Below are 72,089 nucleotides of genomic sequence, written 5' to 3'. Positions count from 1 at the left end.
GTCTTTAATAGAGAGCTGCAAAGGACATGTTGTCGGGTCGCAGCCCGGGACGACAAGAGGAAGAGCCAGGAGGGCACACAATATATATAAGGAACACACAACAGGTCCGTGTGGAAACAAAACCCCAATTGTAGTTCCATGTGTGAATTATGAACCAGTGTATCAATATGTGGTCACCACAATGCATACATTTGCAAGTTAGTAGCTAATAAAAGCATACAAAGACAGAAATGTATCATTTTTTCTTTAATATAAATGTTTCTTCTGCGCGTAAAGTGTCGGTTTCAGTTGGATTATTTGTCACAGTTGCTCCGATCAGATCGGTCTCCTCGATTTTGTAGATTATTTACGATTTTTTAATCCACATAAACACATCGCCAAAATCCGGTTTACTTTGAGCATGTGTTTTAAACAGTTGAATCCCTTTGTGAATTGTTTCCACTTGCGCCGTCCTTTAATTTCTTGATACAGCGGGCATCCAAATTCATTCATCCTGAGTCCAATAACCATCAAAGTCACTCCAATAGTGCTCCTTAATTACGCTTTCATCCTCCTTTAAGGAAATACTTCACATTCATCCAGTTTGTGACAGTAGTTGTAGCATTTTTGAGACTTTTAAACTTTAATTACCGCTGTTGCCGTGTGTGTGTGTGTGTGTGTGTGTGTGTGTGTGTGTGTGTGTGTGTGTGTGTGTGTGTGTGTGTGTGTGTGTGTGTGTGTGTGTGTGTGTGTGTGTGTGTGTGTGTGTGTGTGTGTGTGTGTGTGTGTGTGTGTGTGTGTGTGTGTGTGTGTGACCGCTGTTACCAGGGGCACGGCTGTCACTACCCGATCTGCCCCCCTGCCCGATCTGTACTGCGCATGTGCGAGATGGTCCGCCATACTGGACAACTACATACGGCAACTGTAATAGGACACTTCACACAGTGGCGTTTGGCAAAGCAGAAAAAGAACACACAAAAACCGGGAGAGATGAGTTATTGTTGTGACAACGTGACTTCACTATTATTTAACAACTCTTTTTATTGGGTTCTTTTATTTGGGGTTAAGTACATTGTCAGAATAAGTGAGACATAGATTTAACTTCTGTTAGACAGCTATATGCCATACATTTTTGCATACATTCACAGAAAATATTTATTCAGTATGATAACTGCCAAACAGAAGTTAAATCCATTTTCTTTTTGTGCTTTACCAAACGCCACTGTGTCAAGTGTCCTAGTTGGGTTGCCGTACGGAGTTGTCCAGTATGGCAGACCATCTCGCACATGCACAGTACAGATCGGGCAGGGGGGCAGATCGGCAAAAGCAATAATTAAAGTTTCGAAGTTTTGGGGGGTCGCAAATTCCAACAGGAGTCATTTGGGGGGGCCCTGGGTGAAAAAGGTTGGGAACCCCTGCTCTGGAGTATAAGGATATTTTCTCGATATGTAGTCGTCTCCTTAAATCACCTTTTTAAATGTAGTTCTTATAACATGGCACCCCATATGTTACTTATCAAAAATATTCAGGACACACTCTGGTCTTGCTAGAGATGCAAGTCACTCACCTTAGAGCACTGTCTTATGAGATACTTAGCTGAAAATGAGAAATCCGATTTTTGGAAAACCTCAAAACTCTATCTATTTTTTGGGACGTTTTAGATTTGGTTTACAAAAGTAGTGAAATAATATGAATTACACTATAGGCCTATATAGATTAAATGAAATGTTATTCATGTGTAAAATAGTTCCATCCCTCTGCTTTCACCACAGAAAAGTTACATCAGGACCGATTCATGACTTCATATTCCATACCAAGGTTCATGTGATGTGTACAAATACAAATTGAGCATTATAACTTTTTTTTTCAACCAACAATTTATGTTAACATAAGAAACTATAAAATCTCAATATTTACAATATCAGAACTTTTTCAACCAACTATTCATTATAAATATAAAGACAGGGGGAGCAGTGTCATGGTCTTTGTCTGTCTTCCAGGACAGGGGGTCTGGCTGCTGTGATGGTGCATGGGCTGCTGGTGGCTGTGTCGGAGGGAGGTAGGTGTGATTGTCCCAGGTTGATGCTGGTGGCCGTGTGGGAGGTACGTCTGCTAGGCGAGGCTTCTTTGCTGGCTGGGTTGATCGTGATGGCTGTGATGGAGGCCTTTGTACCGAGGTCTATCTTAATCTTGTGGCAGATGGAGGCCACTGTAGTGATGATGGTCCTCTGGTCCTTGGTGGTGATGGCTCTGGTGAAGGCCCTTGAGCCATGGTAGATCTTGACCTGGGGGCAGGGACAAATGGAGGTTATTTTGCTGCTAGGCCCAGGCAGCTGTGAAATCTGAACAAAAATATAGGACAATAATTACTAAGTTTGTTAAAATAAAGTTCAAGTGGAATGTTTCTCAAGCACAAATAACAATGCACAACTCAAAATAAAATTCTCTCTCTCTCGAGGAGGAGAGTGTGAGAGATAGAAAGAGAGACGTTGTTAGTATTTGGTGCTAGCTCGGAGCTAACGGAGATTAGAAGCTGTTTCAACAATAAGGAGAGGGAGAGCTCTCTCCTCTGGGACTGAGAGATAACGTCAGCTCAGGGAGGTAAAGGACTATTAGATTGTAAACTTTAGTCTAAGTTATCTCAGTGGGTCTCAAACGGTTTGGTCATCTTTGTAAACAAATATTTCCATCCATGTAATATTAGTTGTATATAAAATGAGTTAATAAATCATTCCACTGTGTGCAATAGGTCAGTAAGAAATAAAAAAACACAGTTTGAAAGGGGAGTAATTAGTAAAATATGCATAAATAAAAAGAAAGAATGCAGACTAGGTAAGATAAAGATAGGAGAGAGGAGTTGAGCAAATGTGTGTTATTGCTTGTGAGCATATTCTAATGGATTTTTGTTGATTGAAATATATACTAGTACCTAGGGCTGGGCGATATGGTCTCTAAATGATATCGCGATATTTACTGACTGTATCGCGATATACGATATATATCGCGATATTCTGAAATGTCCTCTAAAACACATACATTTTTTTTATTTAACCCCTTGATGTTTACATTCACGCCAATATGATGATTCTAGGAGTCCCTGCAACATGTCTGCATTAAAAAAATCGACTAATAATGAAGAAAATTAACACATTTGTTGCAATAGTAATTTATGCACTAACTACATTACTACTTGTACTACAACATTTGAATCATCAGTTCTTACTCATTTTCCTCAATTGTTCATATTTGGTTTATTAAAATAATGATATTGTGGTCATTGTTCAAAAATGTCTGCTATTATTATGAGTAGTATTATTATTATTAGTATAATGCGCTTTCTGTCTTCCTGTCATTATCAGGAGTTAGACATGTAATGGCTATGTATTAGATTAGAACCTTCATTCTCCTAAACTGCTGGGACATTTCCCGAAAGCCAATACCTTTTATATTTTCTACTCTTCACTTACTTGTCAGCATAGGTCGGCATTGATGTACAGAGCCGACAGAAGACCTTGTTTATATTGGCATCATATTGAGAGGTGCAGTGACGCGTCATAAAACCAGCAAGTAAGCTGCTGGTTCCCTCGACAAAAAGCAATGGGATTTCTCCATAGGGTTTTGGAAAATAGCTGGAAATAAGGTCTGTGGAAAACAAACCTGTTTGATAAATGTACGTTTTGTTCAGCCGGATAATATCCACATGTCTACCCTACTTTTATAATTTTCGAATCATAAATCTAATCGATAGATTATAAAATGGTTTTAGGACGCGTCACTGCACCACTAGAAGCCAACTCCATCGATCAAGCTGGCTGAAACTTTCTCTCCCTCTTCTTCTCATGCTACCTGTCACTCTCCTTTAACTCCTCCGGTGACTTTCTTTTATTTGAAGATAGTTTTTTGCCCGGCGCTCACGGGCAAACGGGAGCCTGCTCTCGCTGGCTCCGCAGTAAACAGCTGTTTGCTTTTCACCCAACAACGACAACCGCCTCACGAAACGCTATGTTGTAGCGTTAATAAACGAAACAATTTAACAACATTGCTTGTCAAAATACCTATACCACAGGACAATTTAATTTTTTTTAAGCAATATCTTTAGTGGCCCGAGCGGGCAATTGGAAAGTACGTTATGCTGGCCCGGGGTGTCTAAATAGTGCTTCCGACCCAGCGGGCCATTTATAATGTCGAGCCCTGCTCTCTGTCACTGTGCATGTGTGTAATGTTTGTGTGCAAGTTAGACGGGGCCTGCGTGTGTTACTGTTAAATATGTTCTTTATTCTCGCGTCCAGGAGAGAAGCTTTAAAATGAGACTAAATGGAGTCTCTGAAAAGATTCAAATGGGATACTTTAATTAAAAAAGGCGCGGTAGTGTTACAGACAGAATATTGTTCCGGCAGAAAACAGCTGTGATCTGGCTCTCCTGAGCAAGAAGAGAAGAGAATGGATCTCTCCTCCGGTGCTGTATATCCTCTGCTGGCTCCTCCCCGCCAGCCGGCTCACCTCGTCTCCAATGTCCGTTATTGCATTTAAACAGACGATAGGTTCTTTTCACATTCAATATATGCTTAACACGCCGTTTCTCCTCATATTCTCTTTCATCACTTTTCATTTAACACATTCTAAACGCTGTAATCAATACTCTAAACAATACTTCTCGGCTCGTTTGGTTTCCGGTCATTCCGGATGTTGTCACATGCTACTCTCGTCTGTAAACAATAATGTATTCAAATAAACTGTACTTTCATTTAATATTCAACATGGTAGTATCTCGACATCTATCGTTGTAGTGTTAAATCAGTAGGTTTCGGTTTTCACCACACCACGTCATTTCGCTTCTCAATTCACCTCTTTAGGAATTCGTATATTAGCCACATGCTAAATGCTAACCGTAGATGAAGGATTTTCAGAATAAAAGCTTAACTGCTTGTGCACAAGAATTTCTGGTTTTTCAGTATAAAAGAGCGTTTAAACTGACGGTATGTTTAAGCTACATTATACCATCAAAACATTGATTTTAATTTCTAACAGTCCCTCCTTACACACCTAAAAGTTGTGTATAATACTGAAATCAATGAGTTCTTCATCTGAACTTTGCATATTACATATCTCATATTAACAAACATACAATCAAATGGAATGGTTTTACAGCCGGCTTTACAAAAATACAAAATAAATTCTTGTCTGTGTTCAAACATAAAAGTTTTCCCTTGTGCATAACTTCTAGTGTTTACATTCAATATCATTCTTCAAAATAGCAGCAATGGCTTGGTATCAGAACATTTCTTCGTCCCTCCTTTCACAGAAACCGTTCTCATACCACGCTCAGTGTTAAGGCACTTGTTTTTACAAAGTGAAAAGAAACAAACCATTTTAAAATAGCAATGATTTTTACAACATGAGATCCACCATATTAGAATAGTATAAAGTAATAAAGAATAAAATAAAATATATTGGATTGGCAAAGTAAATTGAAAAATAAAAATAAACTATCTTGGAATAGTGTAAAGTAAATTGAAATGGATTCTCATCTCCGAACATCCATATCATTTAAACTAACTCATCATTGTCATCCACATCTGTATACGGGGTGGGTCGTCTTGTTCTGCTAGCATTTGTAACTGTCTCCTCCTGAGAAATGTACCCTCCCTCCTTTCATACCATTTAAGGTATGAAAGTAATATGTTCTCTAGAAGGGGCCGTTGTACGTTCTACTCTGGGGTACGGCATTGTAGACAGTCATTTCTGGAGAAGATTTTGGTCAGTTACAACAGTTGTAGAGTTTCATCACTTAAAAGTTCCTACTCAGTACCTTTGGGTGGTCTGTTCTAATGCAGTGATAAAGTCCCTGAAATGGTGTGAAAACTTGTGGAATATCAATAACTCATTATACTAATTTATTTTCAATTCTGGTCTACTTAAATAGCTATGCTAACCCCTTTTACAGTGTGTGGAACCTTGGGTGCCCGAGCATGTGATAATTACTCCCTCATTTAACAAGGATTTTAAAAACAGAAGTCATTTCATTAATGGTTTGTAGTTTAATTCAGGAATTTACATTAATGGCAGATATGTTTCTCCTTTAAATAACATCTCTAAATGTCAGGTCATCTGGTGAATGGATGACCTTTAGGAGCTGGTGGCGCTTGTCTTTTAAAACTCATACTCTGGTGCCGTGCGCTCCCTCTGAAGCTGCAAGTAAGATTTAAAACATCTGCAGGGTGGGTTGAGCGACCCCTTCTCCCTAAACGATGTTTGTTGTAACAAATATGCACCATCACAATGAGTGCTCCAAGGCCCTGCATGTATTGCTCCCAACTACATTAGTTTTAAAAAAAATTAAACTTTGCTTTTGCTCTTTGCACAGTGTCATTTTAAAACTCTACATCTTGGACGAAAAACAAATGTTACTTCCACCTTAATCTTCCCTCCTGAGGTAATAACCATGCTACAATGGAGAAATCAATACTCTAGATTGGAATACTATCTTTGGCTTGGTACTAGCTCTACCTTTAACATTTTCCATACAAATAAAGATTTGTCTGCTTTTATAGAGTGGTTACTAAAACCATCCCTTTAAACTGTAGGTCTATACTGTAACAAATTAAATCTTCCCCAAATTCACACATGAATAAAAAACTCTTAAAGAATAATTTGTTCATATGATGAAAAGATTGAATAATATGTTCTACCCTCAGTGTGTTTTTAGGGTTATTTAATAGTTTCCTCTTTTTTCTTTATAAATTCACCAATTGATTAATTCATGGCTAATAAATCTTTTTCTTTACGTATTTCTCGTTGGTGAATAAGTGTGTTTATGTGTAAACTCACAAACTCCCGTTTTCCTTCTCTCCCCCTCTGGTTGTCAAGCCACGACCCCCTCACATTCTGCCGGACCATGCCAACTCCTCCGTTCTTTCCTCTCCTCCGTCCACCTTCTCCTCAGTCCATCTGCTCTTGGATCCTTCCGCTGTAACTCTTTTCAGTGTCCCATCTGCTTTGCATTTCATCTCGTCCTTTACAGTCTCTACTGGTTGCTTGGAGGGCGTATTCCGCTCTCATGTCCCACACTCTGCTCTTGTGCCCAAATCTTGTGGCTCAGCTTGGAACTTCATGTCCTGTGGGGGACCGATGAGAGTGTGCCTTTTTATGTCACCTGGTTTTGGTTCTTGGTGCCTCAGGTGGAGATAGTTCTGGATGCAGCGTTGGAGTTGTTGGTTCAGCTCTGGTTCTCTGTCTGTTCGATGGAGGAGGAGGAGTCTTCCGTGGTGAGGTCTTTTGTCTGCTTGGACGATGGGGTCGTAGCGTTCTGACAGGTGGAGAGAGAGAGAGAAAGAGATCTCGGGACGCATTATCTATAGTTAATTCTAACACACTGAGGTAAAATAAATCCAACCTTTTCCACTCTATTTTCCTAATCTTACTATCCATCTTAGTTGTTAAATGTCATCTAAACACAATTCATGTCTACTAATAATTTTACCATATCCCTAAACATTGCCTTCACCCACTGTAACATGTTTATTCCAATTAACTCTTTCAGGAAACCATTTTCTTCTATAAATTTAAATACCTACATGTTTCAAGCACCACATATTTCACACACTATAAAAGAACGTCTCCATATTTTCTCCATCACTTTAGATCTCACTGTTATTTAGAACCGTAGTAACTTTTGTGACTGGACATATCTGCAATGTCGCCACTATCTGCTGGGGAATCTTGTTCATAGAGTTTGTACGTACAAAGCTGTACTTGTGGGTTAGTAGCCTGTGTCTAACAATCATTTTCAATAATTGTGCTCAGGTCACCGATCGGTTGTTCATAGCTTAACAGGGGGTGTTTCTGGTACGGACTAAAACATGGATCCAGTGTATTTAGAGATTCCCCTAATCTGTAAATCCCCATCACTTACATATCCCAATCCCATCTCATCATTTGATACAAGAACTGCATATAAGGGGGTGAATCATCTTGATTATAACCGCCTCTTGTTTGGGACCGAGTATTTCTAACTCCTCCTCTTGTTGCTCAGCTGATCTTTTGGCTCTGGGGATAAGTGAAAGTCTCTGAAACCCAGCTGGAGTCTTGTTAGTGATGTGGGCATTCTATGAGTGAACTAATGGATCCATGTCTTACATAATATTGTACTCCCCTTCCAACCAGAAAGGTGCCAAGTGTAATGAGCACAATCAACAATGCTATTCTGACTCTTATCCCTAGGGGACCCCACAATTGGTTTGGCTTTGTTCTTGTCATCTCTATTTTAAACCTGGTTGTGTCCGTTACAGAATTTAAATAATGAGTACAAAAATAACATAACAAATTGGACTCTTTTTACAGATGTAAAACAAAAAATAGGTTTTCACATTAATGTACAATCTATAAAAATCTATAGACAATTTGTCTTTTGAGCTGTTTCTATCTTTATCTTATTTCTATTTATTGTTTTGTTCCAGCTCTGCCAAATCAGTCCTAACTCCCAATAATGTTCTGGAAGTTGCCAGTGAAGGGTGACAATGTGTGAGGTGGTGTCAATTTACTCCTTTTTCTTTACCTTTAAACCGGAGCGCGTTTGAAGTTCGTTACAACTTTTCACGCTTCCGTCCACCGGGGATCAGCCCACTCTCTTTTGTGAACTTTCACCCTCACCCAATCACCTGGCCGAACAGGAGTCTCTTCTGATGTCTCGTCTGGTATCTCTGTAGTTTTCCTAGCCTGCTGTGTAGACAAAACTTGCATAATATTACTCAGAGTTCTGACATATTCATCCACTTCTATTTGTCTAATATCTAAAACTGGACCACTCCCTCCTTGGAGAAGGCCCGAGCTTCGGCATACCTCTTGTTGACTACATGTTATTATGTATTAACTACAACGTCACTGAAATCAACATATCTGTATAATCATGACACTCCCTCCTTTGAGCATAAAATGCTCAATTAATATTGCAATGATTACCCTATTCTGAACAGGACATGTAAAACCCATAACGTTGCATTAAATAAATATAACTTCTCCGTGTACCCACAAGGGGTACAAAAATATCGTATGATTTATGTTTTTCTGATGGTATAAATGCATATTCACTAAAAAAAAATCAGCAATTAGCACTTCTAATAGTTTATTTGTTTCAATAATGGCTTTTGTAATGGTATTATGCATCATCGTTGCTGCGAAAAACAATACCCCTGGTGTCGCTAATGCGTCTCAATAATTCTAGGATTAGAGGATTGGTTGACACTGCTGAACTAACATATGATAAAATAATATTTCTCCAAACTGGAGGGAAAATATGAACTATTCTCTCAGAGAGTGACCTGCATGAAGGGCTGGTGCCCCTCACTCAAATGAGATATTGCCTTACGCACAACAATATAAATCAGTAAAGTTACTCAAGAATAAATAAATAAAGACTGATTCTTGAAACTGTTGTAAAAACCCTACAACTTCTTCATCCAAGCTCTCAATCAGTGTTATGTTATTTAATCTGCAGCTCACGCCTTAAAACAGATACTTCAGACCAATTATAAAATTGTGTTTATGAGAAAAATGTAATCTGACTCCATAAATCAAATAATTGTTTGATTAAAAACTGCACTTCTGGCTAACAATAAATGAAGTTCCCCTTTAAACACAGCCCCGGTCTTCTGACGGGGTCCATCTATGTACTGGCTGGAAAATGTTGGGCCAGTCTCCGTCGCTCCGTCACTGTTCTCCCGCTAACAGTCACTCTCTAGTTCAGCTGGGTTCTTGTTGACTTCTTCACTGGTTTGAGACAAGCGACCCTATCGGACACCTCCCTTTGTAGCCAGACTTCACCACAGCAGAATCGAGTTTCTGTTTTCAGGTCTGGACAGCTTCACGTCAGGTGTATCGCCGCCCCTTGCATATTTTGGGCGGAAGCCCGTCTTCTTGACCTCACTAGTTGTGTGGACACAATAGTTTTCTGTGTGGGGGAACAACATCACTCGTAATGTATTTTCCTTCTCATAATTACAAAAATAGTCTGCTAAATGTTCTACTCTGCTACTTCTAATTGGTGGATGCTCTGTGTAAATGCAATATTCTACTCACTATCTTTTAAATAACATTCAACCTCTCCCTCCTGTGGTGACATATGTGGCTCTATGTAGCTGGATTTCCAAATACTCTAGTGCTGAAGATGCATCACCTGATGGTCTGGTCCTCTAAGCTTCCTCATTGTTGTGGTTGATACCAGGCTGTCTGCGGCATTTGGTTCATGTTTGGAAATCCTGTACGTCTTTGACATCTCTGGGTTGCTTGGTATTTCATATCAGGGTAAATGAGATGTTGTCTCCATTCTTCAATGGTTATAGCGTCCGGATTCCGGATGTTGTCACATGCTACTCTCGTCTGTAAACAATAATGTATTCAAATAAACTGTACTTTCATTTAATATTCAACATGGTAGTATCTCGACATCTATCGTTGTAGTGTTAAATCAGTAGGTTTCGGTCATTTCGCTTCTCAATTCACCTCTTTAGGAATTCGTATATTAGCCACATGCTAAATGCTAACCGTAGATGAAGGATTTTCAGAATAAAAGCTTAACTGCTTGTGCACAAGAATTTCTGTTTTTTCAGTATAAAAGAGCATTTAAACTGACGGTATGTTTAAGCTACATTATACCATCAAAACATTGATTTTAATTTCTAACATTACTGTGTCTATGAGGGAGAAAGGAAAGCTCATTTTGGCCGCGGCGGGAAATTGATTTGACAACATAAAACTCGATGTTCACGATGTGGTCATTTACGACATCGCATGTAGTGCAATCCACAATGTATCGTGTAAACTCGATATATCGCCCATCCCTACTAGTACCCCCCCCTAGAGGATGTGAGGTCATCACAAAGAAAACAGGTACACATGGATAGGATACTAGATAAGTGTGCACACTCATTATATACACACTACACATTTTTCTTGGATTTGTTAACACTATTGTCCCTAATATATTTGTAGAAAGGCAGGAAATGGAATTAAATTGAGAAAATGTTTCATTGCGGAGGACCCCCTGTTTTGTGTCCCCCCCCCACTTCTCAAACCAAAGTTACACCCTTGCACCCACACAATGCAAGTACACTATTACCGTAATATTTACATTTACCTATCTTCAAATGGATCCTTGTTGCTGTATTCTTCTTCAGAAGAGTAGAAGCCTCCAGGTTCTGATGCTCCATCTCCACTGCTGCTAGTTTTACAAGTCCGCTGTGCAGAGCTGGTAATCAGATAATAAGCCTGTTGATCAGGAGAAAAGAATGAAGCAGAGGGAAAGTTGCTGCTGTTTGTGTGGTCGTTCTAGCCAGAATGTATTAAACTAGGGTGACCAGACGTCCCCGTTTTCCGGGGACAGTCCCCGTTTGTATTGGCCTGTCCCCGGTTGAAACTGTCCCCGGAAATGTCCCCGTTTTTTAATATACGTTAAAAACACATTGCGAGGTGAAATAAAACGTTTAATGTCAGGAAACACTGGGTAAACACTAAACAGACTGGGGTCAAACCAGCCCCTACTTCGGAAAACACAGTCAAGCCTGCCCGCACGTTGTATTGCGGTGCGCGAATATCCTATGCATTACGGTAGAGGCCTGTAAAAACTGCCTTCAAAATAAAAGCGTTTACTCGATCAATAACAAATATACCTAAAAAACACACCAAACATATTCATATATATACTGGAGCTTAAATTAAGAAATATGTAGGCTACTATATATTGTGATCAATAATAATTAAAAACAAACTACGTATAACTACCACATTATAACTGATTGAATGTAAAATGTAAGGATACAGTTATTAAGACATATCTGACATTTCCACTGGGTAACTATTTTAAATGTATGCTGTTTAAAATCTCAAATTAGATCGATTGATAATATTTTGATTATTATTTAATGAAAACTGTCCATAATCAAAGAGTCATTCGAAGTCAATCAAATACTTATTTCACTTCAGGGTGATAGCAGGAGACCCCATCTAGTCAATCAGAGCAAATTAGGACAATCTGATGTAGAACTTCAAAATAAAATACTTTTGAAATCTCATATATGGGCTATCGTCCTTCTGTTTTTATACAAGAATAAATAAAAAAAACTGTCAAATCATCAAAGACTTATTTCACTCCAGGGTGATAGCAGGACACCCCATCTAATCACTCAGAGAGAATCTGGACAATCTGATGTAGAGTTTCAAAATAAAAGACCTCTGAAGTCTCATATATGAGCTATCATCCCTCTGTTTTTAGATAAGAATAAAACAAAAACTATCCAGTATCAAAGACTTATTTCACTTCAGGGTGATAGCAGGACACCCCATCTAGTCACTCAGAGAGAATCTGGACAATCTGATGTACAATTTCAAAATAAAAGACCTTTGAAGTCTCATGTATGAGCTATCGTACTTCTGTTTGTATCCAACAGTTCAAATGTTCGAATTACATTGAACCAGAATTGTCCCCTTTTTTCTTTAACAGCGAAGAAAATTGGATATGTTAATGATATATTGACCGCAAAACTCAAAATGTCCCCGGTTTTAATTTTGAAAATCTGGTCACCTTATATTAAACACATTAATAAATTCAATTACAAATTATATCTGTTTTCTCTATTTATCGAATAATTATTTGTGTAACCGGTCTGGACATAAATCCACATGCCATATGACTTTCATGAAGGATTAAAGCCTTTTTCATTTTCAGTATATAATACAGTGATAACAGATAACACACACAACCCGGTTGGCTGTACTCGCTTTAACATGGCTATGTTGTACAGGCACAATATTAGCATAGCATTAGCGCTTTAGCATTTAAATAATATGAACAATTATGACCTCAGACCAGCATTTCACATATTTATACAAACAGAATAAACTTGAAATGTAAGCCAAACTAGTGCACGGGTGTCATACACATGGTAAGTAGAGCCCTACGTTATTCAGGGAGCAACAGCCTGTGCTGAAGAAGCTAGCGGACGCCATTAGCCACACGCTAGTGGCGTAGCTCACAGAATGACATTAAACTACACATAAAACAGTTTCAAACACACTTCTTAGATCGAAATATGACATAATCTGTGTACTGTTAGAAATTAAAATCAATGTTTTAATGGGGAAATGTAGTTTAAACATGCTGTCAGTTTTAATGCTCTTTTATACTGAAAAACCAGAAATTCTTGTGCACAAGCAGTTAAGCTTTTATTCTGAAAATCCTTCATCTCCGGTTAGCATTTAGCATGTGGCTAATATACGATTTCCTGAAGAGGTGAATTTAGTAGCGAAATGATATGGAGTGGTGCAAACCGAAGCCTACTGATTTAACACTACAACTATAGATGTCGAGATACTATCATGCTGAATATTAAATGAAAGTACAGTTTATTTGAATACATTATTGTTTACAGACGAGTAGCATGTGACAACATCCGGAATGACCGGCAACCAAACGAGCCGAGAAGTATTGTTTAGAGTATTGATTACAGCGTTTAGAATGTGTTAAATGAAAAGTGATGAAAGAGAATATGAGGAGAAACGGCGTGTTAAGCATATATTGAATGTGAAAAGAACCTATCCTCTGTTTAAATGCAATAACGGACATTGGAGACGAGGTGAGCCGGCTGGCGGGGAGGAGCCAGCAGAGGATATATATAGCAGCGCCGGGGGAGAGATCCGCTGTCTTTCTTGCTCAGGAGAACCGGACCACAGCTGTTTGTCTGACGGAACAATATTCTGTCTGTAACACTACCGCGCCTTTTTTAATTAAAGTATCCCATTTGAATCTTTTCAGAGACTCCATTTAGTCTCATTTTAAAGCTTCTCTCCTGGACGCGAGAATAAAGAACACATTTTAACAATTGGCGAGCTAGCCCAGGATCTCGCAAAACCGGGAGAGACTACAGCAGGCTGCTTGCTGGACCCGCTGGCATCCGTTCAGCACACAGAGAGCTCAAATCAACTAGGTATGGAGAAACCTGTTATATCGAATTCTTCAATAGTTAATGTAGGACAATGTTAGTTCTGTGTGTTTGACGGCGGCCAGCGGATCCTGAAAATAGCTGTGCAATTTAAGTTAAAACAAGCCTAAATTGATCAATATTGGTAGCCTACCACGTGGCGTTGCTTTGTTACAGGCAGGGTGAGTTCAATTTCTTTTTTCTATTTAACCCTGCATGCTATTCGTTTGTCTGTTAGTACATGTCGGCTAGAGGCCAATCACTATATGTGTCTTTTTTGGCGTTTTACGTTTTACGTGAATGGTTTTAGGCCATTAAGCAGTCGGGACTGCTTGAGGGAAAGACACAGCCAAAGTTTGAAGCTAAGGTTATTGGAGTGAGTGTTTTGTGTAACAAACAGCGTGAGGCTGTTTTAAAAAAGTCCTATTTCAAGGAAAAGGCCTGAGCAGTTTGAAGCTCTCAGTGGTTACACCATTCTGTTTTTCAAGACATTGCGTTGTGGATTACGGCAGGAAGTGCGACATTCGTGCGTTAGATAGACGATATTCTTCTAATTGTATTTGCTTAGCGTCCTATTTGTCCCATAAATAGCGTGTTTAAACAGAAGAAATGACCATACTGGCTCTTAAAGTCAAAAAAATGTACGTACATGGGTAGAGGGCTATGACGTAAGGGTATGAGGCCCATTTATCATTGTAAACTAAATGGAAATGTTATTTTAAACTACAGTGTTGTGTGTTGAATTTACTAGACAAAATATCACCTCACCAATTTCAACTCCAGGTGTTTTCTCAAATCCCTTTGTTCTTCAGGTCAAAGGTTGGAAAACCAGTTGCCATTTTGTCTTGACCTCATGTTCACGGTGAGCCACGGCAGTCACCATTTCATGAAATGCTAATTGAAGTACTCTGTTTGCTTTAACACACTGAGGCTGGGCATTCCATCTTCTAAAGAACATCATACTTCTTGTTAGAGTTAGAACTATTGGAAGTACTTCTGCTGGCAAATGTGTATTGGCGGTTATGTGTTGTGTTGTTTAACCATAGTGTAAATTCCTATTTTAAAGATATTTTTGAGGAAACAACCGTTCTCCTTTGTCAAAAACGAGTCAGTTTTGAAACAGCTATTCCCTAGTGGATTAAGCTGGAATTTAAAATAGCGCACTCTGGTGGTAGTACAGAATTATTACCCAAATAGCGGAAACACCATAACATTGTGATTTTGAACCAAATTCATATTTCAAAGTCAAAACCATACACGGTACAACTTTATTTTAACATTTCATATTTTAATTTTGCATATTTTTATATATTAATTAACTTTATTAATATTTTACCTTAAACTTAAAAAAAAAAAAAAAAAAAATCTATAAAAATAATCAAACTTTGAGCAAAGAAAAAAAAAAAAAAAAAAAAAAAAAACGAACAGCAACGAAGGTGCTAGTCAGAAGATTAGTGCTTCATCTTTGATAGGTTAATCAATAATTAGAGAACATGTCACCAAAACAAACTAAGTTGAGACTAGATGTAGAGCCAGGCTCAACAGCAGATATCAAAGGAAGGATACAAATCAGATCAGATGCCATAACAGCTCCAAAACTTAGAAAAAAACATGGAACCACATGGAGAAACTGTTGGAACAATGGCAAACAAGAGGACTGTATCCAGCTGATGATCAACCAGCACCAGCCCTTCATGCAGGTCACTCTCTGAGAGAATAGTTCATATTTTCCCTCCAGTTTGGAGAAATATTATTTTATCATATGTTAGTTCAGCAGTGTCAACCAATCCTCTAATCCTAGAATTATTGAGACGCATTAGCGACACCAGGGGTATTGTTTTTCGCAGCAACGATGATGCATAATACCATTACAAAAGCCATTATTGAAACAAGTAAACTATTAGAAGTGCTAATTGCTGATTTTTTTTTATAGTGAATATGCATTTATACCATCAGAAAACCATAAATCATACGATATTTTTGTACCCCTTGTGGGTACACGGAGAAGTTATATTTATTTAATGCAACGTTATGAGTTTTACATGTCCTGTACAGAATAGGGTAATCATTGCAATATTAATTGAGCATTTTATGCTCAAAGGAGGGAGTGTCATGATTATACAGAGATGTTGATTTCAGTGACGTTGTAGTTAATAAATAATAACATGTAGTCAACAAGAGGTATGCCGAAGCTCGGGCCTTCTCCAAGGAGGGAGTGGTCTAGTTTTAGATATTAGACAAATAGAAGTGGATGAATATGTCAGAACTCTGAGTAATATTATGCAAGTTTTGTCTACACAGCCTAGGAAAACTACAGAGATACCAGACGAGACACCAGAAGAGACTCCTGTTCGGCCAGGTGATTGGGTGAGGGTGAAAGTTCACAAAAGACAGTGGGCTCATCCCCGGTGGACGGAAGCGTGAAAGGTTGTAACAAACTTCACACGCGCTCCGGTTTAAAGGTAAAGAAAAAGGAGCAAATTGACACCACCTCACACATTGTCACCCTTCACTGGCAACTTCCAGAACATTATTGGGAGTTAGGACTGATTTGGCAGAGCTGGAACAAAACAATAAATAGAAATAAGATAAAGATAGAAACAGCTCAAAAGACAAATTGTCTATAGATTTTTATAGATTGTACATTAATGTGAATACCTATTTTTTGTTTTACATCTGTAAAAAGAGTCCAATTTGTTATGTTGTTTTTGTACTCATTATTTAAATTCTGTAACGGACACAACCAGGTTTAAAATAGAGATGATGAGAACAAAGCCAAACCAATTGTGGGGTCCCCTAGGGATAAGAGTCAGAATAGCATTGTTGATTGTGCTCATTACACTTGGCACCTTTCTGGTTGGAAGGGGAGTACAATATTATGTAAGGCATGGATCCATTAGTTCACTCATAGAATGCCCACATCACTAACAAGACTCCAGCTGGGTTTCAGAGACTTTCACTTATCCCCAGAGCCAAAAGATCAGCTGAGCAATAAGAGGAGGAGTTAGAAATACTCGGTCCCAAACAAGAGGCGGTTATAATCAAGATGATTCACCCCCTTATATGCAGTTCTTGTATCAAATGATGAGATGGGTTTAAGTGATTGGGATATGTAAGTGATGGGGATTTACAGATTAGGGGAATCTCTAAATACACTGGATCCATGTTTTAGTCTGTACCAGAAACACCCCCTGTTAAGCTATGAACAACCGATCGGTGACCTGAGCACAATTATTGAAAATGATTGTTAGACACAGGCTACTAACCCACAAGTACAGCTTTGTACGTACAAACTCTATGAACAAGATTCCCCAGCAGATAGTGGCGACATTGCAGATATGTCCAGTCACCAAAGTTACTACGGTTCTAAATAACAGTGAGATTTAAAGTGATGGAGAAAATATGGAGACGTTCTTTTATAGTGTGTGAAATATGTGGTGCTTGAAACATGTAGGTATTTAAATTTATAGAAGAAAATGGTTTCCTGAAAGAGTTAATTGGAATAAACATGTTACAGTGGGTGAAGGCAATGTTTAGGGATATGGTAAAATTATTAGTAGACATGAATTGTGTTTAGATGGCATTTAACAACTAAGATGGATAGTAAGATTAGGAAAATAGAGTGGAAAAGGTTGGATTTATTTTACCTCAGTGTGTTAGAATGTAACTATACGTAATGCCTCCCGAGATCTCTCTCTCTCTCTCTCTCCGCCTGTCAGAACGCTACGACCCCATCGTCCAAGCAGACAAAAGACCTCACCACGGAAGACTCCTCCTCCTCCATAGAACAGACAGAGAACCAGAGCTGAACCAACAACTCCAACGCTGCATTCAGAACTATCTCCACCTGAGGCACCAAGAACCAAAACCAGGTGACATAAAAAGGCACACTCTCATCGGTCCCCCACAGGACATGAAGTTCCAAGCTGAGCCACAAGATTTGGGCACAAGAGCAGAGTGTGGGACATGAGAGCGGAATACGCCCTCCATGCAACAAAGTAGAGACTGTAAAGGAGGAGATGAAAAGCAAAGCAGATGGGACACTGAAGAGAGTTACAGCGGAAGGATCCAAGAGCAGATGGACTGAGGAGAAGGTGGACGGAGGAGAGGAAAGAACGGAGGAGTTGGCATGGTCCGGCAGAACGTGAGGGGGTCGTGGCTTGACAACCAGAGGGGGAGAGAAGGAAAACGGGAGTGAGTGAGTTTACACATAAACACACTTATTCACCAACGAGAAATACGTAAAGAAAAAGATTTATCAGCCATGAATTAATCAATTGGTGAATTTATAAAGAAAAAAGAGGAAACTATTAAATAACCCTAAAAACACACTGAGGGTAGAACATATTATTCAATCTTTTCATCATATCAACAAATTATTCTTTAAGAGTTTTTTTATTCATGTGTGAATTTGGGGAAGATTTAATTTGTTACAGTATAGACCTACAGTTTAAAGGGATGGTTTTAGTAACCACTCTATAAAAGCAGACAAATCTTTATTTGTATGGAAAATGTTAAAGGTAGAGCTAGTACCAAGCCAAAGATGGTGTTCCAATCTAGAGTATTGATTTCTCCATTGTAGCATGGTTATTACCTCAGGAGGGAAGATTAAGGTGGAAATAACATTTGTTTTTCGTCCAAGATGTAGAGTTTTAAAATGACACTGGGCAAAGAGCGAAAGCAAAGTTTAATTTAAAAAAAAAAAAAAATAATGTAGTTGGGAGTAATACATGCGGGGCCTTGGATCACTCATTGTGATGGTACATATTTGTTACAACAAACATCGTTTAGGGAGAAGGGGTTGCTCAACCCACTCTGCAGATGTTTTAAATCTTACTTGCAGCTTCAGAGGGAGCGCACGGCACCAGAGTATGAGTTTTAAAAGACAAGCGCCACCAGCTCCTAAAGGTCATCCATTCACCAGATGACCTGACATTTAGAGATGTTATTTAAAGGAGAAACATATCTGCCATAGGTGTAAATTCCTGAATTAAACTGCAAACCATTAATGAAATGACTTCTGTTTTTAAAATCCTTGTTAAAGGAGGGAGTAATTATCACATGCTCGGGCACCCAAGGTTCCACACACTGTAAAAGGGGTTAGCATAGCTATTTAAGTAGACCATAATTGAAAATAAATTAGTATGAGTTATTGATATTCCACCGGTTTTCACACCATTTCAGGGACTTTATCACTGCATTAGAACAGACCACCCAAAGGTACTGAGTAGGAACTTTTAAGTGATGAAACTCTACAACTGTTGTAACTGACCAAAATCTTCTCCCAGAAATGACTGTCTAGACTGCCGTACCCCAGAGTAGAACGCACAACGGCCCCTTCTAGAGAACATATTACTTTCATACCTTAAATGGTATGAAAGGAGGGAGGGTAAATTTCTCAGGAGGAGACAGTTACAAATGCTAGCAGAACAAGACGACCCACCCCGTATACAGATGTTGATGACGAGTTAGTTTAAATGATATGGATGTTCGGAGATGAGATTGATCAATGAATGTCCAGCCGATGTGATTCTTTAAATGATGAAATCATGTGAAGAAGTGAGCAAAATTAAAATGGAGTGAATCCATTTCAATTTACTTCATACTATTCCAAGATAGTATATTTTTATTATTCCAATTAATTTTACACTATTCTAAGATAGTCCATTGTATTTGACATTATTATTTTATACTATTCTAATATGGTAGATTTCATGTTGTATAAATCATTGCTATTCTAAAATGGTTTGTTTCTTTTCACTTTGTAAAACAAGTGCCTTAACACTGAGCGTGGTATGAGAACGGTTTCTGTGAAAGGAGGGAGGAAGAAATGTTCTGATACCAAGCCATTGCTGCTATTTTGAAGAATGATATTGAATGTAAACACTAGAAGTTATACACAAGGGAAAACTTTTATGTTTGAACACAGACAAGAATTTATTTTGTATTTTTGTAAAGCCGGCTGTAAAACCATTCCATTTGATTGTATGTTTGTTAATATGAGATATGTAATATGCAAAGTTCAGATGAAGAACTCATTGATTTCAGTATTATACACACCTTTTAGGTGTGTAAGGAGGGACTGTTAGAAATTAAAATCAATGTTTTAATGGGGAAATGTAGTTTAAACATGCTGTCAGTTTTAATGCTCTTTTATACTGAAAAACCAGAAATTCTTGTGCACAAGCAGTTAAGCTTTTATTCTGAAAATCCTTCATCTCCGGTTAGCATTTAGCATGTGGCTAATATACGATTTCCTGAAGAGGTGAATTTAGTAGCGAAATGATATGGAGTGGTGCAAACCGAAGCCTACTGATTTAACACTACAACTATAGATGTCGAGATACTATCATGCTGAATATTAAATGAAAGTACAGTTTATTTGAATACATTATTGTTTACAGACGAGTAGCATGTGACAACATCCGGAATGACCGGCAACCAAACGAGCCGAGAAGTATTGTTTAGAGTATTGATTACAGCGTTTAGAATGTGTTAAATGAAAAGTGATGAAAGAGAATATGAGGAGAAACGGCGTGTTAAGCATATATTGAATGTGAAAAGAACCTATCCTCTGTTGAAATGCAATAACGGACATTGGAGACGAGGTGAGCCGGCTGGCGGGGAGGAGCCAGCAGAGGATATATATAGCAGCGCCGGGGGAGAGATCCGCTGTCTTTCTTGCTCAGGAGAACCGGACCACAGCTGTTTGTCTGACGGAACAATATTCTGTCTGTAACACTACCGCGCCTTTTTTAATTAAAGTATCCCATTTGAATCTTTTCAGAGACTCCATTTAGTCTCATTTTAAAGCTTCTCTCCTGGACGCGAGAATAAAGAACACATTTTAACAGTACACACTACTAACCCGTTGAACAGGAGAAATAAATGAAGCAGAGGGAAAGTTGCTGCCATGTGTCTGGTCGTTCTATAATCGTTCTTCTTCTCTCGGTTTTTGGGCAGATTGCAAACAACTTTAAGGTGCATACCGCCCCATACTGTACAAGAGTGTGTATCATCATATCATCCTATCACCACTTGTGGAATTATACCACTGTGTTTACGGTGTTTTAAATTATTCCAATCAATCCTTTTTCACTCAAATACTTAAGAATGGCCTTCCCGATAGCTCCCCTCAGCTTCCCCTCACCTTCTGTTCCCAGTATCCCCATCAGGCTCCACTCCCTTCCTGCCTCTCTGATCCTGTTTCTTAGTTTTTCCCTCTCTGTTTTGTACATGTTGCAGTGTAATATGATATGTTCCACATTTTCTTTAACTCCACAGTTCCTACACTTGTCACTGTTTACTGTTACTTTTCCCCATGACATAGAGTAACATTCAATGCTGTGCGATCCAGTCTGAGTCTAGCTATCATGATTTCCTCCATTCCGTTTCTTTATTTATAAATATTAATTCTGATTTTCTTTTGAACTGCCTTTCTGGTCTTTCTCCCACCTTTTATGCCAGATTTCCATCCCTTTTTTCTTAATTAGTGCTTACTTCTCCTTTTCCAAGTTGAACTGGTAATGTTATTTCCTTTTGTAGTGCACGTTTTGCTCATTTGTCAGCACACTCGTTCCCTTTCACCCCCTCGTGTGCAGGCACCCAGCAGAACTGAAGATCTGTGAAGACTTAACAAGCTACGTATGATTAAGTTCTATGAGTAATTCTTCTCTGACAGTTGTTGTTGACTCTATGCTTTTTAAAATGGATAATGAATCTGCATATCAACACCCTATCTGGTCTGACCTCTTCAACCCATTGCAATCCTATTATTACAGCTAGCATTTCTGCTGTATACACTGATAATTGATCAGATGCTCTTTTTGAAATCGATATTTTAAAGTCTGGGATATATATACCAACTTCAACACACTCTTCCTTGTTCTTAGAACCATCTGTGTATATTTTGAGGTATTTGTGATCATTATTGACTTAATTGCACCTATACACAACCGTAACGCTTTATATTGTAATCTATCCATTTTTAGTAATGACGTTTTTGCTGCTGCTGCATATATTATACACCCGTAATCCAGAGTTGTCCTCATAATTGCCCCATAGATGGCGAGACACTACAGGTGAATAGGGTAATTTTTTTAACTTAAAGATATCAGCTAGAAATTTCTCCAGTTAATTACTTACAATAAGGCAATTGTTTTTTGTATTACAAGTTTTCAGAAATAGCATGTTTAAATATGCAAATTAGCCATAATCTCATTAAATATGCGCATATTTTAACACATTTCAGGAAACACATTTTTTTTATTGGATAAAGCCAGGTTCAAAATTCTTGTTTCATTTTGTTGTCATATTAGAATTGAAGGCTTTTACAGAAGGGATTTTTTATATCTCTTTTTATCACTAAATAAATCAGAAAATACTGTCAACAGCCCTAAAATATCAATTTTCGCCATGTTTTTAGGTATAAAATGTTATATAATTCAGGCTATGAATGATAAATGAACAAACCCTTCTGTAAAAGCCTTCAGAATATGGATAGGAATATAACTGGAAGGTTTGGTGTGTCTACGTGCTACTGAAGTGGACATTTTGTGCTCAGAGTAGGAGAAAAAACTCATTTTGAGAAAACGACCTTTAAAGATATGTATTGTCAAATTCCATATTTTTTTTATTGGAAGACACTATTTTCAGACACAATATCTAATCTAATACTTACAACAACAACAATATAGAACATATAAAACACAATACAACTGAAAACTGAGTAACACAGTATGTACCTGATGAACAAAACCACAGTAACACACATACACTACGACCACAGTAACACACGCACTGCAGAACTGCCACCCTAGTCCATGCCTGCTCCATAAGTAGGCTCCTCCTGCATCTCCTGCTGATGTCTTTTCACCTTTTTTGCTGTGCTTAGACTCTTGCGCCTATATTTCAAACTAGCAGATGTAATGGCCTCAGCTTTTGAAATTCTCAGCAAATCACTTTGTCTCATTGCGCTGACAGTAACAGCTGTGCTCTGGAGCCACAACTTCTCCATAACAGCCAGCATGGCAGAGGCACCTTCATTAAAGGTGGAGATGGCCATACTTGCAGCTGCCTCAACCCTGCTTTTCCCCACAAAGACCGTTTTTGGACACCGCGCCCATATCACAGAGTTGAGGCACTCATTGGCATTTTGAGTACCTCCATGCTGCATTCTCTGGAGCAGGCTGTCACTTGACATGCGGTGGTACACAGGGATAAGCTTCTCCCCCACCTCTCGCTTTAAAAAGTTTCCAGCATGTTCTTTGTGGCTACCAGGTGTTTCCCCATTATCCTCTGCTTTCCTATACCAACACCAGGAGGGATTGCACCTGGTGTGTAAGGGGCTGTCATCAGTAGACATGCTGTGGAGGAGACCTGCCCATATTTCTCCCTTCATTTTATCGATTGAACCCTGGTTGTTGAGAATTGCCCCCCTGTAATAATTTTGCAAAGTTTTGCATTTCTTTGCAGTCAGCTTCCCTACACCCTTCCCTCCTAACTTTTTCTGTGAACTCATTTTTCTGAGTGCTGTACCCATTCGCTTGTGGGCATGATTAATGCACTCTAATTTCACCACTTCATGCCCAGGGTATGGGTTCAGTGCAACCACCTCCCTAAATGCTGCGCTATCCCCATCTGACAACATCTCTGTGTACCGCACCTGGTGGCGATTCACAGACCTGGCCCACATCCTCTTGGCTGACTCCTGCTCCATTGCCTTGCTTGACCCTGCAAAGTTTCTTGCACAATCACTATGTGTCTGTCGCCAACTGTCATACTCCTCTTCTGTAATCTTTTGCTCTTGCTTGGCATTTCCCTTTAGAGCACAAGCATGGCAATAGGATGATAGGATTTCATAGTCTATCACCAATCCAGTAAGGATGTCAATGCACACACCGATCCCATAATGGGATGTGAAGCCTCGCTTTTGCCATGTGCCATCAAATGACACGCTGATGTTTATAACTGCCTCTGCATCCTCCCTCAGCAACTCTGCAACATCTGGGTCCACATCTGCATAAGCCTGCCTGACCTGCTCCCTTGTCCTGTGAAGTGACTCCAGGCCTCTCTCTATTTCTGCCACTAATAAGAGAAAAAAATAAGTCAACTGAATGTCCTGATAAGTTATACTCTGAATTCAATAGTTCAAGTTTTCTTGGTCTCAATCCTGTTTCTATACCTGTCACTCTCTTGTCATGTCTCTGATAGGTTTTGAGATGAAGTGCAGGAATCCCCAACACTTTGCTTATTTTCTTCAGAGCTGCATAGCCCAAGCCTAACTCGTGCGCTAAGAGCACCATTCTCACATTCACATCAAAAGCAACATCCTTCCTGGTTTCGTCTTGAAGACGTGTAGATGTGTACACACTTTTGCGGTACCCACCATCACACAGACTGCACTCTAAAATTAAGCTGCTACAGAAAACATGGTTTTGCGGATCGATGTTAACTTTGAGCCCTGTCCCTGCGCAATTTGGGCAAATCAACCCACTGAGCAGTTCATTCAGCCGCGCTACATGTATTATCAGCCACTGCTGTGTGGCGCTATCTAAACCCTCCTGCTCTTTGGGTGACAGCTTGCGCATTGACGCACTAAGTGAAGGTTTTTCAGGTTCGGGGTCATTTGTTTTGTCTTCTACCTTGCTACGTGCAAGTGACAATTGTTGTCCTCTTCTCTTTGAACGATTTTTTCGCGGATGTTTCGGCATTTTGAGATTTAAATTTTCAGCGCAAATATAAACAAGGAAGTGTCATGGCGCACCACGTGACGCATCTGAACGAATCCCGTTGTCAGAAATTGACACCAGCCAATAAGATTCCGTTCTTTGGTCAGATGACCCCTTTGTACTTTCAGGATTGGTTGCTGATACAAAGGAAATGACCATATTTGGATCCGATGAGATTGTGCAGGAGAACCTGAGCTTTCCAACGGTACCTCTCATGACATGGAGCAAACAGCGGTCACGGCACTTTATGTTACGTTAGATTGCTAACTTTTGGTGAATTTAGGAGAAATCTACCGACGGAAATAGACAAACTATAGTAAAATAAACACCTAAATGTGTATTTTGTACGTTTTCCTTCCAAAAGCCTGAAAGGAAACATCTTATTGAATCAAAATAGCACAAAATCTCAAAATTGACATGGGCATGAAAAACGATGTTTTTGCCTGCCGTGTCTCGCCTTAATAGTTATAAGCCTTTTTAATGTCAAAATATACTATTGCCATAACCTCTTTCATTTTCAGTGTCTTTACACTGTATTCCCACCTCATTGCTCACTCTAACCAAAGCATCTATTGTGGATCTTCCTTTGCGAAAACCACTCTGACAATTACTCAGCAACCCTCTTTGTTCTAAGACATGTCTATATGTCATCTTCTCCATCCATTTACACAAGTGTGATGTTAATGCTATGGGTCTGTAGTTACTGAATTCCTTGTTTTGTTCTTTAATAGCTCTGCTACATTCCTCATTCCACCACGGCACCACTTTCTTCCTACCCTCTGTTGTTATTTTTGGTATAGTTTTATTTTCTGCTTCTTTAATGTGCATTGTGATTTGATTTGAGCACTCCTCTATACTTCCTTCTAATGCTAACAATTGTGCTGACTCCTTACAGCAAAGTCTATATTTCTGTCTGCTTTACCAAAGCACCACCTGGTAAATATACTCACTTCCTATTTGTGTTGATGATAGTGAAAACTGGGTAATGATCACTTCCTATGGTACAGTCACTTTTACATTCCATTCACATGATTTAACTAAACTATCCGTCACAAGTGTGAGGTCCAAACAGGATTGTGTCCCCCTATTAACGTCTATTCTTGTCCATCATTAAGGCAAAACAGTGATCTTTCCTCTGGCATTTCTTCTACAACATCCCCATTACTGTCTGTTTGAATGCTTCCCCATAGGCTGTTGTGAGCATTAAAATCACCACACCACACTTCCCTTCTATGACTCGTCCCTGCTGTTGTCTGTAAAGTTTCAATGTGAAGATTTTTACACGGGTTATAGAAATGTACAAGCTTTATGCTTCCTTCTTTCATTGGGCTGCAAATGTCTACTATGACACATTCCTTGTTTTCAGGGGATGGAACTATGCTATTGGGTAGTAAATGTGTTTAGGTTAGGTCATTAATCTGGTACCGGAAGCTAAAGATGCGGGGCAGGGTGCAGAAGAAGAAGAAGAATAATCTTAGTTGTAGAAACAGTAGACTCATCGAAAAATGTCCACGAGAAACTTCATCTTGCATTGCAAAAGGACAATAAATGACTGCACAAGACTTCTCCAAACAGATGATGGTCATGCTGTGTTACAATCCACAATAGTGAGGTAAGGGCCCAGCCTATCGCTACTATCGAACACAAAGGAATGTAGTTTGTTTTTGCATGTAACTTACTGAGGGGCTGTGAGATCTTTCACACTTACAAATTCTGTCTTCTCCCCTATTACACCAAACCGTTTACTGGCAGGTTAGAAACAATTCAGGACCTTCGGGAATATATAGTTGAAGTCCGGATATCTTGGCCTACCACAACCGCACAACAAGGTAGGTCGATGTGATGTTACTTTGGTGTTCGCGACAGGTCCTGTTTTATCTGCTATTACATGAACACAAAAACCATTAATCATCACCACATTTAATTTAACACCCTTTCAAACTGTAGATATTGTATCAGACTATTGGTATACATGAAAAACTGCAGTAAATATACAAAGAATATACACCTAAGGGGATGGGCACATAAGAGCGGGAAATGTATCAAATTGTTGTGTGCGTGTGCCAGGTGTGATTCACATGGGGGGATGGGCACATAAGGGGACACACACACATCTACAGTGGGTGTTTTATCTGATCCGGATGGTTACTAATTCCTTTTCTTTATGGGGGTCATTTTTGAGTAAATCATCCAAAATTCAATGAAAGTGGTGATCATCAGCAATTTTATTCAAATGTCTACTGTGAAGGATATCATAAAGCCTTAATGCAATCGAATGTAAAACTAAAAAGTTATGATTGATGAAAGTAGTAAATCGGTCAGATTTGACCCGAACACAACAGGAGGGTTAAAGTAATAATTTTTTTTATTAAAATATCGGTAATACCAATAAAAAAAACGTTTTTAATCTGTAGTTGCCAGCTATTAATTAGCACATTCTGGTGAGACGCTGAGTCTGGAGTTGTCCACTGAAACCTTAAAACTTGACTCAAAATTCCACCTTTATCTCCTGCTGCACTCGACGCTATTCCCCCTCCCCTATCGTGGGCAGTCTGGCCAGCTGTCATTGTAGTACACACCACGTATCATCAAACGTGTGAATGAGGACATTGAAAGTGTGCCAGAGGGGGGAGTCTCTGGCCCTTTCTCACTTCACTAATTCCCCTCCTCGACTCCTATCCTCATGTCTTAGTCTCGCCCACAGGAGATGCGAGCGGAGGACTGAGGAGGGGAACCAAGGAGAGAGGAGGGGAAGCAGCAGGCGGTTAGAAAAATGAGGACTCCTCTCCTCTGAGCGGTCATTTTAAAGAGACGTCCATTAATGATGACAGGAGGCACAGCAGCCCTCTGTCTAATGGACAGAACTGTGTTCATGACGACTTATATATTTACTTTTAATTCATTCACAGTGCGTTATAATGAGACGATAACAGGCTACAGATGTGGACACACACACACACATATATATGTAACAGGGACAGTTATGTCTCATTTGTATATAATATATTATGTAAATATGTCTATATAATTACACAAAATCTGTGTTTATTCTTGTTTCATCTTGTGTTAATACCTGACGCAGTAGGACTCACATCAGTATGTGGAACTATAATTTTAGCGTGTACCCCTACGTTCCTTATGTATGTGACACTGTTCCCCTTTTTTTCGTGGGGTTCATGCATCGTTCTCCCCTTTTGATACTGATCTCTGTGGGAGAGGTAGGCGGCTCTTCAGCCAGAAGCAATTTCCGTGTTTTAGTGTCGACTTTATGCACTTTAAGTTACTTTTTATTACTTATTTTTGTTGTAGTGTCTCACGGGTGTTCAAAATGTATTTCTGTGTTGTTTAATTTGTATAGGGGCACGTTAAAGAGAGTACTGACTGGAGAAATGTTTTCTTTCTGTCGCTGTTTCGTCAGGTATGTTGTGTTACTTTTTACGTTATGCCCTTTTGATACTGATCTCTGTGGGAGAGGGGCACGTTAAAGAGAGTACTGACTGGAGAAATGTTTTCTTTCTGTCGCTGTTTCGTCAGGAGTGAAAATAAATGTACATCCTGAATGAAGCTACACGTCTGGGTCGTCGTCTTTCTACACAACACAACGCAGAGTCAGACACAGCCGGTTACACTTGGTGCCGTGACGACCCGTTGTATCCGCGACCAGCGCCGTCTGGTCCCCGGGGTAAAGCTGCTGCCCACCGGCGGGAAGAAGGAAAGACTGGAGTGTGTGTTTTTTTTTTCCTCTTTTTTTTTTTTCCCCCCTCTCTTGCTGCGACGGCAGGTGCGTTAAAGGGACAGTGTACATATTCAAATTGAGAGATGCACTGAGTCTGAGAGGACACTTATCACTGAGTATATCTGTCTATCTGTGTTTTATCATTTTATTTTATTTTAGTGTTTTATCTCTTGTGGGTGGCTTTAAACTGTGCTTTGATTGCTTTGTGGGATTTTGTTGTTGTTGTCATTAACAATATGGATGTTAGTGGGCATGATGTCACATTTGGGTTGGGGAGGGGCCAGCGACTTAAAGGTAGTGAAAGATTTGGGTTCGCTAGTGATTTCAACCCGACATTAACACCTGCTGCAAGCTCCACACCTATTATGCAGCCAGACCGTAAACTTACACAAATAGTATCTGTTGAAGCTTTTGGGGAAATGATAACAAGTTTGGCTAAACAGATAGGTGAGAACATATCAAGCACCATGCACCAGCCCAGTGCTGCCCAGCCTCAGTCTCCCACCAATCCACACCCGTCCCACCAGGCTGATTTGTCTCAATTGAAGGTTGTGGTGCAGTCAGACACCAAGGCTCCGCCTTACTTCAGGGGTGATCGTGCTGATGTATTTTCTATTCATGAATGGGAGGACATGATGAGATGTTACCTGAATAGAGTGAAATGTGACACTCACGTAGAAAGGTTTGATCTGATTATGTCAAGACTAACAGGTAAAGCCAGGGATGTGGTGAAAGTGTCAATCCGCAGCCGACCTGACTTGAGTGCGACCGACCTGCCCACAGCTGTGTTTGACATATTAAAGGGTAACTTTAGTGAGCTGTCATACTCTAACTTGCCCATGAAAGATTTTTACGGCACTGTTCCACGTGCTGGTGAAAGTGCTATGGACTATTGGATACGCCTTAACAAGTCAATAGATGCTGCGGACGAGTGCCTCCGGAGGCGAGGTAAATGTGTAGATGACCCCAGTGCAGAAGTGGTCTTGATGTTCATTAATCACTGTCCTGACCCCAGTCTCGCCATATCATTCCAACTGAAGGCACCTGAGCGGTGGACCACGGCTGAGGTTCAGGAGCGTCTGGACGCCCATATGAGAAATGTGAGAAAAACAGCAGCGCAGTCTCATAATGTGGTGGGTCTGTCAGTTTATAGTCAGAGCCCTGTGACTGATTCTTTTCGCCCTGTCAATCTGGGGATGTCTCAGGCCTCATTAGCGCACCAACCAGACCCCCCTCCCAACTCTCCACCGGCCACTGCCCTTGCTTACAGTCAGCCTCAGCCAGACCATGCTAGGGTGAGTCCCCAAGTTTCCCCCTTATCCCTGCCTCTCTCTGCTGTCTCTGACCCAGCCCCTACCACCGTCAACCCACCTACTACCGACGCTGGTGTTCAACAGGTAGTTGCAATGTTTGACAGAGTTCTGGCTATGTGCAACGCTTCCCTTACAACCAGTCAAAGGCCAGACTACCATCAGCCAGGTAACCACCAACAAGCCCACCGTCAGAATGGTCAGCCAGGCAACCACCAACAAGTCCACCGTCAGAATGGTCGACCCCGTTACCAGCAGGCATCTGAGTCCTTTCCATGCAAGGTGTGTGGCTCCAGGGACCATTCAACCCATGCACACTGCAGGCTTTACAGATTATGCCTTAACTGCTTCAGTCCTGGTCACATAAGAAATCAGTGCCCACAGGCCTCTCCTTCCTCAGCCATGCCACCTTCTCCCTCCAATGCTGGTTTAAACTAGCCCGCCCGTGCAGTGAGAGGGATAGCATGGGCGGCACTAGTGACACCCTCAGTGAGGAAAATGACTTAAGATCAACATATGTGAACTGCTGTAGTAATCTTCCTGATGACAAAACTGTGATTGCTGTGGGTTCACATAGAGTTGAAGGAGCCAATGACTTGTTTTATACCCCAGTGTTAGTAGGGGGTCAGTCAACTTTAAGGGGGATGCTTGATTCAGGGAGCATGTCATGCACACTCAGCGAAGAGGCAGAGTCCAATCTTAGAGCTGCTGGTGTCCTCCCTTGTCCTCAGCCTGTGCCAGAGAAGGTGGTCCTAGTTGGCTGTGGTGGCCTTATGACACAACCCAGATGTATCTATGACCTGGAGATTGAGGTTTACGGTTCTAAATTCATTGTGCCAACTTTCCTTGTCCCAGGGCAGAGAGACGAACTCATTATTGGTAGCAACGTCATCAGGCCCATATTACAGAGGATGAAGTCTGATGAGAAGTACTGGGAGCTCATCCAGTCCAACACCTCAGACCCCGATTGTGAGCAGTTTCTTCAGTTGCTCAGCTGCATCACTCGTTGGTCTGGTCCTGAACTGCCTGACAAGGTTGGCACGGTCAAGCTACGGCAAGCTATCACTCTAGCACCACAGAAGGAGTATCTGGTGTGGGGAAAGCTACCTGGCAGTGTTCCTGTGTCCCCTGGGAGCACTGTCATTGTGGAGCCCACCTCCTCCCGTTCAGCCCCCAAAGACATTATTGTGGGACGGGTTGTGGCACCCATGTGGGGAGATCGTTGGGTCCCTATGAAGGTCCTTAACCCAACCAAGAGTCCCGTGACACTACGCCGCAATGCTAAAGTGGCCGATGTGTTTACTTGTGTCGCGATGGAAGACCTTCCCCTCTCTCAGGGTGTGAATAGGCCACAGACCAGTCAGGCAGCTGACCCTCCTCCCAACTCAGATGCCAGCTCTACCCACACTCAGCAGCTTAAAGACTGTGGATTGGCAGACATCGACCTCGAAGGCTGTGCGGTGTCAGATGAATGGAAAAAGAGACTCTCTGAACTGTTGCTCACTTACCAGGATGTCTTCTCCAAAGACAAGCTGGACTGTGGGGAAGCGAAAGAGTTCGTCCACCGGATTCATCTCACTGATGATCACCCCTTCAGGCTACCCTATCGCAGTGTCCCTCCAGCACACTATCACAAACTGAGAGAGGTGCTGTCTGAGATGGAGTTGAAAGGCATCATCAGTAAATCAGTCAGTGAGTATGCATCGCCGCTGGTCCTTGTCTGGAAGAAGTCAGGAGAGTTAAGGATCTGCACTGACTTTCGCTGGCTTAATGCCAAGACCGTCAAGGACGCCCACCCGCTGCCTCACCAGGCCGACTGTCTTGCTGCCCTTGGTGAAAACGCCTTTTTCAGCACCATGGATCTCACATCGGGGTTCTACAACATCCCCCTCCATGAGTCTGACAGGAAGTACTTGGCATTCACAACACCCTTAGGCCTGTATGAGTACAACAGACTTCCCCAAGGTCTTTGCAACAGTCCCGCGTCCTTTATGCGGATGATGATGAGTGTGTTTGGTGATTTGAACTTCTCCAGCCTCCTCTGTTATTTGGACGACCTGCTTGTCTTTGCTCCATCCGAGGAGGAAGCCCTGAAACGGCTGGAGACTGTCTTCTCGCGGCTCAGAGCCAACAACCTGAAGCTGTCTCAGAAGAAGTGCTACTTCCTTCGCAGGACTGTGGGGTTTCTGGGTCACGTGATAGACAGCAGTGGCGTCTCAGTCGACCAAGAGAAGGTGAGGGTCATCTCAGCTTTCGGGAAGGAGGATCTCATGAACGACGACGGTTGCACCCCATCTCAGCGGAAGGTCAGGTCTTTCCTCGGGATGGTGCTGTATTATCAACACTTCATTCCTGGCTGTTCTTCCATCGCAAAGCCACTCTACGCCTTAACTGCAGGGCAGAAGAGGAAAGCCAAGGGCTCTTTCGGTCGGAGAAGAGCTGGCACCTTTCGAGAACTGACTCCTCAGGATTGGACCCCTGCCTGTGAGAAGGCATTTGATGATCTGAGACACGCACTCCTCAACAGCGTGGTGCTGGCACACCCAGACTTTGATAGGCCTTTCATCCTCTCCACCGATGCTTCCCTTGATGGTCTGGGTGCTGTACTGTCCCAAATTTCTGCTGGTGAGGAGAAGGCAAGACCCATCGCCTTTGCAAGCAAAACTCTCAGTCGCAGCCAGCTCAATTATCCTGCACACAGACTGGAGTTCTTGGCTCTAAAGTGGGCGGTTTGTGAGAAGTTTAGCCACTGGCTCAAGGGTCACAGATTCACCGTCTGGTCAGATAACAATCCTCTCACATATATCATGACCAAGCCGAAACTTGACGCCTGTGAGCAGCGGTGGGTTGCTAAGTTGGCTCCGTATTCCTTCGAAATCAAACATATTCCCGGCAGGTTGAACGTGGTGGCGGATGCCCTCAGCAGAGACCCTTTCGTGAAACCTTTGAGGGAACGGTTGCTGCGTGAACCCTACTTGGAGCTACTGGACCAGGTCTGTGACGTCAGTGATGGGTCTGTGCAAGATGCCTTCCGCCTCACCTGCCAACCACAGTCACTGGAGGGTCCATCTCACTCTGACGCCATTGAAGGTTCAATGTCTGAGGATGAGGTCTCTTCTCTTCTTTCCTCCTTGGACGAGTGGGACTCTGCTCCTAGGCAGCGTGCAGCCTCCCTGGTTGATCACCTCACCACCTTTGAACCACCTGGCCAGGACACGTTGCATTCCCTATCTCTTTCTGAGCTGCAGTCACACCAGCAACAGGACCCAGTAATTTCCAGGGTCGCTCTCTATGTCGACAGGAAGCGCGGGCCTTCCAGACGGGAACGCTACAATGAGAGTCAGCCGACTCTGAGAGTCAGCCGACTCTGAGAGTCTTGAAGCAGTGGGATAAACTGACTCTTCTGAATGGCGTCCTCTACAGGGTCACGAAAGATCCCTTGACTAGACAGAAGAGGTCCCAGTTCGTGGTGCCGGAGTCGCTAAAGGCAGATGCATTATCTGGTGTTCACGACCATGCTGGCCATCAAGGTCAGCCCCGCACACTGTCTCTGGCCCGCCAGCGTTTCTTCTGGTACGACATGGAGAAGGATGTCCGCAATCATGTGAAGCACTGCCACAGATGTGTTCTCAGCAAGACTCCTGAACCTTCCGCAAGAGCCCCACTGGAGAGCATTAAGACCTCTGCCCCTCTGGAGCTTGTGTGCATCGACTTCTGGTCAGCTGAAGACCGTCACAACAAGTCTGTGGATGTTCTTGTGATCACCGATCACTATACAAAGTTGGCACATGCTTTCCCCTGCCAGGATCAGACAGCTAAGAGAGTAGCCAAGAAGCTGTGGGACAACTTTTTCTGTGTTTATGGCTTCCCTCAGCGCCTTCATTCTGACCAGGGAGCAAACTTTGAAAGTGAGCTGATTGCTGAGCTCTTGCAGTTGTCAGGGGTTGACAAGTCCCACACCACACCTTACCACCCTATGGGGAACGGCGGCACAGAGAGGTTCAACCACACCCTGGGCAACATGTTGAGGTCTCTACCACTTCGCTCCAAACAGAAGTGGCCGCAGATGATACAGACAATGACTTTCGTGTACAATTGCACTGTCCATGAGACCACTGGGTTCGCGCCCTTCTATTTGATGTTCGGGAGAATCCCAAGGCTGCCAGTGGACCTTCTGTTCAGGAATGTACTTCATGATGTGACTGTGTGTGACTACAATGCCTATGTGAAATCCCTCTTGGAAGACCTGCACTGTGCCATGGCACTGTGCTGCTGGCGAACAAAGGCGCCAAGGGAAAATGCAAGCTTTCTGACAAGTCGATGCCTGTTGTGCACACTGTGGTGGCCTCAAAACCAGCCCTCCATATCTACCGGATCAGGGATCCAGAGGGACATGAGCGTGTTGTTCACCGAAACCTGCTGCTGCAAGTCAACTTCCTTCCGCTGGAGGAGGCCTCGGATGGTGAAGATGATGCTCCTGTGCCCGCACCTACCCCTAGCATGACCGATACCGCTCCGGCATCTGATTGGCATGGGACAGAGGTGTCCGAGTTAGACACAGCAGCTGCAACAGCTGGGCCATCCCTAGCTGGTTCCCTCTCGGATGTTGACGGGGAGGATGGCCGCACCGCCTCATGGGTCCTTGAGCAGTCCCCTGTTGATGACTCTGTTCATCCAGACCACCCACCACCTCCTTCTGTGTTGGTCACCCCCGTTTCTAGTGACCCTGCAACTGCTGTAGAGACCCCAATGGCTTTCCCAGCTCCTCTGCCACAACGGCCCCCTGCCAATAAGCGTCAAGCATCACATGTAGATGGCCAGGTTACCTCACGATTCGGCAGAGTCATTAGACCTGTGCGCCGCTTCATTGAGTCCATGGCACAACTTGAGTCCCTTCTTGAGGGTTGAGATAAGGCCGCGTGCTGTTATTAATGTGTGAAATGTGGCGTGTTAGCCATTATTTGTGCTCTGGTGATATACTGCTGTATTGAGCCTTTTTTTATTTTATTTTTCGCTCATCCACATCGTTTGGCCAGGGTGTGGGGTGTAAACTGCACCTCACCTTGTCTGTAGAGTACTGTGGGTTCTTGCTGGGCCCAAGCGAGTCCCTCATTCTCTTATCCTTTAGGTAGGAAGCTCTTATTGCTGTTTCATATGGTTTTGTTGCTTGTTGTAATGGCCAGTGTGTTTATATGTGGATTGTTTTGCGACCCAGAATTTTGCATAATTCTAGCGGGGTGAGTGTAACAGGGACAGTTATGTCTCATTTGTATATAATATATTATGTAAATATGTCTATATAATTACACAAAATCTGTGTTTATTCTTGTTTCATCTTGTGTTAATACCTGACGCAGTAGGACTCACATCAGTATGTGGAACTATAATTTTAGCGTGTACCCCTACGTTCCTTATGTATGTGACACTGTTCCCCTTTTTTTCGTGGGGTTCATGCATCGTTCTCCCCTTTTGATACTGATCTCTGTGGGAGAGGTAGGCGGCTCTTCAGCCAGAAGCAATTTCCGTGTTTTAGTGTCGACTTTATGCACTTTAAGTTACTTTTTATTACTTATTTTTGTTGTAGTGTCTCACGGGTGTTCACAATGTATTTCTGTGTTGTTTAATTTGTATAGGGGCACGTTAAAGAGAGTACTGACTGGAGAAATGTTTTCTTTCTGTCGCTGTTTCGTCAGGTATGTTGTGTTACTTTTTACGTTATGCCCTTTTGATACTGATCTCTGTGGGAGAGGGGCACGTTAAAGAGAGTACTGACTGGAGAAATGTTTTCTTTCTGTCGCTGTTTCGTCAGGAGTGAAAATAAATGTACATCCTGAATGAAGCTACACGTCTGGGTCGTCGTCTTTCTACACAACACAACGCAGAGTCAGACACAGCCGGTTACATATATATATATATATATATATATATATATATATATATACATTTTCAGAATAAATCATAACAACGTCACGCTATCAGAGACTGGACACATCCACATTTTATGTTTTTGTTCATACTGTATACTACAACTATAGTGTGTTGCATGTCCATTGGTTTAATGCCAAACTGCATTTCCTTTTCATCGTAACTTTTGGCTGGGCAATGACACTAAAGTGTGGGTTTCTGGCACAACGACAGAAATGCAACAATGACAATAAATGTAATCTAATCTTTTGCTGTTGTTGCAGGTCATTCTGGCTACCACGCCCCACTCATTCTGTTGGGTGGTCGAGGTCCCCCACAATACAGCATTTCGAGGGAGCAACTCTCTGTTTTGAGGAGCTGTGGTTTTACAGCTACAAAGATGGCACCGATATTAAAAGTATCTCTGCGCACAGTGAGACGGCGATTGAGGTATGTAGCAATTTCTTCAATATTGGAATGGGCTTCTTGTCTCTTTATTGTAAACATCCCAAGGAGGGGTTGTAGCCATGTTACACTATGCATGTTGGAAAGTAAATCTGAATACCGTAGGTCTAATATTTAAAACATGTTTATGTTTCAGGCAGTTCCACATCTGGGACATACTCCACCATCTCAGATGCTGCTCTAGACGACCTCATCAAGGAGATAGTGGCTGGGAATAACCAGATTGGCCCCGAATCTGTCAGGGCACAGCTGCAGGCCCAGCAGATGTGGATACAGAGACGCAGAGTGCGGGACAGCATGAAGCGGATAAACCCAGAAGCAGCTGCACTACGAGCAATGTCACAGAGACTGCATCGTAGAGCATACCGGGTCGCCGGACCTAACTCCTTGTGGCACCTAGATGGAAACCACAAATTAATAAGGTGAATATGACCAATACCAGACTTGAAAGATGGGTAATTTCTATCAATAGGCCACAAAACCCAAACTCTTGCTTCAGTTTATGTATTGATCATCAAATGTTATTTATACTTTTCATGTTTTTGTTTTAGGTGGAGGATTGTCATTCATGGGGGTATAGATGGGTACAGCCGGCTGGTCGTCTTCCTCCGGGCCTCAGACAACAACAGGAGTGCTACTGTGATGGACAGCTTCTTGGATGCGGTGGCCAAGTATGGTGTGCCCTCGAGGGTCAGAACCGACCATGGGGGCGAAAACAACGCTGTCTGCCTAATGATGAACGTCTTCAGAGGCTTTCACAGAGGCAGTGCTCTCCGTGGAAGAAGCACTCACAACCAGAGAATAGAACGGCTCTGGGTTGACCTGTGGCGAGGTGTGAGCAATGTGTCTATTACGACCTCTTCAACTTCCTGGAGAGTGAAGGCATAATAGACATAGACAATGAAATGCACTTGTGGGCCCTGCATTATGTCTATCTCCCGCGCATAAACCATGACCTACGGGGTTTTTTGGACCAGTGGAACAATCATGGGTTGAGGACCGAAAGACACCAGAGTCCCATACAACTTTTTGTCCAAGGTTGCCTGGAACGGCAGGACCAGACCACTTCTGCCATGCAGAGCCTCTTTGGTGGAGGACAAGGAGATGCTCAGTAGGAGCCAGAAAGAGAAGGTAGAGCTGATGCAGGAGATGTTGCTCAGGAGGAGCCAGAAAGAGAGGGTAGAGCTGATGCAGGGGATGTTGCATTGGACTGGCCAGAGAGAGTCACCGTACCTCCAAACCAGCACCTGCTAAGCGATAAGGACATGGAGCAGCTCACCGCGCAGTTTGATCCTCTTGCTGTTCGTAGAGGAGATCTTGGACTGGACACCATTCGTAATGTGATCTCCTACATTGAAGCGTTGCCATAGGTTGAATCTGGCACTGTGGCACACACACACGCTATAATGGCTGGACGCTGGCTAGTGCCACCCTACACACACACACACACACACACTGTTGTGGCTGGACGCTGGCTAGTGCCGCCCTACACACGCACACACGCACACACACACACACACACACACACACACACACACACACACACACACACACACACACACACACACACACACACACACTCTCTTGTGGCTGGACGCTGGCTAGTTCCGCCCGACACACACACGCTATTATGGCTGGACGCTGGCTAGTGCCCTACACACAGACGCGCACACACCCACCCACCTTGTTTTTCCCGCTCATGGCCTGCACCTTGTCCTGGTGAGTGGGCTTTCAACCAAACCAGGCCACACCGTTGAAAACATTTAAGCTATTTTAGATTTAGTTTGACTGTGTGACTCTGAAGTCTATGTTTTGTAATGCAAACATAAATAATGTCTACGTATACTTTGTACCTGTACATGCTTAGTCCTATAAATATGACGTTTACACATTCTGCAAAAGTGCTCTGTATTTCTAACAAAGATAAACTAGTTCTTGCTACCTTGGTCTAGTTAAATACTATACTGGACTCGTGAAAAATACTGGAAGACAAGATTTACTTTTAGGAAGGATTGCTCTACTTATTATCGTGTTTACAATAGTTGAGATTGTGCATTGTGATGCACCACAAAGGGAAGGGGTTTTTGTCTGAGTTCAGGGTTCCTGCAGTTTTTGAACGGAAAGCACACAAGTTCAGAGGATTAAGCTGTCCCCGTGCTGCTACCATGGACTGGCCCACAACCTGCAATCTAATTAATCAAGCAAAATTAAAGGATAACAAACTCCAGTTATATAATTCCATATTAATAAATAATATTACATGCAATTGACATTTGCTGTAGGATGCTGAACCCACCTCTCCCCTCTGCCTCGATTGGGCCTGGATCTTAACAACCCCCCCCCCAAACACACACACACACACACTATATTTATTGTTGTGCCTTTTTTATTTGCTCGTATTATGATGGGATTTGGTGTAATTTAGTAAATGGTTGTGTGTTGTGTGTGTGAAAAATGTATATCTCTAAAAAAGTGTGTTGGTGTATGATCACATTTGTATATGAAAATGTCTGAAGTTAATAAAAACATTCTCAGTGTTCAAGTCAATCACTGAAAAGGGTGACAATATCTCAAGGTTCTTTATTGTCAAACTAACATAGCAACAGAGTAATTAAGTCGTTGAAAATCTTAGGTCCAGCATCCAACAGTTAATGATTGTCAGTAGAGATGGGATGGCAAAAGGTGCTATATATCTCTCCCTTTTTTTTCTCCCTTGCTCTCGCTCTCGCTCTCTCTCTCTCTTTGTCTCTCTCTCTATATATATATAAATATATATAAATTCCAAAGCTGGTAAAGACCTTTCAAATGTCGCAATAATATTCATATAAGAAAAGTACTGATCTAATAACAGAGTTGTTCTTGAATCAACTTTTTCATGTACTTTTATTTCATTTTAAATAAAATGAAACATTCACAGTTAATGTAATTAGATTATACATTATTAATGCCATATATTTTTGCATACATTCACAGTAAATATGTATTCAGTATGATAGCTGTCTAACAGAAGTTAAATCCATTTCTCACTTATTCTATCTCCTTAAACCCAAAATAAAAGAACGCAATAAAAAGGGTTGTTAAATAATAGAGAAGTCACGTTGTAATATGAAGTCACGTTGTAAAAACAATAACTAATCTAACTAACTAATCTCTCTCGTTCAGATTAATATTGTCGGGTGTTCTTTTTCTGCTTTGCCAAAGGCCACTGTGTCAAGTGTCCCATTTGGGATGCCGTATGTAGTGGCAGACCATCTCACACATGCGCAGTACAGATCGGGCAGATCATGTGGGCAGATCGGTACTAGTGACAGAGGTAACCGTCGTAACCAGCAGACTTCATCCGCCTCTATCCAGCCTTTGACACTTGGAAAACGAGCACATGTGATACCGGTAAGGATAAACTAATGTTTATATATATATATATTTAAGCAATAGCTCACGACAGGCCGTGGTATATGCTCATTATATCACAGCTAAGGGGCGTGGTTCGGCCCGACGCGAAGCGGAGGGTCGAACCACGAAAGAAAAATACACACTCTAATTTAAATAGTTTTTATTAGTAAATAATGATGTTCAAAATAAAATAGTCCCTCCGTTGCCTTCTGCACAAAACATAGTGCAAGGTGGTTGCTATGCAACGACACTAACAGCAAGCGAAGATATTAGACAGAGAGCGTTGATCCATTATTTGGCTGTTTATTTACATTAATGTGTATGTTGCTGTTTATTGTGCATCCACTGAAAAACTGTCCAGCATCAGTAGCATGGCTTACGTGGTCACTTGTATAGGTTGAGGTTGTTCGAGGCTGTTGCTTGGCGTGGCGAGAATATTGCTCCACTTTCTCCGGTCCCCGAGATTGGGCTTCCAGTAGCTCTGAAGAGAGCTTTCGCACCTGTGGCCACTAACGGTCATAATTTCTCTGCTTTGTTTCAAGACCCGCATCAGAAAGTTTTTGAATGGTGCTACTTTTCCAGTTGGTCTACCTGCTCTTCACGTAGCTCTGCATGTCGTAGTTTAGGTGCTTTTTTTTCCTGGAGATAGGCACTGCTCAATCCACTCCTCCATATTATAGTAAGACCCCCCCGGAGGTCGAAGTTCATCTTAAATGTTTCCATTTTATGCTTTGTAAGTTTGTTTCGTAACGGAAGAAATTTAAATATATTTATAAAACTGACAAGTCAAATCAAGCAATCTGATTGGTCGATAGCGTTTTTACGGACCTCTTTGATTACAGATTTGAAAACATCGTTGCTTGCTTTAAAAGTAGCACAATTCATGATGTTAAACCTTCAAAAGTATCTAGATATCCCTGCCCTAATGCCAAAGGAACTGCACACTGAATATGTTTTGCCGTTTGATGTCTATGTCTGGACCGCTGCGTCAAAAAGGAGGGCTTCTGCCCCGTTACTTCTCCGCTGCTTTCTTGTTCCAGTATGAAAAGCAAACTGTTTGCTTTTCAGCCCAACGGTATACTGTTTTTCTCAGACGCGGAGGGATACTGACTTGTTGTGAAAAGTAACTTACAATTCTACCCGTGGTATACGCTCAGTATATCACGCCTAAGAACCAATCAGACTGCCTGATTTGAGTTGTCCGTTTTATAAATATAAATATATATTTTCACATACCGAAACGTTAACGCTTGTCTGAGTATATCTTCCGTTGACTCTGGCTGTGGCTCTTACCGGCTGTTGATAGCCCTTATAAGCTAACGCGAGCACTCTTTATTCAGACCACGCATAGAGAACCGCAGTGACGCGTCGTAAAACCCGGAAGTAAGTTAGTATTTTTAGCACTTCCGGTTCCTTCCTCAAAAAGCAATGCATTTTTTCCATAGGGTTTTGGAAAATAGCTCGAAATAAGGTCTGTGGTTGAAACAAATTTAAGAAATAAGTCAAGTTTTGTTCTACGACATTAAATACGTCAGCAGTGACCCCACTGGGGATTTTTGAAGAGTTTACGTGTCTGAAAAACGATGGTTGTTACCGAGTGGCTGAATAGGACTACAGAAATTGTCGAGGCCGTTGTACGTCATTACGCAGAACACGTAAACACTCCCGCTAAGTTTGTTTTCCCCTGTGTCCGCTTGAAAGCAAGTCTTTAGCCTATCTTTAGTATCTGTATATCTATATCCAGTGTTTCCCACAGATCTGAAATATACTTCGGGGGGAAGTTGCCAGGGGGGGGGACTGCGAGTGGAGCGCGGTGCGAGCGGACCGCGGGGCGGGCTTTGTGACGTGCAACACATGTGACAAACAACAAGTTTTAACAACATGTTTATTCATTAACTTTACATTACTGTATGGCAATATTCATTTTGTACAAAGATGGCACTGTTTGTGAGAGCACTTAATCCGTCTGGGTTTGTTGAAGAACAGCTCCAACGCCTGTGTGTATGGGAACGCCTCTGGTGCTGGTTCACTGACTGCTATCCGCATACATGCAGCCAGGTGCTCCCCTTTCAGTCGGTTTCTCATGTCAGTTTTCACCTGTAAAACAGACAGTTTGTTTTAAATGAACTATACAGAATGACATGCAACAGGGAATGACACTTACCCTGTTCATCGTAGAAAAATCCCTCTCGCAGTTTACACTGGAGACAGGGATGACCAACCCCGCTGAAGAGAGAAGGCTGAGGTTTGGGTATATTTCTGCCCATTCGTCCTTCTCACTGGCCAGGAGCTGCATGATCTCAGCTTGTGTCTTTTCCTTCAGAGATTAGCCAAGGCAGGGCAAATGAGTATACAGTATAATTGAAACATTTACAGATGTCAAAACAAGCAATTCTAACCGTCAAGTTCATATTAATTTAAGTATTTACCAACCTTAAATGTTCCTTCAAGAACATGCTGCTTGTAGGAGGTCCACTCTTGGATAACTGTGGCATCCTGCCCTGGGATGAATTTGTTGGCAAGGGTCTGCAACATTGAAATGTTGGTTACATCATTGGAGGTAACTGCCTTTGGACCCAGGACACTGAAGGCCCCCAGGACTTCAATATGCTGGAACCTGCTCTCAATGTTGCTCTCCAGGCTGCAGATGTAAGGTTTGAGGACCTGGAATGATATTATACATTTTTCAGTTCAAGGAAAATAAATATTGGAATGTAAAAGTAAGAAGGGATGTATTTACATCTCTGACAAATCTGGCCCACATATCTTCCCGGGGGCGCTCCAGAATTCCGTGTCCCCTCCTGATCCTCTCCTCCTCTCCGGCGATGCTAAACGCCCCAAGTCCACCTGGGTTGTCCAAGTCTTGGTGTAGGCGAGCAAGGAACGTTCCGGGGAGTGGGGTCTCGCCTCTCTCCTCAGAGTAACAAGTGTGACTGGCACCTAAATGTGGAAAAAGACAATAATCAGTGATGCAAATTAGTCGCTTTTCGGCGCCTCCCGCTTTTTTAACGCTGATTTGGGTGACTTGTGTAATTCGTGGAGAACCGAAGAGTTTTCGTTTTGGGGGGGGGGGGAGTCCGTCAGTCAGTCCGTCAGTCGGACGGACTGACTGACGGACAACTCCTCACTTCAAAAAAGAAGAAGAAATCTAGATCGCAAAATAATTAAACAAGCGAATGCCTGTTTTTCCTGGCCAGGGACAGGTTCCTTGCACTAAACACGAGCGTAACGTGTCTTCACGTGGTTATGTCTCGTCTGAAAGGAGTGCTGACGGAGAGCACCGGAACGCCGCTCCAGCTCTTCAAATATTGCAGTACCCATAGGCCTGTCGCGATAATCGATCAATTGACTTATCGTACGATAAATAAAAATGGACCTTTCTGAGCTCGATAAATTGCCGTTTACATAAAGATGTGACCTGCATTTTAGCCTGGAGCGCTGTGGCTGCCAGGCGCGCTGTGAGGGGCGGGGCTGTCACACAGCCAGGTCAGGACACTCTGCGTGCACGTGCAGCAGCGTAGCAGCCAAATTAATAATATAGCGACAAGCGGGAGACAACGTGTGACTTACTCGCGGGGAATTTAAAGTGTAATGGAATTGGTTACAAAACCTAACTACACATCTCGATTCTCCGGTGTGGCTGTATTTTGGATTCAAACCAAATCAACGAGGCGAACCTACGGACTTGAATGAGCCGGGCGGTGTGTCGCATTGGTTTAAAAAAGGTAGCGACAAAAGCAGGCAATACCACGCATTTTAAACCACCTAAAACACAACCACCCCATTCCGTTTTTCCAGCTGGGAGCAAACACGGCAGCTGGAGATGGAGAGCCCCCGCCCGACAATGCAAACATGTTGGTGTTCCTTGCTCGAAAACTTAGAAAAACAGATTTGGATATGGCCTGTTGAGGCATCTGGTTCTTTGACAGTGGACTGTACCGTGTACCTGTACCTGTGCCGACTGTTGTTTTAAGGAGTTTTTTTTTGCTTGTGAGATAATGTGTGCTCATATTTATTTATTTATTTATATATATATATATGAGAGCGAGAGCTCTGTTTTCCAGCCTGACTCTATTTAATTTATTGTTTTGGTTGTGTGTGATTTAATTAATTTATTATAATTTAATTAATTTGTTTTATTTATTATATATAATTTATATATTTTAATATTATTTCACATTTCATTTGCAATGTTGAATGTTCAATAAAAAGTTATGTTTGAAAGGATGTACTTGAATTATTATTATTATTATATATTATCATTATGTCTAAAATGGTCTTAAAACGGTGCCGACAATATTATCGTTTATCGCAATAATTTCCCAAAAAATGTATCGTCCAACAAAATTAATTATTGTGACAGGCCTAAGTACCCATAAGGAGCCGTACACGTCACATGCCACAGTGTTTGCGTGGCTGTGTCTTTAGTAAGGAGCCGTACACGTCACATGCCACAGTGTTTGCGTGGCTGTGTCTTTAGTTGTAAGCACAGTGGCGATCTGTTGTTATTAGCATCTGCTTAGCTAGCTATGCTAACGAATTTAAAGAGCTTTTCTACAACCAGGTGGAAGAGAGCTCTCCTGAGAGGCTCAAATAACCTCAGCTAAGTGAGGTTAAGGCACACCTTGATATGATCATTATACTTATTAATGAGACTAAATGAAAAACAGGTATAAAATACTATATGACAGTAAAGTTGTTAAAAATAACAAGAATAGAGTTTAAAAGGGGAGTGATTTGTAAAATATCCAAAAAGAAAAATCTGCTTACAGTTCTGTTTCATATGGGTGTTGAAAGATGTACCCATAGATCTCCTAATGTTGCTCTCAAAGTGCACCAGATTGATGCTTTTAACTTCAATATTTAAAAAAAAAATCGAATACATTTGCACACATCTTGTGTCCATATCTTTCTGTTATGCTGGTCATGCCACAACTGTGCACGTGCATGCATGCGCGAGTCATGGTAAAATCTCTGGATTAAGAGGTTGATTTTTCTTATAGAATAGAGTTTAAAAGGGGAGTGATATCTAAAATATCCAAAAAGAAAAATCTGCTTACAGTTCTGTTTCATACTGTACGGGTTTTGAAAGATGTACCCATAGATCTCCTAATGTTGCTCTCAAAGTGCACCAGATTGATGCTTTTAACTTCAATATTTAAAAAAAACATCTAATACATTTCCACACATCTTGTGTCCATATCTGTCTGTTATGGTGGTCATGCCACAACTGTGCACGTGCATGCATGCGCGAGTCGTGGTAAGATCTCTGGATTAAGAGGTTGCTTTTTCTTTGCATAACATAAAAGAAAGGCGAAATGAATGGGCTGTGATTTTAGTATTTTTAAGCAGAGGTTGAGTTCAATAATTTGTATGGCCCTCGGAGGATGTTGTAAAAATGTAAAGGAAAAAGGTTCCCCACCCCTGCTGTAAATAATAATAAAAACCCTTGATTTATAACTAAACATTTCTGTCTCCTATTGATCTGAGTATATTATAAAGAATAGCCAGTTAATTGAAGCATTATAGCACAGGCCTTTGTCAGATGGTATATCACGCTGTTTTTTTTCTGCTTCGAATAGTTCTCTCTTTTTTCACCATACTTGTGTTTGCATCACTGAATAATATAATAGGATGGATAATGCAAATAACTGGGAGCATCAAATGCATTTCTTTATAATCTACCTGCTCCTTTATGTGGAGAAAGTTCACATCAGCTCTCTGAAACACCTTGGACAGCATTGCAATGTGGGGCAGCACATCTGCCTGAAGGTAGAGGGCAGCCACAAAGCGGTATGTGGCACAGAAGGTGTATAGACCTTTGGCCACTGGGCATTTCCTTGTGCTCGCTTCTTCCGCCAGAGCAGCCAGCACAGCTTTAAGGTTCCTCTGGAGGTTTTGAACGGCTAGGTGCTGCGATAGCCACCTTGTATCTTTCACCTCCTAACAACAAGTAGAAACACTGGTAAGTGAAATATATGTAAATAATATGACACCACAATAGTATTATGAAAATAGGTGAAAACACACCTTGAGTTTCAAGTCGTTCAGACCAAGAATGGTAGCGGCAGCACTCAGTGTGGCTGACATATTTGCACTATTTCGGAAGAATAGGTGCAGTTCCTGCAGGTGGTTCCTGAAGTTTGCCATATACCTGACAGCATTTGAGGCATCTTTGCATGCCAGTGCTAGTCTATGAGCAGCACACACTACAGAAACCAGCTTTGGAAAACTGTCTGTGAGCTGCTTTGCCACTCCATTCAGACGGCCTAAGTTTAAGAATTAAATGCAGTGTTGAGGGCGTCATTTTGTTTCCTTTAATAACAGCTGACAATACACATTTCACACAATCCATTAGATTTAACAATAAACTCCATACCCGTCATCACTGCTGCACCGTCTGTCCCGAGTCCGTCGAGCCTGTCTACCGGGAGATCCTTCTTCTGTAGTACACTCTTGATGGCAGCAACAACGCTGTCAGCTTTCCCATCTTCCAGAGTTACCAGGTCAAGGAAGTGGTTGAAAACATAACCCTCTTTATCCAGGTGTCTAAAATAAAAATGTATAGGTTTTCACACATATTAATAAATATTAAGTTTAACTAGGCCTACATCTTTATTTAAATGCACATCATTCCTTTAAAAAATACCCCACCTAACATGTAAATCCAGTTGGCGGTTTACAGATACATCTGTGGTTTCATCAACCTCGAGGCTGATTGCTTGAGATGACCTTATCTCTTCCGAAATAGGCGACTCTACTATCTCTGCAAGGATCTCCAGCATTTCATCCACTATTCTGTGTGATTGATAATTTTTTCTTTGATCCACCTGAGAAAAAGAGATCATTTAACATTGAGCTGGTTAAAGTTCTTAGTTTCACAAGCATCATTTTGTACTAGGTTTACCTTCAGCTTTTCAAAGTAATCACAACCCAAAAGCTGAGCTAAACTTAAGAGCTTAGGGTAGTGTGTGTGGTGAGCCATCTCATTCTTTACTAGCCAGTAAGACATTTGAATCCACCTATGACAGCCTCATGCTCCATAATAAATGTGGGCTCAAAAGCCTGCATCACTGAGTAGCCAAGACCAAGGGCAAAGACATAATTCATTATATGAGCCAAACATGGTTGATAGGTTGCAGAAATTAGCTTTACATTAAAAAATGATATACCTGATGCAAGTGAGACCTGATGCTTTACACTATATTGATGAGGCTCTGAGGAGATGTGGCGCTCGATATAATCCTTGCGGAAAACAAGAATCCCAACTTCTATGAAAGCCCGTTTTAAGGGGCCTTTCTTTATTGGAGGCTTGTGCTGCCTGCAGATTCGGCAAAACATTCCTTTTTAAAAAGAAAAACATGTTAATTCTTACAAAAAAATAAGTTTTATTACAAATATGAACTTGCAAATGCCATTCATACCATGCTGGGTGAGGTAGAGCCAATTCTTGAACTGTGGCATTTTGAGCCAATCAGGGTTCCATCCTGAGTGGCGATGCTTGGAATCTGAAAATAATGCATTGGTATTACTGCATTTAAATGGTAGAGTTCTCCTTGCTATTATACTATGTCTGTGTCTGTGAATGTGATGCTTGGAACTGTGCTGCTTGTTCACCTGCACCTGCTTGTACCACACTGGGACCTGCTGCTGCTTGTATCACACTGGGACCTGCACCTATAAAACCGCTTCTTAAAAAGCACAACCTCGATCCAGAGGTTTTAGCCAACTATAGACCTATTTCTAATCTTCCGTTCCTCTCAAAAATTCTCGAGAAAGCAGTCGCAAAACAGCTGTTTGATTACTTAAAAAACTATGATTTATTTGAAGATTTTCAGTCTGGCTTTAGAACACAACATAGCACAGAGACAGCTCTGGTTAAAGTCACAAATGACATTCTAATAGCCTCTGACAAGGGACTTGTCTCTATTCTTTTTTTGCTCGATCTTAGTGCTGCATTTGATACTATCGACCATGATATCCTATTGCAAAGACTAGAGCACTTAGTTGGCATACAGGGAACTGCTTTAGGCTGGTTTAGGTCCTATCTATCTGAACGCTCTCAGTTTGTACATGTCAACGATGAATCTTCCATGCAAACCAAAGTTAGCCATGGAGTGCCACAGGGCTCAGTGCTTGGACCTATTTTGTTCACCCTATATATGCTTCCGTTAGGCAATATTATAAGGAATCATTCTGTAAACTTTCATTGTTATGCGGATGATACTCAACTATATTTATCAATCAAGCCTGATGAAATTAATCATCTAAATAAAATTCAAGACTGCCTCAAGGACTTAAAAACGTGGATGACCTTACATTTTTTGATGTTAAACACGACCAAAACTGAAGTTATTGTACTTGGCCCGAAGAATCTACGAAACAAATTATCTAAAGATATATTAACTATGGATGGCATTAATTTGGCCTCCAGTGAGACTGTAAGGAATCTTGGTGTTATATTTGATCAGGATTTATCCTTTAAAACCCACATAAAATCAATTTCAAGGACCGCCTACTTCCATCTACGTAACATTGCAAAAATCAGGCATATCTTGCCTCAAAACGATGCAGAGAAACTAGTCCATGCATTTGTTACTTCAAGGCTGGATTATTGTAACTCCTTATTATCAGGGTGTACCAAGAAGTCAGTCAAGTCGCTTCAGCTGATTCAAAATGCTGCAGCTCGTGTACTAACCAGAGTTAGGAAAAGGGACCACATTACTCCTGTTCTGGCTGCCTTACACTGGCTCCCTATAGAACACAGGATAGAATTAAAAATTCTTCTTCTCGCCTACAAAGCCCTTAATGGGCAGGCGCCATCGTACCTTAAAGAACTCATTATACCCTATTGTCCTACTAGGGCATTGCGTTCCAAGAATGCAGGGTTGTTGGTTGTTCCTAGAGTCTCTAAAAGTACAATGGGAGCCAGAGCCTTTTCTTATCAAGCTCCGCTTTTGTGGAATCAGCTTCCAGTTTGTGTTCGGACGGCAGACACCCTATCCGTTTTTAAGAGTGCGCTTAAGACCTTACTTTTTGATAAAGCTTATAGTTAGGGCTGATTAGATTCAGCCCCTAGTTTTGCTGATATAGGCTTAGTTTGTTGGGGGACATCTTACTTCTTCCTTCTCTCTGTCTATACCTGTGTACTCTCATGTTCCGATTAACCCAGCTTCCCCAAATTTCTTTCTTTTTGGTGTCTATATACGCCGGGATCCGGAGTCATGGATGATCCTGCGGTCCTGTGTCATGGATTGCGAGTCCTGGATCTTGAGTCGTGGCTGTGGTCCTGGATCATAAGTCCTGGATGGATATCCTCGTGGATTCATCTTCTTATTATACACACATGCATTTCCAAACATTTGGACTACCTATGTTGCAAATGTATTATCTTTTCAATTTATACACGGCATCTATTGCACGTCTGTCCGTCCTGGGAGAGGGATCCCTCCTCTGTTGCTCTCCCTGAGGTTTCTCCCATTTTTCCCTTTAAACTGTGGGTTTTCTCTGGAAGTTTTTCCTTGTACGATGTGAGGGTCTAAGGACAGAGGGTGTCGTATTGTCATACTGATATTCTGTACAAACTGTGAAGTCCACTGAGACAAATGTAACATTTGTGATATTGGGCTATATAAATAAACATTGATTGATTGATTGATTGATTGACCTGCTTCTACACTGGGACCTGCTGCTGCTTCTACCACACTGGGACCTGCTGCCTCTCCCTCAGTACTCTGACTAGTTGTGCCAGCATCTTCACTGACCACCGGCTAGAATTGAAAACAAGCTTGAATCTAGTTTGGTCTCTGCATTGCAACTCCCTGTTGACTGCAATTGTATAATTTCAGGTCAAATGAACCGACATATATCATTATTGAGACTTATGCATTTATTATTGCCATTGCAAGCAAAATGCTAACATTGGCTAAGTTACCTGTGGTTTCTCCTCCTCTCCTCTTCTCTCCTCCTTATCCTCACGCCGTATTCTCTTAAAATATTTTTGAATACTCATATCTGAGGAGTAATGCAGGGGAAATTAACAGTCTAACATTAGCTAAAGTTAATCTGTGTCCTTCTAACTGGCATAGCCCGAAGGGAAAACGAATTATAATCTTTTTTATATTTAATTTAGCACACGTAACTTGCACGCAGCAAAGTTGGCCTGGTTACGTTAAATACACTCTTAGTTGCCACTAACTTCAAATAATTTGAATCTCCTACCAAAGTCAGAAAACAACAACACAATAAGGAGAAAATAGTTACTTTACCTTAGTGTCCGCGTCTTCTAAATTAACGTCGTCTTCTCCATTTCTTGTTTCCCTCCACGCGATGGCAGCACGAACAGGAGGTGTTGAGCGAGGGATCATACACTAGTTAATCGATCGCAGAGCGAACAGGGGGGGATTATTGTACCCTAGTTAATCAACCGCAGAGCGAACGGGCACAGGAGACGTAGAGCGAGGGCTCATTGTCCATTAGTTAATCACTCGCAGATGGCGTCGCTCGCGGACGGATAAAAAAAAAAAAAAAAAGGTCCGAAATATACTTGGGTGGCTCGCCCAAGTATTAACATTGTGTGGGAAACACTGATATCTGACCATTAGAATCTGTATTTTTGAAATTGTCATTTTTAACACAGTAGTTTTACAAATGATAGAATAATTAATTACCAGTGTTTTCCAATTTTACTCGGCAGTTCGTTTCATTAGCTAACGTTAGCTAAAGCTAGCGCTACTAGTTAGCTACGCAATGGTTTGTTGCTTTGCTCCGGGTTGCAGCCACAGGTCTTCGCATGAAACGTGCTTGTTCTATCGTTCCCCGGCCAATGTTTTCCAAAGGAGAGTCTGGATTCGTGCCATGAGGTAAGTTGACGTTACTTTTTTGTCCATGTCACGGTGAAATGTAAATGATGGGTAGTGACTGTATCGCCGTTTTAGAGATGGCGCTGCTGAAAAGACCGCAACATAAGTAAAGATAATGAATACATCCTATTAAAACCTGTGTGGCTTATATGATAAGTCTAATTAGTACAAGCAGCATAACGTTTCACCATGTAACTAAAGATTGTAGTCAGGGAAATCAGTTTGACATATTGAACTAATAACAAATCACCTCTGGCTGGCAGAGAACTCTTGGCTCCATAGCTTCTCTTGGACGTAAAATCACATGTACATTTTACATTTATATTCAATTTAATGTTCCATCCCTCACATACTTTTGTATATAATAACTTATATTTTGTTTTTCTTGTTATGCTGCTGCAACACAAACATTTCCCAAATTGGGATCAATACAGTAATATCTTATCTTAATTAAGAAATATAACTATTATAATTAGTGTAGCAGCTGACACCTATTTTCAATATGGATTAATCTACCATTTATTTCTTTAGTTCAATTTTCATCTATAAAATTGTCAAAATAGTGAAAATGTTCACGAGACTTATCAAAGTGCAAGGTTGTCTTTAGATGTTTTGTTTTAGCCTATGTACTGTATGTCTTAATGCTCTTACAGTATATGTGACGGTGTGACTTTCATGAAACTAATATTTTATATCTTCCCAACAGACGAGCTGACAGGAAACCTAACACTCTAACAACCGCAACATTGCAAAGGCGAGTAAATGTAAATTAAAAACAATTCACAATTTTTTTATTTCTTCTTCCTTGCAATGAGGTGAAGCTGACCTTGCACTTGGTGCCAGTAAGGATGTTCCTCACGCAGGCTGAATGTTTCTCCTTCCTTACTGACACAGAAGCCCTTGATTTGCAATGCTTCACTAATTGTCATTTCCCTGGCTCCGTAGGGACACTTTACCTCCAGCACAGCGGAAGACCCTACCAGACCATCTGGAGATGCCCCCAACATTCCTGATAGGGAGGGCCACAAATCTGACTCATGGACCTGCATCTGGGTTGCAGTGGTGAATGCCCTGACGCCCTCACATTCATTCATAGTCCCCGACTGTACAGACAAAACACCATCAATGGCCTGTTGTTGCCCTAGCACCCTGGCAATAAGGGAAGCAGTCACACGCTTTGACCTCAGGACAGCTCCAAAGTTGCTGGCAGTCAACCTTCCTTTCCTGAACAAATGCCAGTTTGGGTTGGTTCGCTGACCACTGGTAGCCACCTGAATTGCCCTCTGTTGCTCTTCAGACAATGCCATGCTTGCCACAATTTCCTCAGGTCCCTGATGCCCAACAGATTTGATAATTTCAGGAACAGTAAGTGTTTCCAAGCTGTAGTGTTCCTCTTCTGGCTCGGGTGAGAGAAGCCAATAAATTCCTGAGAACCTATCCCCCGAGTCTGTCCCTCAGCCAGTCACGATCTTCGGAGGTGGGCTCTCTTGTCAGCGGGTTAAATTAGTTATTGGTTTCAACAGTCACATTAAAACAGTTACTAAATCAGCTTACTATCACCTAAAGAACATATCTAGGATTAAAAGACTAATGTCACAGCAGGATTTGGAAAAATATGTCCATGCTTTTATCTTCAGTAGACTGGACTACTGCAATGGTGTCTTCACAGGTCTCACTAAAAAATCTATTAGAAAGCTGCAGCTGATTCAGAACACCGCTGCTCGAGTCCTCACTGACACTAAGAAAGTGGATCATATCACTCCTGTTCTGAAGTCTTTACACTGGCTTCCTGTGTGTCAAAGAATAGATTTCAAAATACTGCTGCTGTTTATAAAGCACTGAATGGTTTAGGACCAAAATGCATTTCTGACCTCCTGCTAAATGATGAACCATCCAGAACTCTCAGCTCTTCAGGGACTGGTCAGCTTTCCGTCCCCAGAGTCAGAACTAAACATGGTAAGGCAGCGTTCAGTTATTATGCTCCAAATATCTGGAACAAACTCCCAGAAACCTGCAGGTCCGCTGCAACTCTTACTACTTTTAAATCCAGGCTGAAGACTTTTCTTTTTGTCGCTGCTTTTAATTGAACTATTCATATCTTAGACTGCACTGTAACTTTTATCCATGTATTTTTTCTTTTAATGTTTATTTTATGAGCTTTTCTTTTTAATGACTGATTTTAAATGCCATTTTCTTAATGTCTTTCATTTTTTGTAAAGCACTTTGAATTGCCTTGTGTTGAAAAGTGCTATATAAATAAACTTGCCTTGCCTTGCCTAATAAAGATTTCATGTGACACATACATATGATTTGTTGATGGGAATTAATGTGAATAAATTAACTCTATGTTAACGGTACTCTTGCTATCACTACTCACCGACACTATAAACCTTGTCCCTCATGCTAGCCCTGACAACACCGGTAAGCACACCTTCATCTAGGCTGCACTGTTACGTGTCCTGACTTGTAGTGGTTCTCTCCTCTGTCTACACTCTTCTTGTCATCTTTGTAAAACGATATCAGACTGGTAATTGACACAGCCATGACTTCTAGTTAAATTCAGTGTGGCTAAAATGAAAAGCTTTGTTAAAATATGCAAGCACGCGAAAGTCAAATTCAGCTTTATCGTCAAAAATTCGACATGTGTTATACATCCAGAAATATTGAAATATCGTTTCCCACAGTGTGACATGTATACATAAAACAAAACAAAAAGAGCCTAGATAACCGGGGTATACAGTTTAAAATGTTAATATATTTAATTTAAAGTGTTCAAAGTGCAGTTTCAGTGCAAGTCAGTTGAAACGATCTTAAGTTGGCGTGACGTTGAAGTCGTGCGACCCTGCTGCTGTACTGGCTTGTAGTTCGTCTATAGCATACCGTTAGCATTTCGCTTTTGGCTACTAGATTTATGATTCGGAAATTATAAAAGTAGGGTTGACATGTGGAGATTATCCGGCTGAACAAAACGTGATCCCTCTCTTAAATGTGTGTCAACCACAGACCTTATTTCAAGTTATTTTCCAAAATCCTATGGAGAATTTGCATTGGTTTTTCAAGAAGGAACCGGAAGAAGTTTACTTCCGGGTTTTACGACGCGTCACTGCGGTTCTCTATTATCCAGTGAAGAACACTCAGCAGAGCATATATTTCTCAACACAACATTAACTGTAACGTTAAATGTCCTTAACTGAGCTAGTGGACTGTAAAAACACTACCCACCCATGACTCCAATTCGACTAAAGGCTAAAGTCAATGTCTGAATAAAGCATGTTAGCGCTAGCGGCCTACCAGCATGAGTCATGGCCAGATTCAAAGGTAGATATACTCAGACAAACATTAAGTATCAACTTGACCTTTTCTTAACTGAGGCTTGGTGGCCTGTAAACAGTATGAACAGGCGGGCTGCATGTTTTCTATTGTAAATAAATAGATAAGACTATGAATATGTATTTATTACCAGAGTAGAAATTCTGGTGTTAAACGTCAATTTAAGGACGGAGTAAGTGGGCTTCTTTCATATTGACGAGCGACTTATATTTTAATTTTCGAGTTCAATTGATAAAGATATTGTAAATGTAACGTTAGTTTACAACATTGTGTTATATATTTTTACATCTCCAAAATGTTGACCACTGTCCTAAAATAAAGTATAGGCTTTGAGTAACGAATTTAAGTTTAATGTTTGATATATTTTGAATATGTCAATGATCTTCTTGTAGCTGAGACACTTTGATGGCTAATTCAAGACTAATGAAAGGTTTTCTCTTTTAAACTTCAGGGAAGCAGCCATCTATTCCTACTGTTCTACCCATGTGGATGATCCTGTGAATGGGCATTGCTTGTGGTAAGTTTAAAAAAATAAATAAAAATGTCATGAGGGTATGAATGTTTTCTGGTTGCTCATACAAAACAAATCATTACGGAGCTTTCAATACTCACAAATGGAGGAAGCATACCCCACATACACTTAATGATTTAAAGCCTGGAATTGTTGATGGGTATGATGTTTTACAATCATTTGAAACGGGTACTACTGATCAGTTGAATGATGATTTGCCATCTGAAGAACTTCCTGATGAAGAATCAACAGTTTCGACAGATATTGAATTAAAACTTGCCTCAGTCCTACTTAAATTAGAAAATGATTTTCTTGTATCAAGTGCAGCTGTGAATGAGCTTCTAGAAGAGCTGCAATATGTAATTGGTACTGCCTCTGTGCCAGTTACCCAAAAGACTATAATCCACTTCTTACAAGATCGCAATTGCCAAGTTGATGAATCAGTTGTGAAAGAGTTGGCCACTGAACTTTGCACTTCAAATCCCATTCAAGCTGCAATAGGAAACCGTGGAATTCACGGAAACAATCCAGATGATTGTTATCAAGAATAAGCTGCTTTTCATCGTCAGAAAGCTGAGTGCATGGTATAGGCAACATTACAGAGCCTATGAACTGAAACTGTGTCCTACAAAGAAGGTGGAACTTCTTGACTCAAATGAACTGACTGATCCATACCTATTGGCTGACTATACAGTTGGGGGAATGCGGCTAATAACTCTTAAAAGATACATTCATGTATAAGGTCAGAATGAGTATATATATATATATTAATGCTGTCAAAATTATCGCGTTAACGGTGAAGGATTATTTGAATTATTTGAAGGATTAAAGTAACGTGTTATGGCAGGAAAGTTAAATCTGGTATATTCATTTTAATGTCACCTTATATATATTCATGTGTGTTAAATTAGAAGGGACAAAGTATCTTTTCCCTCCCCCAATATATTGAGGTGAAGTACTTGTGTTTAGAGAAGAGATGGGAGCATGGGACACCATATTTGGGAATAGTGCCAGACGCTGGAATGCTTCCCTCGTAAAAGAAGGGGGGTGCGTGACACAATCTTGTAGCAGATGTGTATGTGTTTTCATTGAAGTAAATATAAATGCTACATGATTACTGGTCAACTATACCTCTGTTCTTATTCTTTCATGTGTGGGTACTAAATGGCTACAAACATTGTGGAGAAATTAGCTTAAACATCTTTTATTACTCTATATGAAATGGAAGCAGTTTTTTATGACAGGGACGAGAGAGGTGGGGGAGGGACACATTCCGAAGAGGTTCAGCAGGTCAATTGTCAGGGGAATCGACTTGTTTTCAATAAAGGTGTGTGGTTGGTTACTTTGTATTAACAATAACAGTATGTGTAAAGGAAGCTGGAAATATACAATGTGAAACCTTTTATTTGAAGTAAAGATGTGAACAATAGCTCAAACAAATGGAAGGGCTATAGGACTAATAAGGGTGTTCTCTGTATTAGGCCTGTGTGAAGTTTGACTATTTGAAAAGCATCTCTAATACTGCTTAAGAGCATAGGTAATGTGTTCCTCGTTGTTATTGATATGAAAGTAATTAACATGTATTACGTATATTTAGCCAACTATAACAACTATATCTTAAAACATACTTTTAACTTGTGTGTGGTAACCTGAAGGGGGGAAGATGGACTCAGGGACCAAGGGCCATAAAGGGGATGTGTGTGTGCTGGCTGCAAGATGTGAAATAAGATAAGGAAACTTGTTGTTTAGAGCAGGTTCGTACCAGACACCAAAAGGTGTCTGGTCTTCGTCAAACTGAATGAGACTTTTTGTTTCCGGGTTTCTTCTGCTGTGTCGCACTGATTGGGTGCGACAGGCCATGTGTTGGTCTCTGCCAATAAGATGACCTCTGGGGGAAAGCACGTACACACCTCCTCCTGTGTTTTAGTATGAAAGCCTGTGTTTTCCTTTGGTTCGCGCTCTTGTTTTTCACCGGCCGTTCCTGAGACCTGTCTCACACTGGGGGTAGAACCTGAGCCCGGAGTACTCTGCAGAGTGCTTCGTGATTTCTTTGTATTTGTATTTTGTATCGTTACCTTGTATCATTAAAGCCGGATTATTGTTTAACTTGTATTCTGGTGTTACTTAATCTCTCCCTCTCTTCTCCCGAATTCACCCAGCTTGTCAAACGACACGCGGAGACGAGGTTGGTTTTCAACATCCTCTAAATCTCCAACAACGGCGGTAATACATTTTTTGAATTAACTGCGTTAAAAATATTTAACGCATTTAACGCATGTGCAGAATGGCCCGCCCCATACTGTACATCCCACCAGTGGCAGCGCTGGGGTAGGCTACAGCCATACCAAGAAATGGCTTAGCCCCACCTTAGCCCCACCATGAACAATGATGTTAAAGTAAGCTAAATAAAGTCTGCCAACTCGCGCCGAGTAAATTGCACAGACAGCTGTTAGTAAGATTGATTTTAGTAGTCACTTGTCTGGAAATACCGAAGACTAGAAACTAGGGATGCACGATATTGGTTTTTTGAAACCGATACCGATAACTTCCTGCTTTTCAAAACCGATACCGATAACCGATAATAATATAATATATATATATATTAGGCTTGGGCGGTATCATTTTTTTCATACCGTCATACCTTGCTGACATCATACCGTGGTATACGGTATATGACGGTATGACTTGGGTCGACTTGAGCGAGGTGGCGTTCGGCGGCAAATAGATGTTTCGAACGGTATATTATATGTTCGGTGTAAAATGCAGCCCGAGCCGGTAGACGCTCGCAAAGTGCCGCGACGTGCGCGCAAGTGCAAAACAAGGGCTGCATACATGACACATTGTGCAAATGGCACATTTTGAGATCGGATACAGGACGCGTTTGTAGATGTCCGACATTGTTTCCATTGTGAGCTAAGTTAACAATATATCATCATACATAAACGTTTTCCGGTAGTAAATACTTGACTTATTGAATAAAGTTTGCTATATTCACTAACTAGTTTGGCAATATTATTCCGTGCATGTGTTAAAAACCTTATTTCCATTTGATTCATTGGATTACTCGCGTGAATGTTTAGCACGTAAATGCTTTCGTTTTTAAAACCGTCCGACCTCGACTACAAAACCATCAACCAGTTGCATAGGATTAAAAAATGTCAACACTCACTCGCCCCGTCTTAAACATTTCCAAAGAAGTACCTCTGTCTCTCGTTGTGCTGGATGAAGTCACTGGCGACGAGTAAACCCAAAATAGTCCCAAACAGGCGCAGAGGCATTTTTCTTTTTTACTAGTTGTCCGAGTTCGGGGCCGGCAAATGCTGCCGCCATCTTGCTCAGCTCAGCTCTGTGCTGAGCTCTGAGAGCGGCAAAGACGGACTGCCCTCCCCTGCCCTCTGCTGGCGCGTGCTGTGCATTACAACCAATGTCGTCCCTGTCAAAAGTCCGTGTCAGTGTAATAGAATGAAACGCATCTGTGATTTGGCGCACAGTCTGTGACGTCACGGTATTGGAAATCATATCGACGGGATTTCGAAATACCCTGGTATACCATAATACCGTCATACTGCCCAAGCCTAATATATATATATATATATATATTAAATGTACCAGTAGTTTTTTCCTCGTTTTAGCCCTGGGGTCGTCTCTGGCAAACTTCTTGCCTTTTTCAAAAGCCTCGTCGATAGGTAAAAGCCCCGGTGCCTTTGTAGCTGGCTTTGGATTCGCCGCTAGTTTAGCAGCGCAGGCGTCTTCGTGCGCTTTTAACACACCATCGTAGCGATGGCGATGTTTCAGGTGACTAATCAGGTTGGAAGTATTATAGCTCGTTGCCTTTTTCCCTCCTCGTGGAACTTCTGCATTACATTTGTTAATACAAATAGCAAGCGAACTATCTAACTACTGTCCTGGCTTCACGGCCGCACACCATTTACGTCACAGCCAGGCATGAGTTAGGGAGCGCTGGATTTGGGAAAAACTCCCCTCTTCCTAAACCACTAATACCACAGTACTGGCAAAACGGGAGGAGCCGAGTGAAAAACAAGTGCCCCTCATCCCAATCCACCCACACCGCAGTATTTTTTTCTTTTTTTTTACCCAAAAAATATATTGTATATTATCGGGGCTATTAATACTTTTATCGGGTTTATCGGGGTGACGTCATAATTCCTAATTTCTAATTATCGTGCACCACTACTAGAAACGGTTTTGAAAACTTTTGTCACGGCGTGATCGTCTTCTCAATAGAACTTCTTTGATAATGTCTTGTGGCCAATCAGAATCAAGATTACGGCGTGGTGTTTTTGCAAGAAGTCCTGACGGAGAATACTTTTGCTGTACTGCACCTCTATATACATCGATACAACATTATAAGTATAAATAAGACCCCACGGTTTGATGATTGATAGGTGTGTGGGCTGTCTTTCATTTTGACACACAGAACAATGTTATAATAAACATACATACTGTATGTTAAATGGATATATCCGCCTTCTTTGATTTATCTTTCCATTCCCACAACAATATACATAAAGAAATGGCATATTTTGGACATAGTTCGAATGGTGATTAATCATGATTAATTAATGTTTAAGCTGTGATATATATATATATATATATATATATATATATATATATATATATATATGAACTTTGTATGTAATACTTTGTAAAGTACAACACAATGCAATTTGAAAAGAAAGAATGTATTGAGTGTACACCTGCATTTCATTAATTCCCTCTTCACATGTCTCTATTTTTCTCTTTCTCTTAGAGCGCCATGGCTGATATTGGACCACCTGTTCGATTGTTGATCATCTTTAACGACCACAACAGCGTCAGACTGGAGCTTCGAAATGGGATTCCCAACTCAATGGAAGAGCTCATTGAGGAGGTCAAGAATTCATGTGGATTAGAAGGTTACATAAGGCTACAGTACAAAGACACTGATTTTGGGAACACATTTGTTAATCTTACATCTACACATGCGATTAAAGATTTAACAGTGATCAAAGTTGTCGAATTAGACCCCGATTCTACAACTGTGGTCTTGTACCCAGTTGAGATACCATTAAATAGTACCCCTACAAGTGGACTGTACAGTGAAGACTCCTCCTCTGGATCTGTGAATACAGATGACACAGTACTACTTAGCGGCTCTTCCTCGGAATCATTAAAAACACAGCAGTGGCCTAAAGTGTTTCCAATCCCGGTCTTCTCCTATGACACAGAATGTCAATTACAGAGAGGAAATGCAGAGTACACAAAGAACCAATCGAGACTGACACCAAGCTCAAATCATCTGCGGAGCTTGCTGTGAACTCGTTGAAGACCAAGTCTCAAGAAGAGTCCTAACCTGCGAAGAATTTAAAGAGAGCCAGGCGAGCTGAGGCCAACCATTTTCCGTCCTTGCCGATTGGAGAGACTCCAGAAAGCTTGGAGCAAGAGACAATTTCCCTTTTGGCAGAACAACAGAAAAGAAACAACCGGCAATCAATAAAAGAAAAGATGGCGAAGGCGTTTGGATACCGAAGACAATAAATAGTGCATCAGAGGCCAAGCATTGAAGGCCTCTTGGAGCGGTGGCCTGCACTTTTTCACATGGAAGAGGTCATTATTTTGATGAAACCCTTGATACAGCCTAGGCAAATATGTTGACGTTTTATTTTTAATATATATCACAATATAAGCTTTACATATATTACTCTCGGTGTCTTTATTTGGTGGTGGTTTACAATAAATATGTGGATTAATTTAAATGTTACATTCATACAAGCTGACTTGTCGTACTTTTAATCAAACCGTTGGCTCTTTATAAAAAATATGTGTATTATAAATTCTCAGAGTTTTTTGTTTCCTATGCTGCTTATATTTTCTAGGTAAATGCTGAGTTCATAACAACAACTCCATTGGAGACAAAGTTCTTGGTGCAGTTGGACAAACACTCCACCAAACTGCTGCAGGTCATCAGGAGCAGGGTAGGAGTTGTGAAACAGAAGACCACCGGGATCTTGCAGGTTTTGGATGAGGTATCTATGAATGAGTTTATCTGTGGGATCAGTGGCTGAATCTTCCTTTTTTTTGCATTTGATTTATAATATATATATATATATATATATATAAATAAATAAATAAAACTGTTCTTACTCAGACTGTGGACATCGCCATCAGAAGAGAATGCATCCTCAAATCTCTAATGATCTACCTGGGTGAACCTGTTAGATGGTCAACAGGTTCATCAAAGAATTCCAGGTAAGACCTCCCACTCACTCACAAGAAGTTTGTTCATAAAAGAAAAATAACATATTTGTACTGCATGCAAATAACTGCTTGGTTAGAAAGCTAGTCATTTGTGATGACCTCCTGAGCTTTCCTCTTGGGCCGACTGAACTGAGAACTTTCCTTTTTTCATCTATCCACTATAATCTTGTATTTTTAAAAGGTAGCTGCAAACTTGGGGAAACCTTTGCGCCTCAGGCCGGTTGAACTACACTATGCTGTCCTCATCCATTTCCCTTTTGTTTGCATGATATGCAGGACGCTGAGGCTGGAGAACTGGAGCAGGCAACAATGGCAATCTTTGTCATTGGGAAAGAGGATCAGTTTCATCGACCCAAAGCCGTCAAGGTTCTCATCGAAGGAACAGAGGTCCTCAGTGGCTTGCCCTCGGTTGCGACAGCTTTTGCCATGCTCTTCGGGCTCACATACGCACTGAACTTAAGATATCCGAAAGAACTGCAATCCACTTTTGAAGTTGTGTAAAAAGTCCTGATGGAGCTTGAGGGGAAAAAGATGAGCCCAAAAGTGAATAGACTGAGAACCCAGCTGTTCATCCCAGCGTAGACACTTTGTTGCACTCACTCAGTTACCATTGTTACATGGTAAGGTTTCTAAAACCAAGGTTTTATAATAATTATGCATTATAAAACATTTGCGAAAAAGTGTTGTGTTCAGAAGTTGCACTTACAGTATGACCGATTTTCACTGTAGAAGTTATGCATGTCTAAGCATTTTCAGTGATTACATGTCTCACATGCGCAAGTTGTCAGTGTTGCTTTAAAAAAAAGTGTGCAGTAGATAATAAGGACAAGTCTTTTTTCTAAGAGTTTGATGTTTGGAAGCGGCACATATTACTGCAACTAATAACTGTGGTACTTATTAACATCTCTAAGATCAGGTAATGGCTGCCTCAGAGGCCAAAGCTGGTTGTGTGAACAACTTGTTTTTCATTCATATAAATGTGCTCTGGAGTTAAAATATACAGATTGATCTGAAGAAATTGACTGTTTTACTTTTATTAGTGTACCTTTCAGTTGCATTGCACTCCTTAAATGTGTTTGAGACACTTTAGGTAACAATGTGGCTGTCATTTGATTAACTCTGAAGGTACATTTTTTAATGAATAAATCACATGGATTGAGTTACAGGTGTCCCCTCAGCTGTGCAGACTTATTTAATAATACGGTAGGAAATTGTGGAGTGAAATTAATATCTATCTTGTCCACACTTTTCATCCACACTTTTCCTCTACTGATGAGAGGAAGACAGAGGGGACTAAAGTATTTCTTATTTTTCTACATTGACCTGAATATATTCTTTATTCTGTGTATTTGTGGACTGAAATGTAAGTTGTTATAAAGTTTGTGATACATATATTTGCAGTCACTTCATTATACGTTAAATACATTTAATTCAAGCTAAGATACATTAGCTAGTTAGTGCTCTTACCTGTGTGCCTCCTTCAAACAGCATTATAACCAGACTATCTTCCAACGATAAGTACCAGTTATAGCTACTTTATTTTAGATAAACAATTGAAAAGACAAAATCAACCAGCTAATGTATTGAAAGACCAATCTTTATTTAAAGGTGCCTTTTATTTAAACCTTCAGATGTGAGATATTAGTTATGCAGTAATAGTATTGACAATACAAAAATACTGAGCAACTTTAGTTGAGTTAACTTTATATTTCTTATTGTCTAAAAATCATTTATTACACTCATTTTTCCCACTCATATTCACAGTGTGTACCAGTTGACTGTATTTCCCGTCCGGTGTCATCTCTCTAACCGGAGTACTGTTTTGGATGAAGCGGCTCCGGCACAGTAGGTGTAGCAGTATGTACAGCAAGTTGCATTACATAGATTGTTTTGAACACACCCTCAAAATAGCATTGTGATTATATTACTGGATGGAAACTGAAAGCACGGGAAAATTCATAATCTACATAACAGAAAGTATGAATAACAATAATGAAATTGTGACTGTAGATATGTTTATACTTTATATTATTTACTGTACATGTTTAATTTAGATTTAATTATTGTGATTATTCTTTATTCTTTCTATCTATCTAAATCTCACAATGGGGTAAGTTACAGGAACTTTTCATCAACAGATTGCTTTAGTCTGGCTTAACTCTTCACTGATTGGTTGCACACACTTTAAATGTACTGGCTATGCAAAACAGAAGGTGGGGCTCATTATCATATTAAAAAGCGCGTTTTTTACGCGTCAAGAACGCGCGTAAAACGCGCGTTTTAAACGGGCGAATAGTGGCACTTTAGGCTTTCGATACTAAAGTGCCACTATTCGCGCGTTTTATGCGCGAAAAAAGCGCTTTTTTTAATATGATAATGAGCTCTTCCTTCTGATTTCCATAGCCACTAAGTTTAAAGTGTCTGTAACCAATCAGTGAAGAGTAAAGCCAGACCAAAGCAATCTGTAGATGAAAAGTTCTTGACATTTTTAGGCTTTGCTGTAAATTGTATATTATTCCAGATTCAGGGGACCAAGTATTAATTTTCCTTTGAATATAATCACTAAATAAAACAATGTAAAATATATATATATATATAAAAAATTACAATTGCCTTACCCTTTTCCTTAACCCTCTGGAGTATAAGGATATTTTCTCGATATGTAGACGTCTCCTTAAATCACCTTTTTTAATGTACTTCTTATAACATGGCACCCCATATGTTACTTATCAAAATATTCAGGACACTCTCTGGTCTTGCTAGAGATGCAAGTCACTCACCTTAGAGTACTGTCTTATGAGATACTTAGCTGAAAATGAGAAATCCGATTTTTGGAAAACCTAACTCTTGTGAAAACACATTTACTCATCTCATCTATTTTTTGGGGCGTTTTAGATTTGGTTTACAAAAGTAGTGAAATAATGATATGAATTAAACTAAAGTCCTATATAGATGAAATGTTATTCATGTGTAAAATAGTTCCATCTCTCTGCTTTCACCACAGAAAAGTTACATCAGGACTGATTCATGACTTCATATTCCATACCAAGGTTCATGTGATGTGTACAAATACAAATTGAGCATTAGAACTTTTTTTTTCAACCAACAATTTATGTTAACATAAGAAACTGTAAAATCTCAATATTTACAATATCAGAACTTTTCAACCAACTATTCATTATAAATGTAAAGACAGGGGGAGCAGTGTCATGGTCTTTGTCTGTCTTCCAGGACAGGGGGTCTGGCTGCTGTGTAGGTGATGGTGCATGGGCTGCTGGTGGCTGGTGGCTGTGTCGGAGGGAGGTAGGTGTGATTGTCCCAGGTTGATGCTGGTGGCTGTGTGGGAGGTACGTCTGCTAGGCGAGACTTCTTTGCTGGCTGGGTTGATCGTGATGGCTGTGGTGGAGGCCTTTGTACCGAGGTGTATCTTAATCTTGTGGCAGATGGAGGCCACTGTAGTGATGATGGTCCTCTGGTCCTTGGTGGTGATGGCTCTGGCGAAGGCCCTTGAGCCACGGTAGATCTTGACCTGGGGGCAGGTACAGATGGAGGTTCTTGTTGCGGCTAGGCCCAGGCAGCTGTGAAATCTGAAAAAATATAGGACAATAATTACTACTAAGTTTGTTAAAATAAAATGCATGTGGAGTCTCTCTCTCTCTGTCTCTGTGTCTGGAGGAGCGTGCGATAGATAGAGACGTTGTTAGTATTTGGTGCTAGCTCGGAGCTAACGGAGATTAGTAGCTGTTTCAACAATAAGGAGAGAGAGAGCTCTTTCCTTTCGGACTTTGAGAGAGAGAGTTATGGGGGTTGTTGTTAGCATCTGGTGCTAGCTCGGAGCTAACGGAGATTAGAAGCTGTTTCAACAATAAGGAGAGGGAGAGGTCTCTCCTGTGGGACTGAGAGATAAAATCAAATCAGGGAAGGAAAGGACTCTGAGCGATTAGATTGTAAACTTTAGTCTAAGTTATCTCAGTGGGTCTCAAACGGTTTGGTCATCTTTGTAAACAAATATTTCCATCCATGCAATATTAGTTGTATATAAAATGAGTTAATAAATCATTCCACTGTGTGCAATATAGGTCAGTACAAAACTAAAAAAACACAGTTTGAAAGGGGAGTGATTAGTAAAATATGCATAAATAAAAAAGAAAGAATGCAGACTAGGTAAGATAAAGATAGGAGAGAGGAGTTGAATGAATGTGTTATTGCTTGTGAGCATATTCTAATGGATGTTTGATGATTGAAATATATACTAGTACCCCCCCCCCCTAGAGGGTGTGAGGTCATCACAAATAAAACAGGTACACATGGATAGGATACTAGATAAGTGTGCACACTGTTGAGGCAGAACCTCTGCTCCGCGCGTACCTCTATGAGTTTGTTTTACAAGAAGGAAAAGTCAAAGTACCAGGATAAGGGTTAAACAATAATCTGCTTTAATGGTGGAACATACAATACATCACAAAACAATTCAAAAGGGGCCCCTCTTCGGGTGCCCCTGCTCTGGTCCTCTCCTGGGAGAGGTCTTACCCCTTGGCCGTATGAAGAAAAGAAGAGAGCGAACCAAAGGAAAACAAAGGCTTTCATACTAAAAACACAGGAGGAGGTGTGTGAATGCTTCCCCCAGAGGTCATCTCATTGGGAGAGACCAACACATTGGCTGTCGTACCCAATCAGCGCGACACAGCAGAAGAAACCCGGAAACAAAAAGTCTCTTTCAGTTTGACGAAAACCAGATACCTTTTGGTGTCTGGAACGAACCTGCTCTAAATAACAAGTTTCCTTATCTTATTTCACATCTTGCAGCCAGCACACACACATATTCCTTTATGGCTCTTTGTCTCTGTGGCCATCTTCCCCCCCTCAGTTGTTAAAGCACCTTTCGTTTCACCTACTCTTGGCATCTTTTAAGATATAGTTGGATTATACAAATATCACATGTGAGTTACCTTAATATCCACAATACCGAGGAAAACATTACTGCTATTCTTGATACAAAGTAATTAAACACACACATATATTTATCATGTAGACTTCCCTAATATTTGACATGCTGGAGATCTTTTAAGAAGAATGTCTCCTCCCCCAGTGTCACGATTCTCATGTTATGTCACGTTTATAGTTTTGTAGGTTTGGGTGTTTTTGCTGTTTTCCATGTCATGTTTTCCTTTGGGTTATTGTCTTGTCATTAGTTTCCCTGGTGTGTCTAATTGTCTGATTATGTTCACCTGGGCCCCTGTGTTTTCTCCTCCCTCCTCACCTGTGTCTTGTTGTGTGATTGAGTCTTGTGTGTATTTAAGTTCTGGGTTGTCTGTCTGTCTTGGTCGGTTCGTCTTGTTCCCTGACTAGTTATGCGGTGAGTGTTCTGTTTTGTCATTGTCTATATGGATCATAGCCTTGAAATAAAGGAAGTTTCAGTTTATATCTGCATTTGGGTCCTGCTTGTTTCACAAACCGTGACACCCAGCTCTTCCAATCTACTGGAATGCAGAACTGCTCTCTGTTCATACAGAGTAATAAAACATGTTTTAGCTCATTTCTCCACAATGTTTGTAGCAATTTAGTACCCACACATGAAAGAACAAAACAAAGAAATCAAATAAAACACACACCCTTATCGTTTCTTAACTAATGCATGCTGGACATGAATCACTAATTAACAGGACTTTAACTGCATTATCTGAAAATGTATCTGGGAATTCCCCTGTTAATTGCAAGGACTATTGATAATTAACAGAGAGACCGACCAAGAAATGGGCCCAGCAGATCCGTTAGAGTCGGAATTATTACATTTTTCCTTTTTTTTGGCTAACTGCTCGGATAGATGGAAGAGAGCACCCGGAGTTCAGCAGCGGGAGGCTGTGTTGTCTGAGGCGCGCCAGATTGCTAGAGAGAAACCAGGTATGGTGAAGTTCTTACCTGGCTGGAGTTCAAAGATCCTCCCTGTGTGTGATTCCCGGCCTGCTAGCCCCAGGCTTGCTAGCTCCCGGCCTCCCAATTCCCGACCTGGCACCATACGCCTCGGTGGGTTCCGTCTGCAGTCAACCCATGCTTCTGCCCCAGTTCCTGCTCCTGTCCAGGAGTCATATTCTGGAACTCGTCTGGCTTATGGAGGTCCACGGAGTATTCAGGCGGCTGCTAAGAGGAGGAGTCGCAAGGCCAAGCTAGTAGCTCAAGCCCCAAGAGCCATGGTTCCGGCTCCAGAACCGGACCTTACAGCCATGTTGCCGGCTCCAGAACCGAACCTTACAGCCATGTTTCCGGCTCGAGAACCGGAACTTACAGCCATGGTCCCGGCTTCAGTGCCGGCTCCAGTAACCATGGTCCCGACTCCGGCTCCTCGTCACCTGCTGACTCATCGGCCGACGCCAGCTCCTCGAGTCCTGTCGGCGTACCGGCCGACTCCAGCACCTCGTCTCCTGTTGGCTGTCCGTCCGACGCCAGCTCCCCATGTTCTGTCAGCATACCGGCCGACTCCAGCACCTCGTCTCCGGTTGGCTGTCCGTCGGACGCCAGCTCCCCGTGTCCTGATGGCTGTCCGTCCGACGCCAGCTCCCCGTGTCTTGTCGGCATACCGGCCGACTCCAGCACCTCGTCTCCTGTTGGCTGTCCGTCCGACGCCAGCTCCTCGGGTTCTGTTGGCGAACCAACCCACTCAAGTGTCGTTGGAGGTCCCGCAGACTGCCCTTCTGCCGGGGGTCCTGCCAACCCCATGTCCTGAGCCGTTGGAGGTCCCGCAGACTGCCCTTCTGCCGGGGGTCCTGCCAACTCCATGTCTGGTCCCGTTGGAGGTCCCGCAGACTGCTCTTCTGCCGGGGGTCCTGCCAACTCCATGTCTTGCCACGTTGGAGGTCCCGCCGACTTCTCTTCCGCTGGGGGTCCTGCCAACTCCATGTCCTGTCGCGTTGGGGATTCCGCCGACTGCTCTCCTACCGGGGGTCCTGCCGGTCCTGTGTCCTCTTCCATGTGTCCTCTTATGCTGGTAAGTGTACTGTCATCCTCGTCACTTTCTCTCTGGGCATAGTCTTTCAGACACTTTGGGGGTTTATGTTCCCGGGGGGGATATCTCCGACTGCATGAGGCACGTGACGTCACCCTAGGGTGCTTCTCGCAATTATCCTCCGGTGTCTGTTGACCGTCTGTCTGCATGTCTGTGCTCAGTACACTAGGCTGTGTCGTCTCTCTTTTCTCACACCCTACTCTGGAGTCCAGCTCTGGCTCCTGTGTCTGTGTCTCGTTCTCACATGTTGTCTTTGTGACAAACTTTACTCAACTGTGCTTTTGCACTTTCCCCTTACCGGGATAATAGACTAGAAAAGCGGGGCTGCCCTTGTCATGCCCTACAAAAAGTCCTTTCTCACACCTGGACTCGAGTTTTCCTCTGTCCTGTTGGTAAGCATAACACACTGACCCAAACTTGTGCATCCTGGCTAGATCACACCTTTTTCCTGTCAGTGCTGTATATGGGGTGGTGCCCGTGTGCTTGTTAAAACACCGATTTCTGGTGTAAGCTGCTTCTTGGACCGCATAATGCCATAGACTCTTAGGTACGTTACCGTCTATTAGCTTACACTTAGCCATTTCCAAAAGAGTGCGCCCTTCCCTCTCAGCTATCCCGTTCTGGTGCGGCGAGTAAGGACAGGACGTTTCGTGTCTGATCTTCTTCATTCTCTGCAGTGACTGAAACTCTCTATTTGTAAACTCTGTTCCGTTGTCGGACCTCAGGCATTTTACGCTGCCATACGGAGCTACATCTGCAAGGAATTTCTCTGTGGCCTGAAGTGCGTCACTCTTTGCTTTGAGAAAGTAAACAAACACTGCCCCTGTACACACATCTGTGAAAGACTACATATATTTAAAGCCACCTATGGACTCATTATTTACTGGACCGGCTAGATCTGTGTTAACTACCTCAAGTGGTGTCTTTACTTTTTCTGTGGGACCTGTGTTCCTTATTTGAGTGAACTTTCCCTTTTCACATTCTTTGTTAGGTCTATGCTTTTCACCGTTAATGTGCATGCCTACTGTTACCGCCTGCAGCTTCAGTATATCCTCGTAATTACAATGACCCATGATCTCATGCCATGTCTGAATATCATGACTGACATTACACACATCATTTTCATTACATTCTGTTTGTAGATAATACATTCTCTTGTACACCTCAATGTTAAATCTCCTACCGTCAGGCTCCACAAGAACATCGTTACCTTCATTGAAGAACACCTTGGCACCATTTGCAGTAGCATATTTTACAGAAAATAGTTCTTGGGGGAACGAGGGTATGTAGAGGGCGTTCTTCAACGTCACTGTACACCGGCGCCCCTCACTGTCTATGAGGCATACCTGTGCGTCTCCTCTCCCGTGCGCCAACCCGAAAGTGCGCTTCCCGTCTGCCAGCTCCATGCTGTGTCTCTCCGGCTCGAAGGTGCTGTCAAAGTTCTTGAATCGGTTCCTGTCGTTGATAATGTGGGACGACGCACCTGTGTCCACGATCAGTCCCTTCCTTTGTGCCTGCTGCTGCTGCGCTGACCAGCTGGCGTATGCTGTCTGCGCCCCGAAGGTGAAGTCCTCTCTTCCCGCTGCTCTCCGGGCGTCGTCTTGACCCGCCTCACGTCCACCGCTGCCGCCATCTTGTCCACAGCCGCCATCTTGCACGCGCTCGTACCGAGCGCTCTGTTCGCGCTTCTTTCTACACACTCTGTCTGCGTGTCCTGAAGTTTTACAGAAACTACACCAAACTGTTTTTGTGCAATTATCTTTTCGGTGACCCTTTTCTCCACATTGCCAACACGCCATCTCCGTCGGGGGTCCGGTATTTTTCTTTGGCGCTGCCCGGGCTTTCATTAACCTTTCTCCCGCCTCCTCGGTGACCGGGTCTGAGTCTTCTGAGGCCTCGTAGTTCCGCAACTTGGCCTTGAACTCCCCCAGCTACATGTCCGCTGAACCGTGCGTCACCAACAGTGTGAACGGTTTATACATCGCCGGTAGTCCCCTCATAACCATCGCCATCATTAATCCATCGCTCGGTGCTTCTCCTGCACCCTTGAGCGCCGTGATGATCTGCTCCGCCCTGATGACGTATTCAGTTAGCTTTCTTCAGTGCGGTCAATGTTATATATAGGGATACAATCCGGGGCCTACCTCTGCCGATGTAGTGTTCTCTTAACACTTTTAGACTCTCTCTGCCTTTGTCCTTTGTGTCCCGGAATATCAGCCCCAAGCTCGTGTTGTCTAGGAGTGGTGCTAGCTCGCAGTATGCGTCAGCTTTCAGCTTAGTATCCAGGGCTCGCGCGGCCTCCGTTATTTCTCCCGTGAGGCCCGTCAAAATTGTCTTTTTCAGCCCCGCTCCGTGCATACGGCACAACATCCGCTCTTCCCAGAGCTCGTATTCTTCTGCCCTTCCGTCAAACGTGGGCCACTTGCTTCTGCCTCTGGTCGCCATCTTTTGATTGTAGCTTAGCTGCCCGTTAGCTTAGCTTTAGCGTCCCGCGGTTTTCCCGCCGCTAAACTAGCCTAAACTTTTCAGCAAACTAGCTATCGTTATTTCGCTCTTCCGTGATCTGGGCCCATAACCTGTTGACAGAGTCACATGTATAGCAATAAACTGGTCATGACGACGAGGTCTTCTTTAGCCTTAACTGGCGTGGTTTATTTTCATATGTGCATTGCACCACTTGACCTGCTCTCCATGAGAGCTAGAGAGAGAGAGATAGAAGGGGAGGGAACAATCCCTTATATCTGATACCTGACGTCAGCTACAATAGCTGCGCCTCCTTACGCCTATAGCGCTCTCTTACTGTGGAACAGTTATAGTGCAGTTACATGCAGACATATTAATACTTACACTTAACAACACTACTAACCCGTTGAACAGGAGAAATGAATGAAGCAGAGGGAAAGTTGCTGCCATGTGTCTGGTCGTTCCATGGATGTATAATCGTTCTTCTTCTTCTTCTTCTTCTCTCGGTTTTGGGGCGGATTGCAAACAACTTTAAGGTGCATACCGCCCCCTACTGTACAAGAGTGTGTATCATCATATCATCCGATGACCACTTGTGGAATTATACCACTGTTTACGGTGTTTTAAATTATTCCAATCAATCCTTTTTCACTCAAATACTTAAAGAGCAGCTTGCAGGTTTTTTTTTTTACTACATTTATGCTTAACCTTGCCTGAAAATTACAATTAAAAATGTTAATGCAGGATTTTGTATGTTTTACAAGACATAAGGGCATGAATTCAGAGGGAAAATTGCCGTTTTGAGCTCTACTACTAAAAACTGCTTTTTTTTAACGTCTTACGTCAAACGCGTCATATTACGTCACATGGGGGAGCAACTTTATTCGACTCGTTCTCTCCTCTGCCCAATCCGCGGTAGTAGTTTGTAGTTGGTTTGAGCGGTTGTGATTTAGTGAGCTGGTATTTTTTCGGTAATTTTACATTGCATTTCACCATTTGTAATCATGGTGAGCTTGTGTTTGTGCAGGTTGCACAAACTCGAGCCTGTCAGGACATCGAGTCCACGGGAAAAGGACCGGAGCTAGCGTTCGTTCCTGGGTGCGTTGTGCATCCACCTCCCTGCAGCACCTACTCTCACTTCACATACTCTCCACAGCTTTATCAGGAAACCGTATTAGATCTCTCTCCCTCCCTTCGCTGCTCTCTCTCTCTCCCCCCTCCAGTACACAGCACCGTAAGACGTAGTGTGGAGTTGCATTAGGTAATGCTGTGGTGGCTGTACTGCTCCAGCCGTCTCCTTTGTGTTTGTTTGTTTCCCCCTGTCTGTGTTGTTTGTGTGGGCGTGGTGGCTGTCACTCCTGGCTCCCGGCTCAACCTCCACTCACCTGCTGCAATCAGCTGTGCACCCTCCCCGACTACACACCTGCTTTCCATCAAGCCATTTACAACGGCATATCAACGGAGGCTCCACAACCTTTCTCCACCTGATCGTCAAGTATCAGCCGTATCTCGCGTCTCCCCTCCGGTACACAGCACCGTAGTGTGGAGTTGCATTAGGTAACGCGAGAGATTCGGCTGATACTTGCGCATTAGTTTCTGTTATGGATCAGTATCAACAGTCCTGCCAGTAACGTTACTATATTATCAATACTACTTTAGTTATAGCCTGATATATGATTGCTAACTTTACAATGTTGTGATTTGACTGACTGTAGCTAACGCCGGTCACTCACCAAGACAGCTGCTCTGTTCTCCACTGGTTCTCCACACACCAAAGCTCCATTTCTCTCCGATGGCAGTTATTTTTTCTAATCCTTGGCTGCTCCTGGTCTCTTGGATGCATAGCGGGCTCATAATTATAATCATATGCATTCGAATATATATTTTTAACCTGTTCTGTGTCAAAACTAGTATTGTGATCCATGTTTATTCATACGTTAGACCGGCCGCTCTCCCCCATGTTACGTCACATGCGGGAGGTCACGTGCGGAGGCTTTTTTATGCGGAAGTGAAAATGTCTTACTAAAACAACGCCAGATATCACTGTAGTGTATATTTCTGTATCGTTTTCCTACACATTTATTCACTGGTGTCTCTAACCTGCAAGTTGCTCTTTAAGAATGGCCTTCCCGATAGCTCTTACCCTCTCACCTTCTGTTCCCAGTATCCCCATCAGGC

At 41.8% G+C, this 72,089-nt stretch overlaps 2 protein-coding genes and 1 long non-coding RNA gene across 3 annotated transcripts; 2 read left to right on the top strand and 1 right to left on the bottom strand.

Moving 5' to 3' along the window:
- Nucleotides 1-41,407: 41,407 nt before the first annotated feature.
- LOC307038815 (zinc finger protein 862-like) lies at nucleotides 41,408-47,089 on the bottom strand (the record flags this gene model as incomplete). Its single annotated transcript, XM_079680492.1, has 10 exons — nucleotides 46,912-47,089; nucleotides 46,660-46,830; nucleotides 46,142-46,317; nucleotides 45,867-46,036; nucleotides 45,518-45,756; nucleotides 45,218-45,430; nucleotides 42,335-42,427; nucleotides 41,921-42,151; nucleotides 41,652-41,804; nucleotides 41,408-41,584 (listed from the first exon to the last, which is right to left on the bottom strand). The coding sequence occupies exons 3-10, from the start codon at nucleotides 46,270-46,272 to the stop codon at nucleotides 41,408-41,410; spliced, it is 1,407 nt and encodes a 468-aa protein (XP_079536618.1). The 5' UTR covers nucleotides 46,273-46,317; nucleotides 46,660-46,830; nucleotides 46,912-47,089.
- A 3,056-nt stretch (nucleotides 47,090-50,145) lies between these two features.
- Nucleotides 50,146-51,429, top strand: LOC307039197. Its single transcript, XR_013808166.1, has 3 exons — nucleotides 50,146-50,349; nucleotides 51,056-51,103; nucleotides 51,295-51,429. It is a non-coding gene; the product is annotated as an uncharacterized lncRNA (long non-coding RNA).
- An 8,302-nt stretch (nucleotides 51,430-59,731) lies between these two features.
- Nucleotides 59,732-61,566, top strand: LOC307041630 (uncharacterized protein). Its single transcript, XM_079685085.1, has 3 exons — nucleotides 59,732-59,797; nucleotides 60,067-60,216; nucleotides 60,725-61,566. Exons 1-3 carry the CDS (start codon nucleotides 59,789-59,791, stop codon nucleotides 60,947-60,949), a joined length of 384 nt encoding a protein of 127 aa, XP_079541211.1. The 5' UTR covers nucleotides 59,732-59,788; the 3' UTR covers nucleotides 60,950-61,566.
- The last annotated feature ends 10,523 nt before the right edge of the window (nucleotides 61,567-72,089 follow it).

This window comes from Notothenia rossii (assembly GCF_949606895.1).
Source record: "Notothenia rossii genome assembly, chromosome: 5".
NCBI classification, from domain to species: Eukaryota; Metazoa; Chordata; class Actinopteri; order Perciformes; family Nototheniidae; genus Notothenia; species Notothenia rossii.
The sequence above is the reverse complement of the archived record's forward strand: the minus strand, read 5'-3'. Positions and strand labels throughout refer to the sequence as shown.

What these genes read in the sequence shown, in the direction of transcription:
- LOC307041630 (XM_079685085.1), top strand. An exon ending in TCTTGCAGGTTTTGGATGAG is followed by an intron (nt 60,217 to 60,724) that starts GTATCTATGAAT and finishes CATGATATGCAG; the next exon opens with GACGCTGAGGCTGGAGAACT.